Source organism: Xenia sp. Carnegie-2017, unplaced genomic scaffold (genome assembly GCF_021976095.1).
Source record: "Xenia sp. Carnegie-2017 unplaced genomic scaffold, XeniaSp_v1 HiC_scaffold_19, whole genome shotgun sequence".
Lineage (NCBI taxonomy): Eukaryota > Metazoa > Cnidaria > Anthozoa > Malacalcyonacea > Xeniidae > Xenia > Xenia sp. Carnegie-2017.
Window position 1 is genome coordinate 11,593,696 of NW_025813481.1, and position 53,853 is coordinate 11,647,548.

The window sequence follows — 53,853 nt, forward strand, 5'->3', positions numbered from 1 at the left end:
CGTTTTTGGATCTGGCCAAGGCCTTTAATACTGTTGATCGCGATCTCTTGTTGAAGAAATTGTGAAATATTGAGTTGGATATTAAAAAAAAATCGAAGTGGGTCTTAGCCTCCAAATCAAAGATTGTAACATCAGTAGAAAACTCTCCATCTTGTTCGACTAAAATCTTAGTCGTTGTTTCTCAAGCGAGCATATTAAGCTGCCTGTTGTTTGCTATATATATTAATGATCTTTGTGCAGCTTTAAAGTACTGTGATATGCTGATTTTTGTTGATGACACAGTTATTTATTTAAGACGAAGCTCCCAAAAAGAGATTCAAAATTGAATAAACGAAGATCTTAAGAATTTACTAATTTGGCTAAACTCTAATTTTCTAATTTTAAATACCACCAAGTCAAAATTTATAATGTTTAGAAGCAGCGGTCCATCAGAATATCAAAATATTAAAGAGATGACTATTTGTGTCAATGAAGTTTAACGAGACATGGTTGAGCTGCTTTAAATATCTTGATGTTCTTATACATCAGCACTTTACCTGTATCGATCATGTTTATAATATCACCAAAACGTTTAGTCAGAGGATTGGATCACTGCAGAGGGTTTAGTATCTCCAACCATTAGAAGCAAGAAAAATGTTATACTCAAGCTTTGTCGCCCATTTTTTTGACTACGCGTGTATTGTTTGGGGTGATAAGAATAATGATATCTTGATGGCAAGCCTGCAATTTTTTCAGAAAAGAGCTGAATAAATAATCCACCGTACTTTAATAATGTATAAATACTTAAATTATGAATTTGATCAGGGTAATAACTTTATAGGGAACAGTAGTTTTATAGTTATGGTACTAGACGAAAGAAGAACATGCACCTCCTAAAAGTGAGAACCAACTGGGAGAAGCAAAGTTTTATTTATAAAGCCGCAGTAGAATGGAATTCTATACCAAATAGTGTAAGAATAATTCAAATTTTTAAAATTTTTAAAACTAAATTATAACAAACAGCCTAAAGTAATATTTATTAATTATCAATTTTATTATATTGAGCTTTCTTCAATATTTTGTTGTCACTATTTTATTGTATGTAGATTGTATTATCACTAACTGTTATTTTTGATATGTTCATAGCAGGGCCCCTTTGAAAATCTCCTCAGTGAGTTGGCTTCCTGACTAAGTATCTTTATTATTATTATTATAATAAGAGCGCTGAGCTTGCCGATCGAATTCAGTAAACTAATGAAATATACGGCCCTAGATTGCACTGCAAAGCGGCCTTACAGTTTAATCGTTATGCTCTCATTGCAATGTAGAAAAATTAATTAAAAGATTTTTTCTTTTCTACGCTAAGTTTATGGTTACGACGTCATAATCGCAGTTAGCATTACTATCAATTTTAATTAAAGATTATTTCTAAGATTTTATGCAACTTATATCGTGCAATCTTAAGAATTCTTTCTATATGTTTATCATTGTGGCGGATCTAGGGTATGTCCAATCAGTCACGTGACATATGTTTATAGTTTAAAAATTATTTATCAAATTTAATGATTACAAATTTTTTGATCATTAAATTTTCGTTCTGTAATCGTTTGGATTTCGTCGTCAAAATTCTGTTTTATGTATGAAAAATTATACAAATACCACTTTAGTAAACAGATCAGTAGATAAAAACATATTTAGAATTATTTTAACTGGCTGACTGATAAGCGGGATGGCTCGACTGGTTCGACCGATAACGGAGTTCAAGAACGCTTATTTAAGCCATACCATTGGTCAATAGCCACATCAGTGGACGATCTGAAATAATCTCTACCGATAAGCGGGGTGGCCGGACCTATAAGGGAGTCCAATTTTCAATATGAACATAATAGCCCAACATAAGACTTATAAAAAAGCCATCATAATCATAAAATAGAGAAGGATTTATTAATAACGTTTCGTCTTTAACTTAAGACATCTTCAGGTTAATTAAGTTAATTTATATACACGAGGTTTTAAATACAAGCATATATTATGAGGTGTTAAATCACATGTGAGGGGAGTAGGAAGTTTAGATGACGGAATTAAGTGAGAATGGCGTTGAATTAAGTGAGAATGGCGGTGAAGGTGAAGGGGGATTGAGTTGCCTTGTGTGTTAAGAGAGGGTTAAGTTTGGATATAAGAAGGCTTTCATGAATCATAAGGTCATAATTGTCGGAGGAGGAAAAGAGAATTGAGAATTCATTAAAATCGGCAGAGTGAGATGTATTTCTTATATGAGAAAGAACTGCAGATGGTGGTGGACATAAGGAAGGCTTCCCTGTTAAGGGGGAGATTCCCAAGTGTTCTGATATTCTGGTGTGTAAATGACGCGTGGTTTGACCCACATACGATGCAGACCAGCATCGACACTTAAATAAGTATACAACACCAGATCTCAGGAGTTTGGAAACCCTATCCTTAAAAGGAAAGAAAGAGGAGAGACGCCTTGAAGAAGGAAAAACAAAGCGAACGTCGATATGAGGAAAGGCAGCATTGCAGAGTCGAGTGATTTGAGTGCGAATCTGAAGACAGTGTAGACAAGTGAAAGGGAGACAGAAGTACATGATTTTCTTAGGAGCAGTGTTAATAAGATCTTTGGGTTCAAATGTATTGTTGAGGAAGCGGTGAACATGATTGTCAAATATGTATGAAGGGAACTTGTTTAAGGTGAGCAATTTTCTAACAACTTCTAGTTCGGAGTCCAATTGTTATCGTGTAATTGGTTCGTTAAAGTTTTTGTCTTACTGTGATTGGTTTGACCGATTTCGACTGATAGCCAACTGAACTAACATATTCAAGGTCACTGTCTGAATTGAATGTTTTATCGTTTCATAGTAATTTTCTAAAGATGATAGAAACTAAACTACAATCAGATGGAATTTATGGAAATCTTTTACAAAATCACATATTGACATGAATGCTGCTGTCTGTCCAAACTGTGAATTTTTTCAAGAGGAGGAAAGTTTATGGATGAATTGTAAATGCTTGGCAAAGACGATCTCGCCAGCGACATTTCAGTTGTTGATGTTCAAAAGCAAGCCAACATTGTTTTGAGTTTTTTCAGCAGAAATTTACATCAAAATTCGTAAGTAAAGGACAGCTGAAGTGTATGCATGAATGTAAACTATCAAAGTCAATTCTATGCGAGTGTGTGATGCGATTTATGTCAATTTGGCGTATGGTAAGCAGATTGATGCTTCTAAATTGTTGTTGCCGTAGGACTTTTAGCTATGATTTGTTTAGTGCTTGGGAAATCGTGGCCGTTATATGGCAGCGAAATCCTACATTCCGGCAAATATATTTCAATGGAAAAAAAATCGGTAGCCATAAGGCGCCATACTATTATTTACTTTAACATAAACAAATGTTTGGGGCTTTTCAGTTTATGATCATTGATCATTCAATCATTGGACAGTTATACTACATATTGTTTAAGATTTGAGATAACTAAAATTGATTACATGAGAAGCTGTTCACTATAACCTGTGATTTTGAGTCTTTTCTAATCCAAGAAGCTTTTTATTTTGACAATTTTACTGGAATGGTGTTAAACCTGAGTATTTCACATACATGAAATGTTGTCCCATTTCACATATTGTCCCCTTTTCAAACTGAACGCCTCATGTAGACATGTCAAGATGTGTTGATCTACGGCTCATACTAGATTGTTTGCCATATATTACAAAAGGCAATTGATGTATGAAAAGCATATTCTATAAAGTAAAAATGTGTTTCTATGTATGCAGATAAACCTTGAAATTTGGGAAACAGCGAAGTATTTTTCATGATCACTAGGTAATTTTTCTGATGATCATTTTAATTTCTAAACTAAATTATTTCAGAATTACATTTAAACGAGCTTTGATCATATGAAAAGATATTTATCATAACCAGTAAGCATGACACATGAACCAATTTAAAAACCATGTAATTATATAATTAAAGACATGTTGGTTACATTCTGTTTGTAATTGCAAATACAATGCTACTAGTGATTGCTATATAGCACACCTTGCATATACTTACAGAAGATAATAGTCTAGTGAAATGCCTAATAAACATTAATAGCATTAAGCTGTCCTTAATTGCAAATTTTCACTTTGATAATTTTTGTTTAATCTTTGGCAGAAAAAAATTTTGAGTTTTTTCCCATAAGGTGAATTTGCTGGCACTGTATGTGGAGATGGGTAAAGGGTTACAATAAACTTGCATGGTTTGAAGTCTGAACTTTTATATATCTATGAACTGTCCCTTGTAGTAACAAATTTCTAACTTAACTCATTACATAGAGGTTTGAATTGGGGTCTTTGGGGGGTCTATGCCTGACAACTTGGTAGAAATTTTTAAAGACAATGTCATTTTTGGAATAGCATTATTGTAAAATAAATTTTACGTTCCTAGACATGCTAAAGAGCCACATATTTGGCATGATAATGAGCTTAAATATTTGGCAAAACATTCAAGTATTGTTTACTTCATTTTTTTGAGAAAAACGTAAGCAAAATGTGTTGTTTTTACGCAAAAACGATGCCCACAAAATACATTTTGTATAGCTCTAAAACGCTAAAAATGGCATTTTCAAGGCTCTGAAATTCAAAATTTCTCAGGGGAGAATGCCTCTGACTCCCCAGATTCGGAGCGCCTCCGACGTTTTATGACTGATGTTTGAAAAATCCTAGATCCGCCCCTGGTTTACGAAAGATGTTGTAAGCCTTTGTGTTATCTCTTTAGTAATGGTTTGGCTAGAGAATGAGACTTTGAAAGAAACAAGATTGTCTTTTCATGGTTAGATAGCAAAGGAGAAATAAGATAAGCAAGTTTTATATTCAAAGCATAAAGCTATTATTCAGTATAATTTGATTGGCAATTCAGCATCAAAAGATTTTTATTAGACGAGTTAATCGCAGAAAATTTGCGTAGTATTTTTGGTTTACAATTTTACATGATTGGCTACGCTACAATTAAATGCTTAGCTTCCACTTTTCAAACGGATTAACTGAAATCAACATAACGATAAGTTATTTACATGAGCAAAATTAATTTATAAAATAGATTTTTTTAAAGTATTTGTGCAATTTTTATTGTTTAGTCAAACCACTGTGATATTTATTGTTTACTAGATTTGATCTTACGAACTTAACCCCTACTTTCTGCTGTATATAGTTGTAGCTATCGTTCAGAGCAAAAGTGGCGATGCTTTAGCTCATTTAAACCAGTTAGATAGAAACATTTGCTTGCGAAATAACATTTAGTCAGCCATGTTTTTTTATATTTCTGGTTTCAATAGCAATTCATATGATAGCAATTCATATGACGAATTTCGTGAATTTGAAAGCACATTAAGGGCGTAAAAGAATTTATATCTTATGGCATTGACTTAGCCACCTAAATAAGAGATTGCAAACAAAAAATTTGCGAACATGTTTTTAAGCATCTTCCCTGTTAGTAATGGCAAAAGGCACAATTCTATAGTATTCTGCCAAAAATACCAACAAAAAGTAATCTAGATATTATCAGGAAAAAGTTTGATCTAGATTTGGCATGAGTTTGATAAATCATCATCTTATTGTGGGTGGGTACTGGTTAGGTTACGAAGTCTGATGAGTCATGATCTTAACAACCTATATAAAAACAAGTTGATTCATTCTTAACCACTGGCAGACGTTGACGCCTGATAAAATATGTGCCAAAATACAGTTCTTTTCAGAAGTCTTGTGTTTCGCTGGTTTTGTCTTGAGTTTCTTTGTTTTCCCTCAACATTGTTGAATTTCTTGGGTTTCGTGAGTTTCGGATATATTGGGTTTCCATAGCATAGTTTGCAGAACTCTTGGGAGCTCTATGTTTGGTTATTAAAAATAGTAGTTTGTCTTTTATAAGCATGATATTACAATTGTCACCACGACAAAACCTTTGTATTATTGCTGTACATCTCAAGTTAGAGAAACAATATGCTCTTGGGAATTTAGTTTTAATTGTTTATATGCTGAGAATACAGCTTACACTTAAAAAAATTGCCATTGAACTACCAAAAGTATGCAGTTAAGTGGTTATGTTGCTATAAATATATGTGTATACAGAAGTTACCACATAGTATGAGTGTAGATTAGGTGTAGATTAAAAATACAATTACGTAAGCATTGGATTTTGTAGTTGATGTACGCCTGTGTCAATACAGTGTTTGCATGATACGTCATTTTATATGGAGTACACCAAAGTGCCGGTTTTTAACAGAGCATTTAATTAACATCGATTCTTTTCAGTATATGCAATTTTCCCCCAACATGGTCACTGATGAAACACTTTATACGTGTATTTATGTTGCTGTTGCAGTGTTTAGCTACCAGAAGTTCTTCCAAACCACATTTCGTTAAAAAATATTGCATACATTTTTAATGTATTCTTGGATAAAATTGCTTTAATCATTGTGCAACATGATATGAAAACGTAAGAATGATAAAAAATAAAAACATAAAACATTGTGAATGTTATCAGAAATTGTTTTGTACATGCCAAAATGCAATAAGGTCCTTTTATAGTGATTGGAAAAAATACGAGAAGGGTGATGAATTTATAACTACCCTTCTTTATCTTGTAGTATATACAAGTTTTATATCAGTGAATAGTTATTTTTGTATCTTTTAAAAGATTTTTTAAACACATGTTACATAACTCTATCGATATAAAGAACTCGTGCACCGCGTGGAAGAACGTGATTTGTTTCGCTTCTTCAATCTCATACGTTTAAAGGAGGTTTCTCAATAATGGGAAATAACTCATAAAATACAAATATATATATACATAAAATGCAAAAATGATGATAAATGAAAGTTAAAAATCCTATAAATATATGACTAAAAAATTTTTTTATTAGAAATTCCTGTTCACAGCCAGTATGTCTTTAATGTTCAGTTTGAGAAATTCTTAGCAATTTTTCCTCTTTTCATCTGTTCCTGTATTCTAGCTTCGACCAGAATGAATCCTATTTTTCTCGTTGTCTGATGATTCTCTGCCATGGGCTAACATATAACTGTATCGTACAGGAAAATCGTTATTTGGCTGGCTTGCATACAACATTGAAGTACAAGTCATTACTTCGGGTATAGTAGATGTAAAAGATTTAAATTGCTCTGTAGCATTAGAAAATGACGAATACTCTAAAAAGAGTTCGTAGTAAGCTGGCTTGCATGCATAATTGGAATCAGTTCTGGTATAGGGATTAAATGAAACATAGGTGGCTGTGTAGCTGCAGAGGCTGATAGAAATTGTGTAGGAAAGTTTGTAGTATTCCTACTTGCATGAATGATAGGAATTAGTTTCGGTACAGGAGATAAAAATGTAGTAGGTAGCTGTGTACCTGCCGAGACTGATGAACAATGTGTGGGAATGTTTGTCGTAGTCTGAGTTGCATACGTAATAGGAATTAGTTTCGGTACAGGAGGTAAAGATGTAGTAGGTAGTTGTGTTGCTGCAGAAACTGATGAATTTTGTGTAGGAATGCTTGTAGTAGTCTGACTTGCATGCGTAATAGGCTTTAGTTTCGGTACAGGAGGTAAAGATGTAATAGGTAGCTGTGTAGCTGCAGAAACTGATGAATATTGTGTAGGAATGTTTGTAGTAGTATGACTTGCATGCGTAATAGGCATTAGTTTCGGTACAGGAGGTAAAGATGTAGTAGGTGGTTGTGTTGCTGCAGAAACTGTTGAATAATGTGTAGGAATGTTTGTTGCAGTCTGACTTGCATGTGTAATAGGAATTAGCTTAGGTATAGGAGGTAAAGAAGAAAAAGAAGGCTGTGTTGATGCAAAGACTGGTAAGACCTGTCTAAGAATGGTTGTTGTTGTGTGCTTTGCTGAGTACTACGTGTTGATTGAGGTGTAGGGGTTATAGAAGACGTAGAATTTGCTAAGGTGTCAATGATATCAAGCTTGGAAATTGCTGTTGTTCAGCAAATAAGTTTGTTTCAAGATGTGGAACCTGATGAAGTTGGAATCTTTTCACTAATGAAAAGTGTCTAACCTGATATTTGTTTTGATTCAGGCAGTCTAACAAGAGACGACAGTGTTTGTCCATCAACAACAACATCTTGTTTTCTCGTGTTCAATATGCGTGGTCTAGGTAAATTAAACATGTCAAATGTTGCGTTACTCATCCTACATGATTTCGGGTATATATTTTCAGAAAAACCATTGGATTCCATCTATTCGAGATATCTTAACAAAGTCTTTGCAGAGATATAAAGTGTTTGAATTGTTTTATGCAAATTGATGTAGCAGTTGAGAAAGTAAGGAGATAAAGTCACAAATTTGATATGGTGTCATTTTTGTCGTTGAGAACTCATAATTTCTATATAGATATGTTCCGCGGAAGTTCAATCTGGTTTTTCAGGTGAAGTTTCCCGTCGCTCATTCTCCGGTTCTTGTAAAACACTGTACACGGAGCTGTTACTTTTACTGTAATCTGGGTCTATTGCCTAGTAATGTTCACTATCCTTATCGTTCGATATCAACCGATGCAATTTTATAGAACAGTCAAAGTGTAATAAAATTACACGAGCATGATGACACCAACAAGGTGCTAACTTTAAAGTGTGTCGATATTTGGTTTTGATGAATTTATACATTTCGGTTAGTGTGCCATTTGTTGTGGCAAAATCTTTATGGCCAGTTTAATAAGCTTCTAATATAATCCCCAAGTCGATCTGCTGGTTGCTCATTTTATAAAGTGCACATCGCGCAACTGAATTCTTTAAAGTTTTCTGTTTCAAGTCCAACAACGTTTTTAGTTGCCGTCGTTGTCGCTTCAGGCCATTCTTCCATGAAAAAAACTTCGTTTGTTGGATCGCTGAAGTTTGTATTTACCTCATTTTTCTTCCACTACTTTTGATTTGAATCTAACACATGCATTATTGTGAGTTCAACACATGCATGTGGAAATGAAAATTGAATTTTTATGCAACTAATCTTTCCGTTTCAAATGTCCAATGAGAAAGCAAATTGACAGTTTTACACTAATCAATATAGGGCAGCAAATTGAATTGCCCCAAGGGTCTTACTATTTATTCCTTACAATGACGTTAGTAAAAAACTAGTAGGAGCACTACCATATCAAAAAAGGATAATTTTTAAGTAATTATGCAACTTTTATTGTAAAGTTTTACATTTTTTGCAAATCTTTGTGTCTTATATCTTCAGTTAAAACGCAGAGCTTGCCAATCAAAGACAGTAATCTAATTAAATGTAGGGGCATGGATTGCACTGCAAAGCGATCCTACAGATTTATCGGTTTGATCTTATTGCAAAATATGAACAATTTAATTAAAACTTTTTGTAAAGTGTACCCCACGTTTATGGTTATGACGTCATAAACGCTGTTAATAATACTATCAATTGAAATTAATGATCACTTCTAAGTAATTATTCAACTTCTTCCCGTGGCATTCAAACTCAATGTTAAATTGTTTTTCGTTTACAAGAGGGGAGGACCAACCCTACCAGTCAAGATCTGACTATTGTTTATCCGAGATCAGGCAATTAAGGCGCGTTTCTACTTAGGAAAATTTTCTTGGAAAGGAAAATTTGCGGGATTCCATTCATGCCTGTGTGTAAATTTAAGATGGCCCCTATAATAGATGTAAATAACTTGTTTTATTTGCGTAGCCAGCCCGCACGTTTTGGTCCTGCTATGTAAAATTGAGGACATTAGATTTAGTCTTTTCTTTAGAAATCATCTTTTTACAATGACTAGACACAAAAATTGACAAAGCAGGACAAATTTGTCGACTTCAACAGAAACTTACACACAAAGAAAGTGTAAAAAGTAAAAAGCAATAACTTTTTTGGTTTGTTTTGGTCCATTTACTATTTTGCTATAAACCTTGCTGTTCATCCCGAGCTCTTGATGAAGGGCTAGTATTTGCATCTAAAACAGGTGAAATACAGCTCCAAAGAGAGGGCAAGCTTTTTTCTATAAAGCTCATCTAAACAGTCCCTTGGAAGGATTGAACAAAGGAAATTCCCATACTATTTTTGTAATGCGTTTGTACGTGATTGGCTACGCTAGCACTAATTGCTTTGGGATTAGCTGAAATCAACATAACCATGGTTATTTTCATGAGCAATATTATTTTTATAACATGGATTGTTGTAAAGTATTTATGCAACTTTCGTTGGGTAGTCAAACTAGTGTGGTATTCATTTTTTTACTATATTTGATATTATGAACTTAGCCACTACTTTGTGCTGTACATAGTTATAGCTATAGTTCAGAGGAAGGGGGTGATGTTTTAACTTATTTGAACCAATTAGGTAAAATTCTTTGCGTACAAAGTAACACTTAATCAACTATGTTTTTTAATATTTCTGGTTGCAATAGGATATTTCTAGATTTGGGTTAAGTATGATTTTGAAGAATCCTCATGTGTGTTGTCAGATAATATAAAACATGTCGATTCAATTTTAACGACTAGCAGACGTCGATACCTGATAAAATATATTCCAAAATGCAGTTCTTTTCTGCAGTAGCGTGACCTTTGAACTACGAAATTTGCAGTACATGCCGCAATATTATTGAGTCTCGATACTTTATGTTAACCTTTGCATTTTTGATTACACTCTACCGATGACTGCACTAGAAAGTTAAAAATAGGAACGCGAATAACGTAAAAGACTAATATTTAATTAACTATATGAGAAATCACTAGAGAAGTCCGACGGTCATTTTTTGTCATGATAACCACAATTTTATAGATCATTTATCAACAAAAATGATAATTTTGTCTCCAAATACCACAAACTAAATGTCCGTCTTATTAGTTTTTTAGCTCGCGCTCTATGGACAACTGACTTAAACAACTGAAACAAGTCGAGCGTCTGTTTGAGAGACAGGCTTCAGTCAATGACTCAATAGACCTGCTAAGTAGGCTAGCCACTATAACAAGCCACTATAACCTGTATGATATTTTGAGGTGTTTATTTCAACTATTGCTAGTAAAATTTTACGAATTTCCTTAATTTTATACTTTTGAATATTTTCCGTAACGCATCATGGCCATGGCCATATAGTCGTGTCAATTGGTGAATTGCCGTCCTAGTACCTGGACATTTGGACATTTTCTAGTATAACAATGTGGTTAGCTTGTGAGCAGGCTACCCACAAAAAATATTATTAAGCTTGAATTAATAATAAGATGGAAAGCCAGTAACGATTCCTGTCTATAGGAGAAAGCCAAGAAATTTGTTTGAAATAGGCAAAAATATATACATTTTTAGGCCTTGTTGCGCCACCAAAGACGACATTAAATTTGGCCCTGTGTGTTCTCTACAGACATTGTGACAAGTGACAAGTCAGGTGTTGTGGCCACATAAGAAACATCAAGAATCCTTCTCAATTACTTGATTCCTTAATTGACAGAAAAACGCCCCTTACAAGGTTTCATTTTAATCAGTCTCTTTTTTCCCCAAAGTTATCTTCATTTACTGTTTATTATGACTGTGGAAATAACTGTTCTGCTTCAAATAATTTTTCTAGCTCAAATTTAAAACTTCGTGACTCATATTCATTTCTGCGCCCCCGAAAAAATCAACAGCTGGGGGGGCTTGGCCTCATGGCGCCCTGCCCCCCTGCCACCACGACACTGCTTATCAATAGTCTTTGTATTTACTGGCTTTCTCTTGAGTGTCTTATTTTTCTCTTGAGTTTGTTGAATTTCTTGGGTTTCGTGAGGTTTGGAGTTCTTGGTTTTCTATAGCATGGTTTACAGAATTCTTGGGATATACAATTTTTAGTTATACGCCATGGCATGTAATTGCACTTTTAAAGGCATGATATTAGAATTATTTACATGAGAAAATCATTGTTTTACTGCTGGGCTCCTCAAGTTAGAGAAACAGTCCGTTCGGAAAATGAGTTGTAAATGTTCGTACATTGATAGAATATTGCGTACGTTTGCAAAAATTTGCCATTAAACTACCAAAGGTATGTAGTTGCGTGGCTATGTGGCTATAAGTAACTACAGAGCAAATGGTAACCACATGATAAGAATGAAGTAACGAGTAGTTAAGAAGTAGAATTATGGTAAGGTATAGATTTCGTACATGGTGTACGCATGTGTCTCTAAGTGTAATGATGTTGCAGTGTGTAGCCACCATAATTCTTTCCAAACCACAGTTCAACAAGCAAATAATGCATACATTTTTAATGTGTTTTTGATGAAATTACTTTACACATCATTTAAATAAAAAACGGAAAGCACCATGATTTAAGTAATGTAAGAATAATAAAAAAAATGAATGCTATCCGAAATTGTGTTGTACATGCCTGCATGCTATAGTTTTACAGTAGTTCAATAGAATGCAAGAAGGGTGATCGATCCATTACTGCCCTGTTTTATATTGTAGTATCTACAAATTTATAAGGGAGTAGCTATTTTTTTCTCTCCTTACAAGATTTTCTCGGTCATAGAATAACTAAATAAGACTATTGTTATTAAGTCTCTTGTTATTAAGCAATATGTTAAAGAAAGGGATTTAATTTGCTTCATTAATCTCATACGCTTAGAGGAGGTTTCTCATGAATGAAAAACAATTCATGAAAGTCGTATAGATTTAAATAAAATTCAAGAATGATAGTTATTTTAAAAATAATATAATTATATAATTATATATGATTAAAGAATTTTATCATAACTTCCTTATCACATTCTTGCATGCGTTATAGCCCACTGTAACGAAATTTTAGAGATTTTGTGTTCCGTATTTTAGCTTTGTTCAGTATGAATCCGGTCTTCTTCGTTATCTGAAGATTTTCTGCATTCAGTCGATGAACAATTATACTGTTCAGGAATGTCAATATTTGGCTGGCTTTCATACAACATTGAAATGATATGCATTAGGTCTGGTATAGTGGATGCAGAAGATATTAATTGATTTGTTGCTTCAGAAACTGATGAATACTGTACGGGAATTGTTGTGGCTAGATGGCTTGCGTACGTAATAGGAGCTGGTTCGGGCATAAGGGCTAAAGAATGTATAGACGGCTTTGTAGATGCAGATACTGATGAATACTGTACTGGAATATTTGTAGGGGGTTGGCTTGCATGCGTAATAGGACTTGGTTCCGGTATAAAGGGTAAAGAGGGTATAGACGGCTGTGCACCTGCAGAGACTGATGAATACTGTAAAGGGATGTTTGTGATGGGCTGGCTTGCATCCATAAAAGGAATTGGTGTAGGTATTGGCGGTAAAGAGGGTATAGACGGCTGTGTAGCTGCAGACACTAATGGAAACTGTACGGGAAGGTCTGTATTGAGCTGGCTTGCATAAGCACGAGTGATTAGATTGGGTGAAGGGGGTGTAGATTGTATATATGGTTGTGTAGCAGCTGAGACTTGTAAGAACTGTTCAGGAATGGTTGTTGCTGGGTGTCGTGCATGAGTGTTACGCGTTGTTTGGGGTCCAGAGGTTATAGAAGACGTAGAAGTTTCAAAGGTGGCAACTGAGAAATCAAGCGTGTTTCTTGTTGTCTTGGAAATAGGTTGGTTTGAAGATGTGGAAAGTGATGAAGCTGGTATCTTATGAAAATCTTGTTTTTGCGTACACCATGTAGGTGGTCCAGCTAAATTAAATTTCTCAAATGTTTTCTTACTTGTTCTACACAATATTGGGTTTATTTTCCAGAAGTGCCATTTAATTCCATCTTTTCGAGGTATCTTAATAATGTCTTTGCATCTTGATAAAGCGTTTGAGATTGATCCATGCCAGTCATGGCCGCAGTTGATAAAATAAGGAAAATGATCAACGATAAAGTCAAAAATTTGAAATGATGTCATTTTTTGACGTTCTGAACTCATAATTGCCAAATGTATGAGATCCCTGTAAGAGCAATCTGGTCTTTCAAGAGAAGGCTCCCGTCGCTTTATTTCTGCTTCTTGTGAAACACTGTAAAATGAGCTTTTACTTTTTCTGTAATCTGGGTCTACCGCCCAGTAATGTTCACTATCTTTATCGTTCGATATCCGATGCAACTTTATAAAACAATCAAAGCGCGATAAGGCTTCACGAACGTGATCACACCAACGAGATGCAAAATTTGAATTGTTTTTAACTTTCTTCTCGATATATTCACATATATCACGTACTGTGCTTATTTGATGATTCGAATCCTTGATGCCCATTTTAATAAGCTTTATATAACTGCAAAGTGGATCTGCCGGTGATTCCTTTGGCAAAGTGCACACCGCGTCACTGATGTTGCTGTAGTTTTCTGTTTCAAATTCAGCAATGCTTCCAGGCACCATGGTTGTCTCCTCTGGTGACTCTTCCGAGGAAGAATCATCGTTTCTGGGATCACAAAAGTTTGCATCAAAGCTCATTTTTCTTCGTCCACTGTCGACTTCAATCTAACAGAGAAAATGATTGTATGCGCTAATATGATTATATGTGCAAATTTATTTGACTTCGTCAAAGCAACATGATGCAATAAAACATTGATAGGGCTTGTGAATTGTTATTTAAGACTGAAACTCACTTCCTTTGCGATTCAAATCTCCAGTAAGAGCGCTGAGTCAAGACAATAACCTAATTAAATACACGACAACAAATGTTTTGCTTTGTCCAATTTTTTATAGCTTCTTCAGTCTATTCAAGATTAAAAAATTCTTAAACCTTCTTTCAATTTGTACGCCATGTTGGTGGTTATGACGTCAATAGCGCTGTCAATTTAAAACAATGATTACTTTCAAGTATTTATGAGCATATATGGTATAGTTATCTTTCTGTATATTTTCAAAAGTTGTTGAAAGCCTTTCTATCATCCCTTTAGTATTGGTTCATGGCTATTCTTGACTTTCATCCGTTCTTTTCAGATTTACCAAACAATGTTGCTTACCCACGTCAGCTGGAGCCAACAATAACATAGATAAAATATTCTTTTGTATCCTACCACCAACATAGCTGAGTTGCAAGTCAGGAATTAAAGAGGCTGAGATTGTCGAACGAAACGAGAATGTCTTTTCATGGTTATGGCGAAGGAGAAATAAGATAATGAAATTTTAAATTGGTAGCAAAACGGTATTATCAGAATAGTTTCATTGCTGTACATGACATACTTTGTTTATTAGACAAAGTAAATAGAGAAGAACTACGATTGACTACGCCACTAAGTTTTTTTTTGCGTGTTTTTATCGGGATCATTTGCATTCAAGATATAAGCAATGAATAAGTTAGAGCACGATATCAGGAATTATTCAGACCCAGGTTAATGTTTTCTTTCAAAGCGAAGTTGATGCAAATAATGTTGACTCTGGTCTGAATTGGTGGTTTTCAGGTCGCCATGCTAATGGACTGCTTACAAAAGAATATCATTAGATTTTATTGTTTTTTTGGTGACATGGTGGATGCCCTTTCTTTATTGGCTATTCCCTTGGGACACACAAGAATACTTCTCGATTCAGTGGCAGATCTGAGGTAAGTCAAAATAAATGACTGCCGCACATTCAGGCATATATTTAAATTTCTGAAATTGTATTCTTTAGAAATACAAAACCAATAGTGTTTTTTCTGAAAGTACTTTGAAATTTAAAATACGAGCTATAATTACTTTAGACTAAAGCTGGATGCGCCACTGACTTCACATCATGCAAAAATATAATTCAATATTTTTTTGTTATACAAGTATAACTAAAGAAGATTTCAAACTATTTTGTAAGGAAACCATAAAGTTTTTGGCGCATCAAAAAAAAAAAATTTTCGTCTTTCCCAAAAATACTCTATTCGCTCATAGTTATAGACATTTCCCGGGGTTTTTGGCCTCTTTATTCTCAATAATTTTTAACTAAACCTGTTTGTGAAACGCTTGTATGTCTTACAGAAGTGTCGGCCGTATTACTTTCGTGTTGCTACTTGTTAGTTGTCAAAATAAAAACACTTCACCTACAGATAATATTCAATGTTTTGTAAGTGGCATGGCATTGAGAATGATTTGCAGAATCTCAGCCAATCCCAACCGATATTGTATTGTAATATATTATGCCGCCATTTTTAACACTTAAAATCCTTGAAATAAATATAACAACGGCTAAAATAGAAATATAAAGGTTATGGGAAAAGCAGCTTGCATGAACAATATTATTTTAGAATATAGATTGTCGTAAAAAATTTTGCAACTTCTATAATTCATCCAAATACGTTTCTACTATTTCTGGTTGTAATATCAATAGATTTAACTGATTTTTCATTCTAGAAACACATTTAACCTTTAACCTCAATGCTATTTGACCTTAATGCCATTTACCCTTAATTTTAGGGCATTTAAATAAGATATCATTATTTTGCCATCAAAAGCAAAAAGATTGCAAGCCAATGCAAGGACAAATGTTCGTAGGCTGATAGATTGATAGGTTTTGGGAAAAAGCAGAATTATAGAATATTCTGCAACAAAGACTCCCAAGAACAATCAAGCTACATTGATGTTCAAGAAAGAAGATTAGGGGTGGGATCAGGCGTGCAGATAATTATGTGACGGTGTACTCCATGATTATTACCGTGAATTTAAAATTTATTTTAGAAAGAAAGTTTAATATCTTCCATCCTTTACATTTAATTCATTACGGATAACAGGCAGCTATCGAAGCTCCCAAGCATCGACACAACTAAGAAGGACTATTTTGCGGCCTTCTGCATATGCTCTAAAATCTTAAACTAACTGTTGATCACCTCCCACTGGAAAATGTCTGTTTGAAATAATGTTTTGGCGATTTTATGCCAGCTCTGCCAAGAAGAGTAATTAACGAGGGAACTCGATTTCGTGCATGTATAACTCTAAATATTACCATCAAAACCTCAATTGCCATATTGGAGGGCTAATATTTTACAGCTCTCAAGAGCTCTAAAAACTAAAAGAAAACCAAGAGAAAACAAAAAAATTAAGGAAGTCAAGAGAAAAAAAGGAAAAGCCGAGAGTTTTGGAAAGAACTGCTTTAAAATTAAAACACTGACACAAAATTCTGAAAAAAACTTTTTTACAAATTTTATCATTACGGACCTTTTAAAAAGAAAGCTGAGCTGGCCCGCTTACCGAGATTGCTCATTCAGCGAGATCGCCCTACTTGGTAGATATTACATTAAAAACCTTGCGTTTATATGGCGACTTCCACTTCCCTTTGTGCGCGATTGGCAAGTTTATTTTACTTAGCAATAAGATGTTTTATATCCATTACATGAGTTGTGTTCAGATAATTCTTGAATTAATGGTTGGTATTTGTTATGACTGTACTATACTTAGAGCCAGGGTCTGTAAGATGCACGTTCTGTGTTGTCAATAGAAATACCTCATAAGCGTTGCGTAGAATCCTGATTCATAGGCAATGTGTCTTTGTTCTATGTATCCAAATATAGTATTAATATACAAAAGTTTTATCAACTAATCACTTTTGTAAACATAGTTAGCTTTTCATTGCAAACGTCACTAACCATTCCAGATTTACTTGGATACAACTCTTTTAATTGCAATGAAGAACTTAGTTTCTAGAAAAAAGCAAATTTATAATCGTGTGAAAGTGCAAGTTTTACATATAAATAAACCCTCTGCAAATTTAATTGCAATTGTTAAAGTCGGTTTTTTATTGTCCAAATGCTGCGAAGAGAACAGAACAAGTAAATAAGAATGACAGAAATAAAGACATATGACCATCAACAAACGAAATTTTCAGTTTTGGCGACTTGTAATTCAGTATATGTGAGATTATTTGGTACCAGTTAAATTTCAAAGCTACATTTCCTTTCAATTAGAATTTATTACTCGAAATTAAATTCAAATACTATTCAGAATAGTTATGATTCAACTTTCCCTTTTTTGTTTCGATAAGATAAGACATGCATATTGTATATGAATTGTTTTATCAATGGGGCTTCAAACTAACTAGAACGATTTTTCATTTCAATTTTAAAATATAATTTTGATCGATGGTATCAGAGATGTCGTATGCATGCTTTCCTATGTTATGCCATTTATTGAGCTATTAGTGCATTTTTTCAATTTTTGAACTTTGCTGTTTGTTACCATTGAACATTGCTATTTTATATTGTAATTTGGACTGTCATGTCAACATTCACAGAATTATTTCATTTGGGCTTCTTAATTAATATTACAAAAACAGATTAACAAATGCAGACCTCATGGTCTTAATATGGCTTAAAAGTAGTTGGATTTCGTACTTGGTGTACCCATGTTTCGATAAGTGTATTTGCCAAGAATAGCCACTAAAAATACTTCTAAACCACATTTTTACTAGCAAACAGTGATATTTTTAATGGATTCTCAAATAAAATATATCAAAAAATCATTTATACAAAAAAGCAACATAATATTAATATCGCCATAGGAATAAATCTCAAAACATTGAAATGAATGTTTTCTTAAATGGTGTTGTCCACGCCTGTATGCTATAAAGTACTTCGAACCTAACATTTTATAGTGGATCGATAAAATACGAGAAGGGTGATTGATCTACAGCTACCATTCTTAGTTTATTGCATCTACAAATTTGGCATCAGTGAATAGTTATTGTTGTTTCTCTCTACAAGACGTTTTTGGTCAAACATCGACTAAATAAGATTTCCGTTCTATGCCGAAGAAAGTGATTTAATTTGCTTCATTAATATCGTAGGCTTAAAGAAGTTTTCTTAAGGGTGAAAAATAACTCCTGAAATACATATATATGTATATAAATGAAATTCAAAAACGATGATAAATGTAAGGAAAAATATCGTATGAATATATGAATTGAGAATTTATCTGTCGTAAAGTACCAATCACTGCCTGCATGTCTTTATTGTAAAGTTTGATGAAATTTTAACCATTTCCTCCTTTTATATGTTCTTTATTTTACCTTCGTCCAGTATAAATCCTGTATTTTTTGTTGTCAATGATTCTTTCCCCTGGGCTAATGAATAATTGTACTGTTAAGGAATGTAGTTGGATGGCTGGCTTGCATTTAAAGTTGAAGTATGAGTTATTACATTGGGTATAGGGGTGCAGGAGATATAAATTGTTGTGTAGCAGTAGAAACTGATAAAAAGTGTACAGGAATGTATGTAGTAGGATTGCTTGCATACGTAGTAGGCATTAGTTTCGAATCTTTATTTTGAGTGTTACATAAACGTGGTCTAGCTAAATTAAATTTGTCGAATGTTTCGTTTCTTATTGTAAATATTTTCGGGTCTTTTTTCCAGAAGAGGCATTCTATTCCATCTTTTCGAGGTATCTTGACAAAGTCTGCGTAGTCTGATAAAGCGTTACGAATTCTCTGACGCCAGTCGATGTTATACTGGGCAAAGAAAGGAAAGTTATCAATGATATAGTCACAAATTTGAAATGATGTCATTTCTTGACGTTGTGAACTCATAATAGCCATATGGATAATTTCCCTGTAAGTGCAATCTGGTTTTTCAGGAGAAATTTCCTGTCGCTCATTCTTCGGTTTTTGTAAAACACTGTAAAAGGAGCTGTTACTTTCACTGTAATCTGGGTCTATTGCCCAGTAATGTTCACTATCTTTATCGTTTGATATCGACCGATGCAATTTTATAAAACAATCAAAGTGTGATAAAACTTCAAGAACATGAATGCACCAACACGGTTCAACATGTAAAAAGTGTGGAAATTCAATGAGGACATATTTATACATTTCGCTTACTATGCACATATTGAATGGCGAATTCTTGATGGCAATTTTGATAAGCTCCATATAACGGTAAAGTGGATCTGCTCGTTGTTCATTTGGTAAAGTCCACAATGAGCACCTAAATACGCTGTTGTTTTCTGTTTCAAATCCCAGCAATGTTTCCAGGAACCGTTTTCGTTTCCTCGTGTGACTCTTCTATTGGAAAATCTTTGTTTGTTAGATCGATGAAGTTCGTGTATGAGCTCATTTTTCTTGTACTCTTTTCCACATGAATCTAACAGATAAAAGGATTGTGAGTTATAAATCTGTTTCAGTGCGTCAAAGCATCAAATGCAATGAAATATTGATAAGGTTTGTGAATTCGAATTTGCAACAAAACTCTATTTCTTTGCTTTCAAATATGCAGTAAGAACCCTGAATAAAGACAGTAATCTAATTAAATATAAGACACCAGATTATACTTCAATTACCGTTTATATATGCTGCCATTAAAAAATAGAAAACTAAATAAAACTTCTTTCAATTTTTACCCCATGTTGACGGTTACGACGTCTGTAGATCTATCAATTAAAAAAAATATTGTTTTTATATATTTATGCAAATTCTTAGGTGCAGTTTTAAATTTTTCTGCAAAATTATCCAATGTTATCACTTTAGTATCCTTGCTTTTTGTTATCTCTTTAGTATTGGTTTGGCCATCTAAGTGGAAAAAACTGTTGAAAGAAACGAGATTGGCCCGTCATAGTTATAGCAAAGGAAAAAAGCTAAAACGAGCAAGTTTTTCACTAGACGCTCAAAGGTATTTTCAGAATATTTTTATTGCTGTTCCTGCATCAAATTTTTTTTTAATAATTTTTGTAAATTTGCATCATTGGCTACGCTTCTAAATGCTTTGATTTCTCTTTCCTTTGGGATCAACAGCGATTAAGTTGGCAATTAAAAATGAAAATTACAAAAGCTTTCAAACTATTATTGGATCGCAACCAATCTCCATGGAGTTATAAAACAATGTTACCCATCCACGTCTGCTGGTGCCAACAATGGCATTGATAAAATATTCTTTTCTATATTTCCTATGTATTTGGGACTGAAGTCATGAAGTTTAAAGTGTTTGCACGTAAAACGATTTTTGTTTTTTTCTCTCTAAATAATATTACTGACAATTTTTTCGTTTTACATTAATTCTCAGTATTTTCATTAACTTGAAGTATGAATGTTAATGGTAGGGAAAAAATCACGCCAAATTTATCAAAAGAACATGGCGTAAATGTAATGGCAATAGCACAGTATAAAATAAATAGCTTATTTACTAGTCTGAGACGGAAGCAAAAAATAGCAAAAAATGATATTGTTTGTGAGTTCGACAACTAACTATACTTCACCTACAAATATTTTTTATGTTTTGACAATAACCCTATTTCACAAAGCATTATACAATGGTAATCAAATTTTTATTTAATAACAAGAAGAATTTAAATCACTCGACCCGGCGGCTCGTGGCTATTTTTTTACGTTTTATCGCAGACGGCATAATACCCGTGTATATATCACTGTATAGAGAACGGTTGAATGTTATCTATTTGCTAAAAAACTTTTAAAAGAGATCAATGAGTAAGAAAGCTGCTTGTGTCTGTGACAAAAGCATTTAATTTAGATCTAAGAGTAACCAAGCAAAGCTTCCCCAAGTTTGAATTTTATTAGACTCTGTTTTTATATTAGCCAGATCAATTCTTTAAGACTGCTTTTAAAGTCCGACGTGTACCAAAGATTTTGAAAGATAGAATACTACCACATAATGCCAATCTTCCGCCGTGGAGTTCTGTTTATTGCCGTGGAATTTTGTTTATTGCCGTGGAGTTTTGTTTATTACCGTGGAGTTTTGTTTTTTGCCGTGGAGTTTTGTTTATTGACGTGACACTTGTGGGCCACCGTACTGTTTAACTTATATTACACAAATAAAGTCATAATTGAAAAATTAATGAAAAATATGCTAATGTATATGTTACTGAATATGGAAATGATTTCATTAATTGCTGACTTTAAGCGTCTATAGCTTTTAAGCCTGGCGCACACTAGCGCCATCGGCTGAGCTGAGAGTTACTCGTGACTGATGGCGCACGCCATTTCCTCAAGTGTGCGGTCAAGTTTTCAGCAATATTCGCCTCGCGCGCCATCGGCGCCGAATATTCAACATGTTGAATAAAATGGTGCACGAGTGAACATTGGCTCCAAGTGTGCGCGCGTGCTGAGCTATTATCTCAATACGTGAAGAAAATGCGCATGCGTTCAGCAACTTTTTTACATTCATCCATTGCAATATGGCGGATGTCAGGGACTCGAGTTCATCAGACGAGGAAGAAATTTTGCTGCTGCTTATGTTAATGCGTCGAAGACGAAGACGTTCGAGAGCGTCTTGCAGAAAGACATGGACCAAATCATGGATTTCACGCCGTTAAACACTAGGAGCATCGGCTACAATAGTGCATGAGTTGAATTGTGAGGACCCAGAGAAATTCCGACAGTATCATCGTTTAGATAGGATTTCATTCGAGGAAATATTGAATATGGTGTCTCCACTAATTCAGGAAAACGACACAAAACTACGAAAATCGCTTCAGCCAGGGGAGAGATTGTCGGTAACATTACGCTTTTTGGCTACAGGTAAGAAAAGACATTAAAAATAGCAGTGGGTCTTTCAAAAGTAAAGGTATTAGAAACCATTTATATTAAATGATAGTCTGTATTTTGTTTAGGGGAAACATTCAGAAGTCTTTCTTTTCAATATCGGATAGGTGAAAGAACAATACCTGGTATTGTGGAGGAAACATGTAATGCCTTGTATGCAGTAATGAAGGAGAACTATTTGAAGGTTATTTAATCTATTCACTTATAAAACATACTTTTTTACATCATTTATTTTACCCAAACACATGCAAAACAAGCCATAACTACAAAAGTGTGCAAATGTGAACGTATCAATTTTGCCAGGCACCTGACATATGCATATGATCATCTCTGTACGATGCATTTTTTTCATCGTACAGTGGTGGTGTTGAATTTGACGGCATACCAATGCTTATGTTTGGATGAAAATAATTTCTTTGTGATTGTTCACGAAGCATTTGTGGTGGTATTTCTTGAGTTTGTGCCAATAGACCAGCCTGTGCTTGATAAATTATTCTATTTATTTTATTTTGTGCAAGATGACAAGTTCTAGGATCTAATTCCGAAAGTGCCTTTGCCACATAGACTCCAAAAGTATCCAACATGTTGCCACCATTATTTTCTTTTCTGCGTTTTCTTTTCTCGGCTATTGAATTTGATAAACTTTTAATCAAATTAAATTCTTCTTCAGCCTGTCTCTTCCTTGAAGTAGTTGGCCTTTGTATAGGCTGACTCGTAGACCTTGCTACTGCACCATCCACTCCATGATGTTCCATTTCATTTTCATTTTCATTATTTAAATCATTGTAATCATCATCAACTTCTTGGGTGAAACTTGTGTCTTGAGGAGTACCAACGGATTCCTGAAATTTTTAAAATAAAAATCAACATTTTTTAGATCCCAAGAACTACCAAAGACTGGCTTCAAATTGCAAGGGAATTTGAGAGCAGATGGAATTATCCCTGTTGTTTGGGAGCTATTGATGGGAAGCATATCGCAATTCAACAGCCAGCAGACACTGGTTCTGAATTTTTTAATTATAAGCACTTTTTCAGTGTTATCTTGCTGGCTATGGTCGATACGAATTACAGATTTGTCTATGTTGATGTTGGTGCTGCTGGAAGAGCTGGAGATGCTGGAGTTTTTGCTGATTCCGCATTAAGACAAGCACTTACAGCAAACACTTTAGACATCCCTGAACCAAGTATATTAAGAGGAACATCAACAAAAGTAGCATACCATGTTGTGGGAGATGATGCCTTTCCTTTGACATCATACATGATGAAGCCATATCCTCATCGCAACTTAGTCAAGCAAAAACGAGTTTTTAATTATAGATTGTCCGGGCACGCCGAGTTGTTGAAAACGCTTTCGGAATTTTAGCACATAGATGGCGCATATTTTTAACAACCATTAAATTAACCCCAGACAAAGTCGCTGACATAATTTTTGCAGCCTGCTGTCTGCACAATTTCATGATTGGCAAGAACATTGGAAATTACAGTGGTGTTGCAGATGTTGAAAATGAAGATCATACTGTAATCCGAGGAATGTGGAGAACTGATACATCACTGAATGGCTTACAGCCGGGCAGCAATCGTAATGTTCCAAGAAATGCAAAAGGCCAAAGAGAAGTGTTGACAGACTATTTCAATAATCAAGGGTCTGTACCATGGCAAGACAATATGATTGTGTAGAAAATAATTTTATAGTTTGCTTATAATTAAATATACTGTAATGACTTTGATTAAATAATTTCATCACTTTATGTCATATAAATAAATTGAGTAAGAACTTTGAACGAAACTTACAGAGTCAATATTCGAAATTGAAGTCCGTGTTGCAACATGAGGTGCGAGAAATTGTAACTTCTCTAATATCCAAGTGGTTCGACGAGATGGATTTTTTCTAGCACTGCCACTGGGTGGAGGTTTTTTCGCCTTTACGAAACTATTTCGCAATGATCGGATTTTTGACTTTACCCAATCAACTAGATAGAACAAAAATAATGGATGCATGATGAATGATAAGTTGTCACATACAACATTTGGCACAACAGTTTATAGACACACACAGACCCACGTTTCGCCTGTACGTTACCTGTTTTTCCGAGTTTTTCAGCGATTTCTTCGAACGCATTTTCACGTAAATCCCGATTTTTAAACTCAGGACATCGCACCTCATAAAGACAGGGAAAATCTGGCCAAATGTCAGCCAAATGATCTTCCAACAAAGCTTCTGCTACAAAGACACTACCAGAGTCCATGTTGAAATGATTGAGGAAAGAACGCATGCGCATTTTCTTCACGTGTTGAGATAATAGCTCAGCACGCGCGCACACTTGGAGCCAATGTTCACTCGTGCACCATTTTATTCAACATGTTGAATAATCGGCGCCGATGGCGCGCGAGGCGAATATTGCTGAAAACTTGACCGCACACTTGAGGAAATGGCGTGCGCCAACAGTCACGAGTAACTCTCAGCTCAGCCGATGGCGCTAATGTGCGCCAGGCTTTATGAATAGAGTTTGCATGAAATGTGGAAAACGGAAATCATTACTCGAACGATAATCCTTTTACCACGAGGTGACTTTTTTAAACTTTTAGTGTATCAAGTATTTTTTCATATAAATATTCCTTTTTGCGTGCATGTTTTACAGTTAATTTAAGGGCAATGACTTTATATTGTACTTTATAACAAGCAAGAAAAGACGAATATTTATAAGACAAAATGATTGAATGTATTCTATCCTAAGATAATATCATATTTTTACCCTTATTAGAATAAGATTCTTTCCCTTGAACATAGTATCAAATATATTCATTTGTTAAAATTATATTTTTAAAAAAATATTATAATCATTTAAATAATCATTCAAAAGCGATATAATTGTTTTATTGTTGTGTACTCCCAATGGTATTTTAATTCTTGGTAAATTAAACTTTAAAATTGTATATAACATATCAATATTTTTAGTAGTAACATCCGTTTGAATAAAAGATTTCGAAAATTTAAATTCTAAATCATACCAGATTTCATCTTCATTTATGTTTTTGCTGTTTTTGGATAAAAAACGTTTAACACTGTTATGTATTTTTTATTATTTAATGCGTCAATTTGACCAGATAATGTTGTAGCAAAATCATTAATATAGTTTTTTTAACAATTTTTATTATTAACTTTACTAATTAATTTAATAATTTTCATTTTGAAACCTTTTTAATTCTTCACAATAAAATTTCCCTTGAATTTCTTTACCGTTGTTATCACAAAGCTTATAAGTAACAAGATCCGTCAACAAAACTTTATTTATATAAAAGTCTCATTAACCCACTGTCTTAAACTTTCCTTTCCACAAATATTATTTTTAATTCTTGAAATTTGCACTTTATCATTTTTCCTTAATATACTTAAATTTTTATCTCTTTTTTTGTTCATAATATTAGATAATCTTTTGATGTTATTTTTTTTCCACCTAAATAGACATCATATGGTGAAAGATTGTCAGAAAGTAATCCACGATAAGGATATTTGTTATATCTTTCCACAATTAAATGTAAGTATTTTCATAAGTAAATTTTTTTCCGTTTCTTGTTTGAGACAAGTCAATAGTTTTTCAAATCATCTGTTTTATTGTTTGCATAAATCTATCAGCATGAGTAGCTTTAATTTCACGATTATAAGTATTATAAATTGTAATTGAAATTCAGTTCCCTCGTGTGTTATTATTTCTTTAGGAAATTCATTTTCTTTCAATACAATATCTTCAAATTTTTCCATAACATTTTTACTAGATTTATTTTGCAATAACTGAACAAAACCATATCTTGAATAAACATCAACTACACATAACAAATAACACAAATTATCATTATATCTTGCAAATCATTCATTTCAGCTAAATCAATAGTCCATAAATAATTTTTTTTCATACATTTATATTTAAACGATTATATTTTTTTTGATACAAATTATGTATATTTTGTTTATTATCTTCTAAATGTTCACCTTTTAATAATCTTGCAGCTCTTTTTATAAAGTCATTGTTAATTAAATTATTAGTTTTCTTCTTCGTTATCCACATCATCATCATTCACAAACGTTGGAGGATGATGAAAATCAAGCTTTGAAAAAAAATATATCATTATATGTTCTTTCAATTTTTTCATTTCCATATTTTTTATAACATTCTATAAAATCATATTTCTTTCCAATTTTTCCTCTAAAATTTCATTTATAAATTCACTATGATAAGCAATGCAATCATATATTGGAATATCCAATTTATTAGAAAACTCTTTCAATACATAAATAGCTTAAATGTCATTACTATTTTCAATGTCTTTTTGTCTTTTTTTACTTGGTACAGTTTTTGGCATTTCCTTTTTTACTTTTTCTTCTTCATCTTCCTTTCCATTGATTTTTTTTTCGTCTTCACTTTTTAATAAATCACGACAAAATCCAAAAAATTGTCGCACTTTTTGTGATATAGCTTTTAAATCGTCATCTTTTCTGAAATATATTTTGTAAAATTCATCTGTCCTATCAATCATTGCAATATCATTTAGATCAGTGGGTTTGAAACAATCATCCTCATCATCATCATCATCATTAACATAAACAGTTCCACTTTCATCCACAACATGGTATGATTTTTGTGTTTTCAAACTTAATTTATTATCTCAATCACTTCAAAGATAACGCGTTTCTCATTAGATGAAAACAAAACTTTATATAAAATTTCATTTTCATCTTTATTTGCAATCTTATTCAACACATTTGCCAATCTTTCACATGTTTGCAAATTCATTTTCAACTCATCTTTACAGCACATTCCATTGTTTTATGGAGTGTAAACAGATTTTGAAAAAAAAACATAGATTACTAAAGCGAATTAAAACTGCATACTTTATTTGAAACGATTGCTTTTCCATTAGAATAACTTTGTAAAACTGTTACCAAATCTCTAAAACTTTTTTGTAAATGGTATACTCTAGTATAAGGGGTAATAGGTTAACAATTGACAATGTCTATATTTTTTAGTTAATCCTTTAACCTGCAATGTGCTCTACCCATTTTCTGACAAATGCCACATGACTTTACTTATCATTGGGGTAGCTACGAAGCTTTATTAAACAATCAACAAATAAAATTGGCAAAGAACGAAAATGGGCTTAATTAATTGATTCAAAATTAGAGATTTTTGTGAGCCTCAAAACTTTGAGTATTCCAGGAAATTTTTTAAGTACTTTGGTCTGGTATCTGAATGTCATGCAAAATCACAAGATGGCATAAATGCAATGAGCAAAGGCAATATATAGTGGAGACAATAGACGTGGTGTTGAAATAGTGTGAGAAAAACAACAAAATGTAAACAAGAACATTTGGAAATATTTTTACTCGTTTCCCCCGATAGTTATTTCTTAACATTCAAACTACACTTGTACATAATATAAGAATACAAATACTTTAGGTGCATACAATTATTGGTAACAACATGAACATGCTATACAAAAAAAGGTTTAACACACTACAAGAAATCCTGTTTAGCAAGGCATTCCAAAACAGACGTGTGAAAACCGAAAGGTATGCTTATTTGGGATGTAAAAATTTTGGTTTTTAACCTTAAAGTTCCTAATTCTTTGTCCTGGTAACAGATTAAATTTAATCCAATAATGATTGTTTTCTTGGTTTTAATGAGTTTATAAGTTAGTTCTGAGCTCGTCTTGTCTAACCAATATCCCCAAATCTTATCTTCAGTAGACAATGATTCAATGCCTCCAGCTGCACCAGGATAATAGAAGAGCCAATACGGTTCATCAGAGTCAGTATAAACCGGAAGAATGCATCCTTCGTGTGTTCGACTGCTTCTACAGTTGGCAATAAGAGTCGCAAAGGCATCAGGTTTGAAAAAATTTGTCAAATCTATATCAGTTACCACCAAATCGCATTCTTCAATCAGCTTGTTACGTATCAAGCACATTGATACTTTGGCTTCTTCAACAACTTTCTTCAACACAGATCGGTAACATTCTCTCTTGATCAGAATATTTACGATTCTCTGTTAAAACTTTTTCTACTTGCGGTGATTCGATTATTTTGAAATAACCATTCTGTGCATTTTTCATAATGTTGGAAATCTGTTTAATACCATACTGACTGGGTTTTAAATGTAATACCTTCTGGCAAACCAGTAACAGTAAATCCTCCTTTTAAATAAGGTACTCGGCACGTTTTCTCACAAGCTTCACCTTCGAAGTGAATTACATTGATGGGTAATACATAAATGTAGCTAGCAACAATCAATGACAATAACAAAAGTCCCGCATATTTATGGGGAGAGATTTTAATACGTACAAAACTATGAGGACAGACACAATAAATGATATTTGCTAAATATGTAAACTGTAATGCACATTGTTCATTTTTTACGAAACAGCATTCTTTCCCATGATTTGATTTGATAAGTTTGGAAATGTTTCACAATGGTGTAAAACATTCATGTTGACTTAAAATAACTTGACTGTCAAAAAAGGAATTGTGTATAAAATGGACTAAAAAATATCAACCATGACACAAGCTCAGAAAATGGAAAATCATTTCAAATGCAATTTGCACTTACTGTATTTCTGGTTGAATAGTTTTATCACATCACACACCCTTTACTTTCTGACAACCTGTTTTGGAGAATCTATTTAATAAAAAAAAATTGATAAAGAAATAAAGCCCGTGTAAAATGTATGGATGGGAGAAGAGGATTATTCATATATCCAGCTGAGCCCAAGTGATTACTTTTGAAAGCAATTTACTTTCAAAAGAAATCCGAAGGGCACAACTGAATAAACATTCTTAGAACAGCACTAATGCTTGAGAAATAATGCACTGGTATTCCAAGACCCACAAGTTTCAGAAAAAAACTAAGAGAAATAATGCTGTATTCCAAGGTTTCAGAAAATACAGCACTTACCCAAATACTCAACGAAATTGACACCAATTTTTCATTTTTATTCAAAAAGTTGATTCCTTTTTCTGTTCCAAACTGTTGAAGACAAGAATCACCAAGCTCCAAGAATAAAACAACTGCTTCACAACCAAGACTTTCTAAGTAAGTAAGCTAGCAAAGAGAAATTTAATTGAATTTATACAGCATAAGTTTTCAGCATATTTTTTCTTTAAGTAAACAAAAAGTATAAAAATCAACACATCTACAATGTGTTAGATTGAACACTTATCATAATTGCTTTGGCCTTATTTTATGATACGTATAATATTATTTTGTGGGGAAATTATAGCCCCTCGTACACCCTAATCTATCTAAAGCTATGGGGATTGCAAAATTTCTTACAAAATACTCCCCCTTCACATCCATGACACTGGTCTATCAATGGTAATATTTTCCACAGTAAATTTGCAAACGTTACAAAATGCTAACTTTGTGGATCTGTAACCCAGTAGACTTGGCTAAATTTCGGCATTTATTTGCTACTTCTAACAATTCATAACACCTTTTACAAATTTTTTTGTAGTAGAAGTTTTGCTTAGGTAAATTGTCTTTCTTTTAGAATGGGTTGAAATTTACAAACCATCACGTTATGTTTATAGAGATGATCAACTAAATCTACGCACAAACAATCAAATTAAAAATCATTTTCTTATATCATAATACTGTACATATGTACAGTGGGTAATAATAGCTGTACCTGTGACAAAAGCTGCTTTTTCCCTTTTTTTACTTGGTTTGTGCGCTGCTTAAGTGTCAAGTCATGAATGTAATTGCTTTGAACAGCCTTTGCTCTTTCTGCCCAAATCACACGTTCCTCTGCCCCTAACAAGTTCCAGTGGTCTACAGCTAACTTCAACCTCTCAGAATTAGAGCTCAGCTGCTTGCATTCCTCTAAAATTACAAAATGCATATTTACAAAAGGCATTTAACAACAGAAAGAAACAATGTACTCTTTTAGGTTTAAATGACGACTGCACAGGTTTTGTCTTAGCACTTTTGGTGGAATCAAAATGATACATATTGTGCAGGCCATAAAAAACATGCAGTTTATAGATCAGAACCTGAGTTCAGCATATGTGAGCAAAAAAGATTATATGCTGTAGTTCTACGCTTTAAAGGGCACAGTCTTAACTCCTCATCTTGATGAGAGCTGGCTTTTCTTTTTCTGGACTGCTTTTCATTCCCAATTCATTTCTAGAAGAAATAACAATAAAAACTTTTTCTTTTTCTTGTAGCTAACCTGGTTAACAAAGGTTATTTACTACATGGTGCATGAACAAATAGAGTACTAACATGAAGCCTTCAAGTTATTTGAAGAATAGGATATGCTAACTTAGTCTAAACAACAAAAAATTATTATGTTAAAAAATATAAATGCTTCTTTGCAAACCAGACAATCAAACAATTTCATTAGAAAATTCTGCAATAAGGATGAGCTTATTTCACCAGTAACAGAATTCATTAAGTATGTAACTAAGAACCACCATCTATATGAAACTTCTTTCTCAAATTATTCGTAAATTAGGAGAGCCAAAAAAGTAAAAAATGTGACTTATTCCTGCACAAGATAAAAATTTTTAGGGACTATTAACCTAATTAATAAGAAAATTTGTTAAGGTATATTAATTTAGGTTTTGCCTTGGTCACCTTCAATGGTATGCACCCAATGCAATTAAACCTTTAAAGCAATTATATACATAATAATGGGGTGACTAGCAGAGAGTAGAAATTAGAAAAACATCTCTAGCATTTACAATTTAAGGTAGATTCAACACTATTGAGTCTCCATAAACTGCAAGGATTCTGTCATTCGCAAACTTTCAAAAACATGCAATGAATACAGCATAGTCTGCTCAGTCATTTATTCATGCAACGCAAAATTTCACTTGCTGTGAAAACTATGGATTTCTAAAAAACAATTAATTAATGGTAATATTCTCAAATTTACCTACATTTCAGGATTACTATTTGCAAAATGATAAGGTCACTGTTTGTTATAGCATGAATCCCAGGCAATTCTTTCATGGAAAATGGAAACACCAGTGGGCATTAAAAATGTGTTATAGAGAAAATGCGCATTTAATCATTTAATTTTTGGAAAACCATTGTTGAGGGAAAATCGAGGGAAAACCATAGGTTTTCTGATTACAAGATTTGTGAGAATGTTACAGAATGCCTGCCCTTAAGTTCCAACAAACTCAGAACACTACGAAAAATTTGTGATCAACAGTCTTGAAGGCATACTCAAAAATAGAAAAATTACCAAGTTTTCCCACCCCTTTTTAAGATGTACTACCTGTGGCACCTCTATACTATGATATGAATATTATGAAATGAGTATATGTATGTAAATACTATGATCTTATTACTTTTATAAAGGAGAAATTGCATTATTGAAGAAAACTACAGATCGATTTAATGCAAAAAGATATAGTAACCAGTGGTACATACATATTACATCTGACAACAGAGAAAGATAAAAGCTCGAGAGGGTTGAATACAAATAAAAACAAGATTGTTTTTATAGTACATAGTAAAAACAAGTGTGAGTATAAAAATATAATAATTATATGTTTAATAGGCCAAGTTAAAATTTTAACAGTGGAATAAATTTTACAAACATCGTCAGCAAACGTTGCAATTTTCAATTGTCAAGCAATACTAAATATAAAAACACTGGTATTGTGGTACAGTCAGAAAATAAACCATGCACTCCCCAATTAAGGGAAAATCCTAAGTATATCTGTTTATATACATCATTTTATATGTATCTCTGACACTTGTAAACTGTCTATTATATAAGTTAAGGGTATAATTAGAAGATATAAAATGCACGCTATATTTAATGTCAGTTACAGCAACAATAACTAAACCCATCAAATCAAAAAATACTGGCGAAGATCACTCGTTGCTAATGAAAAAGAAAGCGCGGGTGAAAAATATAAACTCGTGCATTCTGTTTACCTTGACTCTTTCAAACGTGATATTACCTTGGTTCGCAGCTTCTTGGATGACATCCCTCATACTAGCTGCTGTTGAAATCATTCCTCGATCATAATAATCCTTCAAGATCTTTTTTTGTTCGTCATTTAAAATATCATAAGATGCTGAACGTCGAACGTTTTCCGCCATCGCCAGATCACAGAACAGGAAAATAAAGATGACTAAATAAAGTATTTCATAAATTCGTGAATCCCATACATCAGAATGCGCGGAATACATTTTATTGACGCTTCGTAACGTATTTCTAAAAATTAGAACTAATGCTTTAAGCGTTAGAATGGGTGAAACGGGTGTTTGCATATCGTTGTCCTCTCATTGCCAGCACTTCATAAATTAGCCTTTGTATTTAGTTTTTAAAACAAATTTTCCTAGAACCATCAACTGTTAGCAATCTACGAGAGAGTATTGTTTTTGTTTCCCGTTCAGAATACCCAAGTTTAATGACGTGAAAGTGGATATCTACAGATATATAACGGTGTACATCTACAGATATATAATGCATGAACCATGTACAAATTGCATTTTTATTGTAACGGTGAATAATTTTTTATGTCATTGCTGTATTAATACAAATTAATAAAAATTCCGGTTTAAACTCCCCTGAAAGCCTGCGTATTATTCCCACATGACAGGAACACATGTTACTCTTCTTCTCCATAAAACTAGTTTTTATGTTATAAAGTTCATCGTAGCATATTATATAGAATACGAGAAGGGAGATTGATCTGCAACCACCCTCCTTTAATTATAGTATCTACAAATTTTAATCAGTGATTAGTTATTTTCGTCACACTTACAAGTTTTTTTTGGTCAAACAACTGTTGAATAAGACTATCAATTTTGAAAAGTCATGGACTGCGTGGAAAAAAGTGATTTAATTCGCTTCAGTAATCTAATACGCTTAAAGGAGGCTTTTCAAGAATGGAAAATGACTCATGGATTACACATAATTAAATAAAATTAAGAGCATTAATAAAAATACGGAAAAGATCGTATAAATATATGATTAAAAATTTATCACAAATTCTTATCCACATGCTTTCATGCCTTTATAGCAAAGTGTGAAGAGTTTTCAGTAGTTTTTCTTCCTTTTGTCTGTCCAGTATCTTAATTTTTCTCCAGTATGAATCTGGTCTCTTTCGTCATCTGATGATTCTCTGCCCTGGGCTAATAAAAAATGGTACTGTGCAAGAATGTCGTTGGTTAGCTCATTTTCACACAACATTGAAATACGATGCATTACTTTGGGTATATGGGGTGCAGGAGACATAACTTGTTGTGTAGCAGCAGAAACTGATGAAAATTGTACAGGGATATTCTGCTGGCTTGTATAGGTAGAAGGTATTACTTGGGATGTATAAGGTGTAGAAGATATAGATAGCTGCGTACCAGGAGAAAATAATGATTGCATATGTGGAATAGGCTCTTCAAAGGAAACAGATTGCTTTGTAGCTTCATCAACTGATATGAACTGCTCAGGATTATTTGTTGTTGGGTGTTTTACACGAGAACTGAGTGTTGTTTGACGTATAGAGTGTGTAGAAGACCTGGAAGTTTCTGATGTGACAAGGATAAGAGGCATGGTATTTGTTGTTCTTCCACAAATCGGTTGGTTTGAAAATGTAGAAGCTGAAGAAGTTTGAATGTTTTCAATAATGGGCGCCTGATTTTCTATTTCTTTTGACTTTGGCAATGTAACTAGAGCTGGAACTTTTTGTGCATCAGTAATTAGATGTTGTTCTTTGAGAGTTCCATGTATGTGGTCTAGTTAAATTAAATTTGTCAAATGTTTCGTTATTAATCCAACATAATTCTGGATCTATTTTCCAGAAATTCCAATTGGCTCCATCTTGAGGTATCCTGATAAATTCCTGGTACCCTGATAAAGTATTTCTTACACAATTACGCCAGCCTGGGCGACAGTTTTGAAAGTAAGGAAAGTTATCTAAGATAAACTGACAAACTTGAAGGGTTGTCATTTTTTGACGTAGTGAACTCATGATCGCCAACTGGATTAGAACTGCATAAATACAAGCTGGTTTTTCAACAGATCGTTCCCGTTGCACAATTTCTAATTCTTGTGAAACATTGTAGAAGTAGGTGCTACTTTCATTGCAATCATGGTCTATTGCCCAGTAATGTTCACTATCTTTGTCGTCCGATATCCGATGCAATTTTATAAAGCAATCAAAACGTGATAAAACTTTACGAACGTGAGAACACCAGCAAGGTGCTAAATTCGAGTTGTCACAAAAGTTCTTGATTGCGCATTTATACATTGCAGTTACTGTGCTCATTTTAAAAGGCGAAGTGTTTATGGCTGCTTTGATAAACTCCTTATAAATAGTAAGAGGATCTGCTGCTCGTTTATTTGGCAAAATGCACAATGAACAACTAAATTCGCCGTAGTTTTCTGTTTCAGATGCATCAATGTTTTTAGACACAGTCGTCGTCGCTTTGGGCGACTCCTCCATGGGAGAATCTTCGTCTGTTAGATTGAGGAATTTTGAGTTTGAAGTCATTTTTCTTTTACTCTTTTCGACATGAACTTCACAGATAAAATGATTGTCAGTAAAATCAAAATTTTATTTGGAAGTGTCAAAGCATCATTATACAATGAAACATTGATATGGTTTGTGAATTGGGATTTGGGAAAAGAACTCACTTTGTTTGCATTTATAATCTTTAATGAGAAATCTGAATAAAGACAACAATCTAATTAAATATAAGATTGTAAAATGGAAATTAATGAAAACTACTTTCATTTTTTATGCCATGTTGGTGCCTAATTACGTCAGTAGATCAACAATTTAAAAGATAATTATTTCTATATATTTATGCAACTTCGTCGGTACAGTTTTACATGTTTCTGCAAAATTGTCAGTTCCAATGCTAACTCTTAATGATCCTTTCTCCATGTTAACAAAGGATGTTGAAAGTCTTGGTATTATTTCTTTGGATTGTAGTGGCTATTGAAGACGATGAGATTGTTGAACGAAATGAGTGCCTTTTCGTCGAGCGTTGTTTTAACAAAGGAGGAAAACCTAAAACTAGCAAGTTTTTTAAAAGGTATTATTCCAATAATTTTATTGCTGTTCTAGAATCAAGAGCTTTTTTAATATAAGGATTAAGCACAACCATATAACATAGTTTATTTGCGTAAGCCGCTACGCCTCTATATTCTTTGTTTTGGCTTTCCTTAGGGATCAACTGTGGTCAAGTTAGCCAATAATAAATGAAAAGACAGAAGCTACGGAAGTCATTAAGTTTTTTCTTGCTTTGACACAAATAATTCTTGGCCATTTTTTTGGTAAATACTCTCTTTGACTGACAATGTAGCCCTTTTTTCCTGTTTTATTCTTAATAATTCGAACAAAAACTGTTTGTAAATTCCATCACTTTAAGAATTATCTGTAGGTTCTTAGCCAATCAGAATCGAGATCGCCCCGTCATTGTTTAAAAATATATTCTTCAGCCATTTTTAAAACTATGGTCACTTAGAATACAAGTTTAAAAGTTATGAATAGGTTGACTTGCATGAGCAATATTATTTTAAAATATGGATTCTTTTATAGTAATTTAACAATTTTTATAGTTTAGTCAAACGCGTTTCTGTTATTTCTGGTTGTAATATCATTAGATTTAACGTATTTTTTGGTATTTTAAAAATATTATTCCTCAAATTTAATGTGAAGGCATTTACATTTGATAACATTGACTAAGCGTCAAAAGCAAGGAAAATGCAAATAAAAAAAGTATATTTTTTTGCTCGTAGGCTGATATGTTTTTGGGAAAATGGCAAAATTATAGAATTTCCATTCCACAAAGAGTGCCAACAAAGTTCAAGTTAGATTATGTTCAGGAAAAAAAACTTTAGGGCTCAGATTAGCCGTGCATGTAGTTAAGTATGTGCATAGCAGGGTATTCTACGATTACTACAGTGAATTAATAATTTTTTAGAAGGAAGTTTTAATATCTTTCATCTTCACATTTAATTCATTACTTGACAATGCGCAGCTACCAAAGCTTCCAAGCAATCGACACAACTCAAAAAGTGTAATTTACCTCATTCCACATAAGCTCAAATATCTTAAAGTTATTGTTGATCAACTGCCAAAGGAAAATGTCGATTTGAAATTATGTATTGACAATGTTTATGTGAGCGCTGTAAGTGGTGTAATAAACGGGCCAATTTTTTCTGTGCATTTGCAAGTTTAAATATTGAATTGAAAAGTGCAATTGCCATGGTGAATGGCGAAAACCTTTAGATTTGCCGAGATTTCTAAAAACCAAAAGAAAACCAAGAGAAATCCAAGAAAAGTAGGGAACTCAAAAGAAAACAAGGAAAAGCTAAGTGTTCTGAAGAGAACTGTTTTAAAATTAGAACTCTAACACAAAAGTTTTGAAAATATCTTTTTTTACAAATTTGATTCTCATTCATTTTGGCAGACAACTCGTTAGGTGTCAACTTTTGTCAGCTGTTAATATTGAATATAGTTCTTTGTGGACAGAAGAATTTCGTATTTTATATAGCTTAGCTCTGATGGTAACTACACTTCACTCACTGGAAGAGTCATAATATTCGATTATTATATGACTATAAGTTGATTATCTATTCACAGCTTGCAGACGTTGACACCTGACGAGTTTCCTGACGAAATTTAGTTCTGTTTAGAAATCTTTGGTTTCTCTTGTTTTCTTTTGGGTTTCTTAATTTTCTTGGTTTTATTCTCGAATTTCTTAGTTCTCTTTGATTTCTCTTAAGTTTCTTAAATTTCTTGGTATTCTTTTAGGTCTTGTAAGTTTGGTGTGTCTTAGAACTCCTGAGTTTCTATTGCATGGTTTCAGAATTCTAGGGAACTTGGTAGCTCTACTCTATAATTTTGGCTATTCATCGTTGCAATTGCTGTTATCATAGCATTGCTGTTGACAAATAATAAAACAGAGACTTTTTTAAATAGTATAATATGGTAATCAAATCAGTCATCTAAATGAATTGGTGAAACAAGTGGCGAAGAGCGTTAATGTAAGAGTAGGATTAGGCTATAGAATCATTGACATATCAAAATGAATAATTAAATAATTAATATTCCTAATACCAACATTAAACTATTGAGTCTGACGAGATAACAAAGTGTTTGAAAGTTGAAATACCACCAAATAAGACATGCCATATAGTACTTCAAAGTCTTCAATCCTAACATTTTGTAATGGTTCGGTTGAATATACGAGAAGGGTAATCAATCTACAACCACCTGCTTTATTTTATAGAGTGTACAACTTTTGCATATTTATTACATATTTTTGTCGTACTTAAAAGATTTCGTCCGTCAAAAAGGCTTAATAAGTCTATTGATATTAAGAACTTGTGAATTGCATGGAAAAAAATGATTAAATTCGCTTCAATCATCTAATAATCTAAGACGCTTTAAGGAAGTTTCTCAAGAATAAAAAACAACTCATAGATCACACATATTTAAATCAAAATCAAAAGCTATAATAATTGTAAGGAAAACATCATTTAAATATATATGATTAAAGAAATTATCACAAATTCCCATCCACATGCTTCCATGCTTTTATAATTTTTTCTTCCTTTTGGCCATACCGTATTTTAGCTTCGTACAGTATGAATCTGGTCTTCTTTGTTATCTGATGCTTCTCTGCCCTGGGTTAATAAATAATTGTACTGTTCAGGAATGTTTTTTATTTTACTTGCTTGCATGTAACATTGAAGTACGAGAAATTTCTTGTGGTATACGGGATGCTGAAGATATAAATTCTTGTATAGCAGCAGAAACTAATGAATACTGTGCAAGGATGTATGTATAAGGCTGGCTTGCATATGTACGAGGTACTAGTTGGGCTATATTGGACCTAGAGGGTATACATGACTGCGTAGCAAGAGAACATGATGAATACACTTCAGGAATGTTTGCAGAAGAATCGCTTTCGTAAAGGGGCATGTATATGAGGTATAAGGTCTCTAGAGGGTACAGATGGCAGCATAGCAAGAGAAGATAAAGAATACACATCAGGAATGTTTGTGGAAGGATGGCTTTCATACATACAAGGCCTTTTACTATTTATATGGGGTATAGGCTCTCTAAACAGTGGCTGCGTAGGAAGAGAAGTTGATGAATACGCTGCAGGAATGTCTGTAGAAGAATCGCTGTCATACATACAAGGTATTATGCTAGGTATATAGGGTATAAGCTCTCTAGAGGGCACAGATGGCTGCGTAGCTGCAGAAACTGCTATAAACTGCACAGGATTATTTGTTGTTGAGTGTCTTACATGAAAACTGAGCGTTGTTTGATTTCTGAGGTGTGTTGAAGACCTAGAAGTTTCTGATATGTCAAAGATAGGAGGAATGGTATTTGTTGTTCTTAAACAAATCAGTTGGTTTGAAGATGTGGAAACTGATGAAGTTTGAACCTTTTCAATAATGGGCGCATGATTTTCTATTTCTTTTGACTTTGGCAATGTGGAAAGAGTTGGAACTTTTGTGCATCAGTAATTAGATGTTATTTTTGAGAGTTTCGTGTATGTGGCCTAGGTAAGTAGTATAGTACATGGGGGTAGGGGATCAAAAAAAGTTTACTTTTTATCCCATACATATATATATACTATATAACAAGGTAAAACTATCTTTATAACAACGTAAAATAAGACCATGGTTCAAAGACGTCCCTCTGGTAAAAGGTCATGTAAAAAAGCTGTGTAAAAAATAGTCATTGTTTCAAAGGGGGTAAAAATCTCGAGGTTACAATTAATCGTTTAAAAAATATGGAATCTATATGTTTTTAAAAACAGTCTTTACAAACAAATGTTAAGAAAGCATCGGTTCGGAGGCGCTCGGCAGCGGAAATTTTAGCGTAGCTAAAATTGAGCAGGGGATGGAGCGCCGAGAATTCTTGAAAATTTTCACGAAGGAAAAGACAGATTCGATGAATATTCGAAGAATAGGAGAAAACAGCTCTTCAAAACCGTCTTTAATAAAAGTGTTAATAATCAAGTGCTAATAAAGCATCGGTTTTGAGGGGCTCGGCAGCGCAGATCACGAAGTGATCGAGCAGAGATGGAGCCCCGAAAATTCTAGCGACGATGGGAAAATTTTCACGAAGTGAAAATTGGGGTCGCCCCCATTGGATTCGATGAATATTCGAAGAATATTCGAGAATAACAGAGGCTTAAAAAATGCTCTTCAAAAAACCGTCTTTAATAATCAAGTGTTATTAAAATATCAGTATCAGCGATAGCTGGTTTTTTAGCAAGGCGCGTGTCTTAGTGCATGTTTTTAACAATGGTTGTTTAATGTATATAGCACATTTCATCAGCGCATGTATAATAATAATATGTTTTATAAATATCAGTAGCAGCGCGCTTTATAGTCGACTGGTATATTGGATTAACTAGTGGCCTTTAACAATAGTCTGAAAACTCAGCGCGTGGTAGAAATATTCTTTAATAATCAAGTGTTAATAAAGCATCTTTTTAAATCGTTGTTAGGGGCGAAGAATTTCAGGCAACTAAGCCTGAAATTTTGAGCGCAACAATGTCATAGATGCTCTTTAAAAAATATGGAATCTATATGTTTTATATAATTTTTGTTAAAAGTGTTTTTACTAATTGTTTCAGGATTTTGAATCTTTTTGTATATCGCTTTTGTATTAATTACTTATTACAAACAGTTATTAGTCAAACATGAGGATTATTCTTCATCTTAAGTTTTAGCTTGATAGTTATTTTTAATAAATTTTTTTAATTTTTCGATTTCATCATTTACAAATTTTTTAGTTGATAGAATATTATCTTCTATAGTAGCCCTAAAATTTTGTGAAAACCATTAAATGACATAGATAATGTAGATTGATGTTGTGAATAAACTTGAATTTTGGTTAATCCATTAAATGCTGCCAGCCATTTTCTTTTCCATTCGTCATAACCTAGTGAAACTGAAGATTTTGTTGGTTCAATAATAATATAAATATAGTTTAAATCATCATCAACACAGTATACGTGATATAAATCTAGTAATGCATTAACTATCTTTTTTTCATTATCATTTGTTAGTTTAATGATAAATTTTTTTTTAATCTTATCTGCCATCATATCTAATTCAATTGTTTTAGAGTTATCAGATGGATTTATTAATAAAAGTGTAAATTCAATAAATTTAACATTATTAAAATAAATTCTGATAGTATCTTGTCGGCTATTAAAATTTTTATAATTTAATTGATTGCTATGGTGTACTACTTTACCATTTACTCTGCTATCAATCTCATTCTTTGTATAATAGTTAGTTAAATTAGAAGTCAAAGCATACTTACCATCAGCTTGTGTTTTAGTATAATAGTTATTTAAATTAGAAGTCAAAGCATACTTACCATCAGCTTGTGTTTTAGTATAATAGTTATTTAAATTAGAAGTCAAAGCATACTTACCATCAGCTTGTGTTTTAGTATAATAGTTAGTTAAATTAGAATTTAAAGCATACTTACCATCTGTTTCAGTCTTTGTATAATATTTACCATCAGCTTGTGTTTTAGTATAATAGTTAGTTAAATTAGAATTTAAAGCATACTTACCATCTGATTCATTCTTTGTATAATATTTATTTAAATTAGAACTTAAAGCATACTTACCATTTGTTTCATTCTTTGTATAATAGTTGGCTAATCTTGAAACAAAAACATATTTATTATCAGCTTGTGTTTTAGTATAATATTTTAGTAAATTAGAAATTAAAGCATACTTACCATCAGCTTGTGTTTTAGTATAGTAGTCATTAAATTTACCATCAGCTTGAGTTTTAGTATAGTAGTGATCTGATAGATGTGTTTTATCTACAGGTCCTTGTATATTTACATTAATATCTGTTGTACCATATCCATAAAATAAGCTCATTTCTATTATTCCTCAGATTTTATATCCGGTTTATTATTTTTATGTTCATAAACAAGTTTAATAGTTGTCAAACTACCAGATAAAAATCCTAAAAAAGGCAATAGGGGGGATACTTTTTCTACTAAACTGTAAACATCTCGTTTTAAAAGGTCGTCTGATTTAAGCTGTTTTGTTAATTCTTTGGGATCTTCAATAGCATCAAACCCTTTTAATATATCTGAAAATTTTGATATAACTAAATCAGTTAAAAACTCATTAGCTTTTTGTAATCGTTTTTTCTCGTATTCAGTGTATAATTTATCAATAATTTTTTGACTAGCTTTTTTAATGTAAGCAACTGACTTGTCTAAATCACCATCTTCAGCTAGTTTAAGTAGTTGATCTCTTTTATTAAAACTTTCTTGCGGTTTATCTTGTATATTATCATCACATACAACATCTTTGATAGTATCATTTGCGGAATCAATCTCATTAATTATATCATCAATTGTTTCAGGCTCTTTACGTTTTGGCATATCTATATATTAACATATGTTTTATTGTGGAATAACAATTTTCCATTGGTATGGGTATATAAGTTTAATTTCTAAATGTGCATACTTATTATTTTTCAATTTTTTGGTTATTTCTTCTATATCATCTTTCTCAACACCATAAAGATAATCATCAAATATGGCTTTCATATCATTGCGGTTTGTATTATAAAATGTAACTAAATAACTTATATTTTCATGATAAGGTTTAGAAATACTTGTCAATTGCTGTGTAATAACAATAGTAGAAAGCCCATAATGACGAGAACTAAATGATAAACGAACTAATTCAGATGTCCTATTTTTAACATCTAAGCAACTAGCACAATCATCAAGTATAATAAGACTATTTGTACCTTTATATACATCACTAACATATTTTAAAACAATATCTACCTGATCTTGGTCACATTCTACTTTAATTAAATCAGAATCATTTATATATTTCCATTCTTGATAGGTTTTATTATATGATAGCGTTGGACATATTAAAATAATATAATCAAAATGTCTATTAAAGTTTTCTTCTAACATTCTTAAAAGAAAGAAGGTTTTACCGCAAGCAGTCATGCCTAAAATAATCATATTAAAGGGTGTGTTCATTTATATATTACTGGTTATTCTAGTATTGAATACTTTGTAAATCATTATTAACAAATTGAACAAGAGCATCACTAATAACATAGATGTAACAGTTTAAATCTTTTGTATATGCTCTTTTTTTAATTTCAAGCAAAACGCCATTTTGAGTATTAATGATTTTTTTACCGTTACCAGCAATATTTTTTTCTTGAAAGGTGCGTAGATCGATAACTAATGCAAATTTATCCTTATAAAATTTTTCAATTGTCATGAAGCAATCTATCGGAATATTTCTATCAAAAAATTTTCTTGCTTCTTCATAAAATAGTGTTTTATTCATACCTTGGTTGAAAAGGCAATTGGGGATGCCTTCTATTGTCACTTTAACTTCATCAATTAATGGAAATTCAAATTTTTCACTATAACTAACTGAATTTTCTGTGAATAGTAGTACAATGCCTTTCATACTTTTACGAGGCACATTGACGTTAATATTCTGTAATGTACTTGACTTATCCCATTTTTCCTTTTTTAAGAGGGTTATATGTTCATAAAATAGACTCCTCCTATAGAATATAAATTTGTACCTCATCTGCAATTTCTTGATTTTCAATAGTTTCATATTCCAGCTGAATATTTTCTAATTCATAATCACCTATATTTTGACCACTTTGGGGATAAGGACTTGATCACTTGGTGGTAATGTTATTATGTATTGAAAGTTATTATTCATATTGAAAGGGCAATACAACCATGGTCTTTAAGAATATTATCAATATTAATTTTCTGCCTTGTACCATAAATATCATACATTAATTTGTCTGCTACTTTTCTGAACTTCCACTTGTTGCAGCACTATCATCCTTAGAAATAAGTTTTCTTAGATTTTGACTACATATACCATATTCAATAAGGCCTTGTCGATCACTTTTAGGTAACCATAAGTCTTTGTATACACTTATAACATTATGTTCACTACAATCGTAAAGGGTTTCCCAGCCACTTTAATTTGTAGTCTATGTTGTAAAATCTGACTGAGATTATTTATAAAGTGACTTTTTGTATTACTGATTTTAAGATCAAACGATAGATTAAGTGAACCAGGCACTAAGCAACTATTTGCTTTCAATTTCGGAATATTAATATAAACTTGTTCATTCGGTTTAAGACTATTAGGATTAAAGGTTATACTATAAAAGTACGGTTACCTTTAATTTTGTCATAGCAGTCTTTTATAACCAGGTAAAAGCTCTTCTTGTAATAATCTATTCATATATATTAAAACATATTTTATTTTCTTCTTTGTTTATACTGATCATATATTAACAAAGCAGCAGCAATAGCTAAAATCCATAGATTAGAAGCTAACCATGCTAAACCTTTAGCTCCCCAGATATAGCCTGAGCGATAATATTCAATAATGGTCCTAACACTGGCCATAATTTTTACCTAGATTTGCTAAAGCCTTAGAAAATTTACTAGTAGCTTGAGCACCTTGTAGGATTGCTTTTCTTGCACCAATGACAATGGTTGTAATTATCCAGCCACAGATATAGCTAAAGCTGATAATCCTGGGATATTTTCCTTAACCCATTCTTTAAACCGCTGTAATCTAGTAATGTCTTCTTCCTGTTTATATCGTACATCCTCTTTTTCTAATTGATCTTCTTCTTCTCTAATTATAATTTCTAATTCTTCGGCTCTTTCATGCAAATTAGTTAATTCATCAATATTGTTGTCAATACCATTTTCATTTTCATTTTCTATTTCATCTATTCTAGCTTGAGTTTTGTTTAGCTCTTCAGCAAAGTGATTTATTTGTGCTTTTATGAATTGCGGTCTTGTTCTTTTATCAATAGTTCCAGATGGAGTCATCACACCTATATGTTCTCTAAGTTCTTGATTAGTTATTTGATTGAAATTTTCTGTATATTGATTATTTAAATCAACCATAGGCATACTCTTTTCAGTTTTTATAAATTCATCTTGCAAATTAATAATTCTTTTAATTTCGTTTTAAATTGTTTAACAGCTTCTTTGATTTTTTGTTTTATTGTATTGTAGTACTCCATTACTATTACGTGTTAAAACAATTCTTTCAACACCTCGCTTATTTCTTGTATTTAATGGTTTGTAAGTAATATTATTTATATCAGTTTTACCTAAATTTAATCTAAAATTTAAACCTTCAGAAGCTGCCATACCTTTTAAGTGATTAAATCTAAACTCTTTTTTATAATTTTTTGTAATAAAAGATTCAACAGCAAAAGAAACTTCATTTTCAGGTCTATTAATATTTGTATAAACAGGAGTGGAAGTAGGAACATCAGGAAGATTATTAGGTATTGTTATTGTTATACCATCCTTATCAGTAATAAATAATTTATCATCTTGCTTATCATCAGTAAATGATGTTTCATCAATATTTTCATTATCATCGTTATCATATTCTTGCTTCTTATCTTTTAATTCAATATAATCAAAACCTCCTTCTGCCATTATATAGATTACTCTATATTTTGTATTTCACTTTCAGGAATCCAACTGTTATGTTTATTATCATAACCTAACCATTTAACTAAAACCATCTTTTTACCTTTAACCTTCTTACGTTTTAATATCTTTTCAACTCTATAAACATCATCTTTCTTATTCACAACTGATAGTTCCTCTTCATAAAATTTACCAATTATAGGCTCTCCTTCTAAATCTTCTATCTCATATAAATTCGGGTCTCCTCTAATAACTTTAGTCACTTTAAACAACTCTTCTGTAAAATTTGCTTCATAACCTTTCGTAAATATAGATTTATACTTTGATATTCTAACCATATCACCAATTTTAATCTTAGGTAATGGTAAATAAGCAACTTCATGACCGTATAATGTATTCCATACTTCATCTTCATTATTTTTATTAACATCTTTAGGTTTCATCAAGATTGTACTGTGTTTTGTATTGTTATAATTATATACTAAATCATCTAATATATCAATCCATTTATATGTTCCTTTACTGTAAAAATATTTCCACATAGATGTTTTAAGCGTTCTGTTAAATCGTTCGACAATCGCAGCTTTTTTATCATTTTTAGTAGAAAAGTACTTAATTCCATGTTTCTCTAATAATAATTTGACACCTACATTAAGTTTAATGTCTTTATCCATTTAACTTACTCAAGATAACATTCTAGTAAAATACTACCTACATTAACAGGGTTACCATCTTGATTTAATACATTAAATTTTAGCTCGTTAAAGGCCCCTTTTATAATTGTAATTTTACTTTCAATATCATTGTATTCGTATACAGTGCCAAATAACGACTGAATTGTTATTACTGGTAAAGTTAAAGCTATATTACTTTTTTTTCCTTCAGGGTTATAATTATAACTTGAATTTACAATATTAGAAGAAATTTGAATATAGTTTAATCCTCTGTTTATATCCACTTTAGAGACACCATTTTGTACGATACCTTTTTTCATAGTTTTTATAGTATCATTAAAACCTAACATTTCAATAAGAGTATCAGCCAATACTAATATCTCGTTATTATTATTAGTTATTTTACAAGTTCCATTGTTTTCTACCATATCAAGCTTTATGTTAACAGACTCAAGAAACGTTTTAAGCATTTTAAAAGTCCAGTAACCAGCATCTATATTATATTTTGTTGTGCCTATTGTAAAAGCTAAAGTATTATTTAATTTTATATTTTTATATTCCCAATACAAATAAGCCTTTTTGATATATAAATATGAATAGTTAGATGTTACTATACTTTCTTGTAAGTCAATTTTTTTACTATCTCCGTCTATAAAAATAGTAAACTTCATATATAACATAGCTTATATTATATGTCAGACAAGCAAATAGAAGAAAATGCTATAAAATTAGGTGATGATGATTCAAAAAATGTACCAACATGGCCAAAAATATATTTAGAAACAACTAAAACGCCTTTGTTTTCAAATCTCATAGCAGCTCAAAATGGAGATGAAGGTCATTCTGAAGATTATTTCGATCAGATGTTACATAGGTGGTCCTCAAAATTTATTGTAAAACCTACATTTCAAAGGCCGGTAAATGTTGATATCTGTAACTTCAGATTGTATGTCACAGAGAATGATTATTTTATGAGTAATTTACCACCTATAACATCTACGTGGACAAGTGAAATTAAAAGTAAAAAAGAACAACCTACTGGTATAAGATACAATATTAAAAGTCATTTAAATTATAAACAAGAAGCATACTATGCTATGATTTGTGGATGTTATGTGGCTTCGTTTCTATCTGGTATTGGGCTTAATCATTTAAATTATGATAAAAGTAGAATTATACAAAGCCTTGTTAAATACCATTTATATTATCAGATTAAAAAATTTATGAAACATCCATCGTTATTAGATAAATATGACTTTACGGAATTGAAAAAGCATATACCTTATAAAGGTATTTTAAAATTTGATAAAAACAATGATGGTTATTATGTTAATTTTCAATATTCAACTACTGATTATAGGAGCTTCATTACATATCATTCTAAAGGTATTACATTAGTTGGAAAAATTCTTTTGCAAGAGAGTATTGAAAGTTTTGTTTATACAGTTCTTGGAGCTCAAGCAAATACAAGATGGTCAATAGTTAATCATGGAGCTAAGAGCATGCAAACACAAAAAGTTTTTAGGAAATTATTAGAGGATACTATAGTACAGAATGATACGACTGTATTTATATCTAACATGAGGAAAGCTATAAAAGACACGAATGTTATTTTAAATATGGCAATCAGCCCTGGTATGATTTTAATACCCAGCCGTATGATCATATTAGATAAAAGATTGATGGGTATAATAATATTTTAACATTAGCTAATAAAACTATGAAATTCGGTATTAATTCTAAAATAAATTATTATGGAGTTAAAAGGAAGAACCTAAAAAGTACATCAAGATAATACACCATCACAACACCTAGATACTCTAGATGAAGTTCATAAAAACCAGTAGTACATAAACATACAAAATGATAGTAAATAATCCCCATCAAACAGATATGATTGCTTTACTCGGTATATCAACGCTATCATCATTCATATTAGTTAAATATGTTTTATAATATAATATGAAAAAGTTCTAGATTTTAATCATATTTCGAGTGAGTTGAGTCAAGAGGAATTTGAAAAGCTAAAAAGTTGTATTTGTACTATCACAAAATGTATACCTGTTATAAATGGAAGTATAATAAATTAAAGAAAATTAGACTATCATTAAACATGGGAAGTATTTTTCTAGTCTCAACTGGTGGTATTGTTGGTAGTATAACCTGAACCCGATAGTTATAGCCACCCTGAGTGGTCTAGGTGCTTTAATTCAAGGTTATATGGTTAAGAGTAAGATTAATAATAACTTAGAAATGTGTAAATTTGCATATACATCATATGAAAAATACTTATGAATATAAGATCATATTTAAGAGGATTACCTTATGATGAAGTGATATTTCTATCAGACATAAAAGTTATCGATGATATTATAATAGACAATTGCACTACTATAGATGGTATGTTGAGTAAATATAACAAAAAATATAAAGATCTGTGAGTTATCTGTAAGTTATCTGTGAGTTATCTATAAGATTATCTATGAGTTATCTATAAGTTATCTGTGAATAAAATCTACAGTATTATATAACATGTCTGAAGAAAACAAGATAACTACAGTTAAGAAAGAGAAAGACCCTCTTAGAGTCGAAGCTGGTAAACGCTTAGCTCTTATATCAAAAGCTTCTAAAGAAAAGAAGATGAGAGATAAAATTGAATTAGAAAATAAAAAGAAAATTGAGGATAATAGCTGGAATATTAATTATGGATTCTTATTTGGGACTATTGGAGTATTAACTGCTATTGCTAGTCTCTATTATACAAGGAAAAATGATAAAAGGCAGGAAAAATTAGCAAACGATAAAGCAAAAGAAGAAACAACTAGTGAAAAACATGTTTTGATACAAAAAAATAAAAAATATAATTTAGACTCATTTGAATAAAATATTTCCTATTATATATGAGTAATACTATGAATAAGAAACAATTTATGAATGAGGCTTTTAACTCAATGCTTGTGACAACAACTTCTGTATGCCTTTCTATGGCTTCTAGAAAACTATTTGGTCAAAAATTAACAGACACAAACAGTATCAAAGATTTTGCAAAACTAGCTATTGCTATTACAGCATCAACAATGCTAGTTAAATATGCTCAAGACAAAAAATGGGTCCCTGAAAATCCATTTAAATCTGCATAAATATATATGACAAGTGTTATTACTAGTGGGGTTGGAACAGCTTTTGGAGCTGTTGTTAATGGTTTAGGATTTAGTCTAGCAGGCTGGCTATTTCATAAACTTGATAAAAACGGTTACACTGAGGAAATGAAAAGATACCATGATTCTTTAGTAAAACTACAAAAGGTTAAAGAGGCGTTCTATGAAAATGAAGTCAAGCAGCATGATAAAATTCAACAGCTAAGACAAGAACTTCAATATGCTGATAATGATATAGAACTTACAAACAAAGCTTTAGATATGCTTAGAAAAGTAAAAACAATACATTACAATGGGTTAACATTTCATAAAGAACCACAGTTAGATGACTTTTACAAACCATCTAAGAATATGAAAAATTATCAATCTGGTACAATGGTTGTAATTGGTGTTATATCTGGATATTTATTATATAAAATTACTTAAAAAATAAAATATATAGTGTTAGTATATGTATTGTAATAAATTGATTCATAAAGAGTTAGAAGAGTTTTTTGGTTACGTAAATTGTTGCTTTTGTGATAAAAAGATTTGTGATAGTTATATTAATAGTTCTGTTAAGACATACTTATGTTGTGAAAATCAAGAAATTATTTCAGATAATAAAATGAATGTTTGTAAGAACTGTGGTTCTGTTCACTCATATAAGATAGTTAATGAATGGATACCAGAGATTTGGAAATGTCAACGATCAGTTCATTCAAGAAAAAATGGTTTTATAATAAAATTAGATTGTGTGTAACTTTTGAATATGTTGAGAAATTGACAAATGATTTTATAAAGGTTGTTAGTACTATGATTAAACATAAATTAATTAATAAAAGAATATTAGTATGTATAACTATTATATAATACGTTTAGCTAGTAGAGGGGTATACCATTAAAACACCCTGTTAAAGATATGAAAAATAGTAAGACAAAAATAGTTTTGATAATAGATTATTTGGTGAAGTATATAAAATCCTTGAGTGGGATAAAGACATTAACTGTACTTATTATAACAACTGGGCCCAGTCAAAGAAATAAAACATTTATAATTATATATGAATCTTAAAGATCTATTAAAAAGATTAGAAATTTTATTCTATGTTGTAAAAAACTAGTTCTAATATAGAAAGTTGTTTTGAAAAACATTGTATAAAACAAAAGATAATTTAAACGCACCTTAAAAAAATAATATATATAGTAACTATATATAATGGTTAAAGTTATAAAAAACAAAGATGTATATAAATTTAAAGGACATGAAATTAATTTAGATTTATTAGATGAAATTATGAAAGATAAAAACATGTATATTAAATCATTAAAGTACGAACTTTATTATAAAGACGATATTGATAGATATATAACTAAATATTATGAATTGAATACAAATGAATGGTTATCTTTTCAAAAATAGATATAATGTTGAAAATATAAAAAATATTACATGTGATGTGTAGTATGAATATTGATTATGAACCTGTTATATTGAATACATTTAAACCATCTAATATATATACTATTAGTAGTGATTTTTATATACCTAATATATATACTATTAGTAGTGATTTTTATATACCACAGTTTACACATATCACTGAAGCTTTGTTTAATAAATATCATGGATGGGATGATTGTTATTTTAAGTATGAAATCAACAATATAGATACAGATGTTTATGTTATAAAATTTGATTTATATGAATATGGTCCTTATATAACTGCTTCTGGTATTATTAGAATCTATCTTAAACGCATTAAATAACTATTTAAAAAATAAAATATATAGTATTAGTATATATGTGTTCAGATAAACCAATACGAGGAAGACCAAAATTTATACTAAAGAACAAATCAAACAACATAGGACATTATATATGCTCTCAAAACCATGGCATTGTGATTTATGTAATAAAACATATAGTTTAGCATATAAAACTTTACATCTTAAAACTAGAAAACATTTAATAAATTCAAAAAATTAAAAATAATACAGTTTTTACAAAAATTTAGGTGCGTTTAACAAAAAAATTTAAATATATAGTAATTATATATGATAGAAAATAGAAAAAACTTAAAAGACTTAAAGACAAAAGATGATATTAATAACATTGAAATGAGTAATATTAAAATATCATTATGTCATTTCGGGCCTGGGTGGGTTTTGACTTTTAGACCATTATTTATTATGTAAATTTGATTTATATATACTAGTTGATGCTTTACCAACAAAATTATTACATTATCCACCTGATTCTACAGGATATAAAAAATGTAAAGATTTTGAAACATTTAAACATACCTTAATATCTGAAGCAATTGAATATGGTCTAAAATTAGTTGAACATAATAAAAATTTAAGGTTATTGAGATTTAAAACTGATAATCATAAAAAAGAACTATTGTATTATTATGATACTACTGTACAAGAAAGTTTAGATGATCCTGTTATTCGTGCACAATTAAATCAGTGTATATGGTTACATATGAAAGGGTTCAATCCTTATTATGAATATGGTTTAATGCCAAATATGTTACCAAATTTATTACATAAAAAATCTGAATTAAAAGAATATTTAAAAAAAATAAAACTAAAAAATGTTAAATAGATTAATTTAATTATTTTTATAAAAGTTTTAAATATAGATTTATTTCTATAATTAAAATTAGTGCGTTTAAAAAAATAAAATAAAATATATAGTATATATATGAATAGAGATTATTTAAATCGAAAGGTACTTAAAGACAAACCTATATTATATAATATGCATAAGATGAATAAAGATAAAACAAAACATAAAGTACTTAAAGACATGAGTATTTTATATAGTATGCCTAATATGAAAAAAGATGAACTTCAAAAGTTGACTAAAGACGATTTAATTAATTTAATATTAAATCAAAAGCCGTGGGTTGAAGGTAATAATACTTCAATTTCCAAACCAGTACAAAAAGTACTATCACAATCCAATATCAAACAAATGACTGTACCTCAGTTAAAAGTTATTGCTAAAGAAAAAAAGGTTAAAGGTTATTATAAACTTAGAAAAAACGAATTAATCAAAGTATTAACACCAGTCCCCAAACCAAGAAAGAGTGTTAAAGAAATGGTTAAAGAGTATGAGAATAAAAATAAGAAACCAGTACCAACACCTAGAGTTAAAATAAGAGTAACAAACAATGCTATAAAAGGATACACTAAATCATATGAAATAAGCATTATTAACAATAAAGCACCATTAATACAAATGCAAAGCACAAGAAAGTATCTTACATATTATATTAAAGAAATATTAACAACAATGAAAGGATTAAAATTTATTGAAACGCTTAAGGTAACATTTGAAAAAATTAAAATAAAATATAATGGTAATGTTGATCATTCAACAAAAACAGCTTATTTCAACAGTCAAGCTTTAACAATTACTAATAATGAAAATATTACTGAATCACTACAAATTTCAGAACAAAATATATTAAATAAGATTAGTAAATTTACACAAGAAGGTTCTGGATGGGTTATTCGCTCTATAGATAATCATTATCTTAATGTTGTTAAATACAAACCATTACAAGGGTCTTCATACATTAATTTACCCCAAGAACTTAAAAACTCTAAAAGGGTTTGATAAATATGAAAAATAAAGACAATGAATGTTTTATGTGGTGCCATATTAGACATATTAACCCACAAAATAAATACCCACAAAGGATTAAAAATCTGATAAGGAATATATTAACAAGTTAAACTACTGGGGTTGAATTTCCAGTGACTGTTAAACATTATAATAAAATCGAAAAGCAAAACAGAATTAACATTAACGTTTTCGGTTATGAAAATAAACAACCATATCCATTATACATTTCAAAAGAAAAATTTGAAGACCATATGGAACTACTATTGATAACTGATAATGAAAACAAACATTATATTCTAATAAAAATTTTAATGCATTTATGTATAATCAAACAAAACATAAAGAAAGAAAACATTTTGTATGCGCTGCTTCAATGTTTTAGTTCTGAAAAATATTAAATAACCATATAGAAAACTGTATATTAATAAATGGTATACAATCAATAAAAATGCCTGATAAAAATAATAACATACTTAAATTCAACAACTATCATAAACAACAAGCTGTTCCGTTTGTTATATATGCTGATTTTGAAGCTATTACAGAAAAGATATCTGGTTGTAACAAGATAATGGTAACTCATATACTGAAGCCTACCAGAAGCACACTGACTGTGGCTATGGATATAAAGTTGTTTGTTGTTATGATGATCAATTTACTAAACAAATTCAACTATATAGAGGTGAAAAGGCTGTTTACAAATTTATGGAAGCTATGTTAAAAGAAGTTAAATATTGTAAAAATATTATGAAAACCCACTTTAATAAACCATTAAAAATGACCTCTGATGATGAAGAAGAATTTAAAAAAGCTGATGAATGTCACATCTGTAACAAAAAATATACTAACAAAGATATTCGAGTTCGAGACCATTGTCATATCACTGGTAAATACAGAGGCTCCGCACATCAAGATTGTAATTTAAAACTTAGAATAGACTCTGATAAATTTAAAATCCCAGTAATATTTCACAATCTACGTGGTTACGATAGCCATTTTATTATGCAAGAAATCGGAGCTGTTGTTAATAATCATACATACAAAAACAAAAAAGGTGAGGAAACGCATATGAATATAAATGCTATACCTAATAATATGGAGAAGTATATGGCTTTCATGCTAGGTAACCATTTAACATTTCTTGATAGTTTTCAATTTATGAGTTCTAGTCTTGAAAACCTTGTTAGTAACCTACCTAAAGAATCGTTTAAATACACCTCTAAGCAGTTTAAAGGTGAAAAACTTAATTTAATGACTAAAAAAGGTATATACCCATATGATTATATGGATAGCTTTGAAAAGTTTGATGAGGGTTGCCTTCAAAAAAAGACTTTTATAGTATTCTTACTGATGAGAATATCTCAAATGATTCTTATATCCATGCACAAAAAGTGTGGAATACATTCAATCTCAAAAACATGGGTGATTATCACGACTTGTATCTGAAATCAGACGTTTTATTATTAGCTGATGTATTTGAAAACTTTCGAAAACATGTCTTGAATACTATA

At 31.5% G+C, this 53,853-nt stretch overlaps 1 protein-coding gene and 1 long non-coding RNA gene across 2 annotated transcripts; both read right to left on the reverse strand.

Annotated features, from left to right (window-relative positions):
• Positions 1–27,754: 27,754 nt before the first annotated feature.
• Positions 27,755–29,036, reverse strand: LOC124439045. The gene is made up of 2 exons (XR_006946255.1): positions 28,984–29,036; positions 27,755–28,612 (listed from the first exon to the last, which is right to left on the reverse strand). It is a non-coding gene; the product is annotated as an uncharacterized LOC124439045 (long non-coding RNA).
• A 185-nt stretch (positions 29,037–29,221) lies between these two features.
• On the reverse strand, positions 29,222–32,599 carry LOC124439452. Its single transcript, XM_046989677.1, has 5 exons — positions 32,329–32,599; positions 30,426–30,558; positions 30,062–30,255; positions 29,329–29,475; positions 29,222–29,278 (listed from the first exon to the last, which is right to left on the reverse strand). The coding sequence occupies exons 2-5, from the start codon at positions 30,436–30,438 to the stop codon at positions 29,222–29,224; spliced, it is 411 nt and encodes a 136-aa protein (XP_046845633.1). The 5' UTR covers positions 30,439–30,558; positions 32,329–32,599.
• Positions 32,600–53,853: the final 21,254 nt, after the last annotated feature.

Excerpts from the sequence above, each read along its gene's own strand:
- LOC124439452 (XM_046989677.1), bottom strand. Across the intron at positions 29,476-30,061 it reads AAAAGCAGCTTTTGTCACAG|CTTACTTACTTAGAAAGTCT; the intron begins GTACAGCTATTA and ends TCTCTTTGCTAG. Across the intron at positions 29,279-29,328 it reads CAATTTCGTTGAGTATTTGG|TTTTTTTCTGAAACTTGTGG; the intron begins GTAAGTGCTGTA and ends TATTTCTCTTAG.